The sequence below is a fragment of the Peromyscus californicus genome, unplaced genomic scaffold, assembly GCF_007827085.1.
Source record: "Peromyscus californicus insignis strain IS unplaced genomic scaffold, ASM782708v3 Scaffold_10__1_contigs__length_136768540, whole genome shotgun sequence".
NCBI lineage: Eukaryota > Metazoa > Chordata > Mammalia > Rodentia > Cricetidae > Peromyscus > Peromyscus californicus.
Genome location: NW_026294391.1, coordinates 29,235,298 through 29,307,386, shown reverse-complemented (window position 1 = coordinate 29,307,386; position 72,089 = coordinate 29,235,298). Strand labels below are relative to the sequence as shown.

Below are 72,089 nucleotides of genomic sequence, written 5' to 3'. Positions count from 1 at the left end.
CAGGGAAAGAAATACAGCCTAGATTTGGGACCTGAGCCAGAGGAAGAAACACTTTATCCCTGAACCCAGAACCAAAGAAACATGCCCTGACTCTGAGACCATTACCAAAGAAACACTCTTTGTCCCTAGAATCAGAGCTAGTGAAAGAAATATGTCCTCGCCTTAGAATTTGAGCGAAAAAGCTAAGAAAGGTCAGTGAAAGAAACACAGTTTGGCTCTGAGATCAGAGCCATCTCTGCCCCTGACCAAGCAAAGTAACCAATCCCTGAGCAGGGAAAACTAATCAATCCCTGAACAGAAAATCTTCTCCCTGGAGAAACTCTGCCCCTAAGAAATCCTATATAACCACCCTGTTTGTTCAGCTGTGGGCTGTTCTTTCCCACCCTGGCAGAGGCAGCCACTCTCCTGGACTCCTCCTTCCCAAATAAATCTCAGTCTCAAAAGAGTCTTGGGTGTGAACGTCTTCATTTGCTGGTGCAGAGAAGAACCTTGCTAAGATGTCCCTTAGTGGACTGAGCAGAAAAAAACTTGCAGACATTCCCTTAGCCGAGGCTGAGAAAGGCGGACCTGAACAGGAGAACCTTGCTGAGACATCCCTTAGAGGACTGAGCAAGGTGAAGCAAAAAAGTAACTTTTCAGAGCAGGAGGAGATAGCTACATTTCTGCAGGGGTTTCCCCTTTAACAGAGTGAAGCAAAAGAGGCAACGTCTTGGGCCGGAGAAGGAGCAGAGCTCTGCTAGGAAGCCCCCTTAAGTGGGGGCTGAGCAAAGCTTAGCTGTAGTGGCTCTCCAGGAGAGGAACAGGATTGCTATATCCTGTGAGGAGACCATCCCCCACCGCACCCCAACTCCAGGTATAGCCTGACTCCCGAACAGTCAGGATACCTTTCCCTCCAGAGCTGAGCTATCCTAGCAGCTCAAGCTGTTGCCTTTGCCTCCAGAGCCGAGCTGTCCTGTTACAGCTCCAGCTGTCAGAGCTGTCCTAGAAGCTTGAGGTGTCACCTGACTCCTGGAACAGTCAGGATACCTTTCCTCCAGAGTTGCAACACTCACCTACACACACATGTATAATGAGTCTTTTTCTGTCCCGCCAGCCAGCTCCCAAATAATACATCAAGACTTCTTATTAATTATGAAAGCTTGGCCTATAGCTTGTCCCTAACTAGTTCTTATAACAGATTAACCCATTTATATTAATCTATGTTCTATCACATGGTGTTACCTCTCTTCCATCTTAGACCTCCTGTTTCTTCTCTGTGTTATCTGGGGTCTCCTGCATGCATAGATTCATCTCCTACTTCCTCTCTCTCTGCCTGGCAGTCCCACCTATACCTCCTGCCTAGCTAGCTATTGGCTGTTCAGTTCTTTATTAAACCAAATCACAGCAATATAGCTTCACACAGTGTACAAATATCCCACAACACATAAGTCAAGGCCTCTAACCTGGAGCAGGTAAATAGAGTCTCTAATTTGAGGTCTTTCAAGGAGGATGTTTTCTAAGGCTGAGTTGTTTGTTTTCCAGTATGGGAGGGTTGAAGCTAGGACTTATACGTTCTAGATTAGTACTCTACCACCACCACGACCTCCACCCCCTCGAACCCCCACCAGTGCTTGCTTACACTCTCCCCTCCTTGTAGATCTCGGAGACAAGATCTCAGTTGTTTTCAGAGTGTTGAACACTGAATGGTCTCTGAGTTCACTCAGGCCATTCTCAGACTCACTAAGTAGCACAGGCTTGCCTTGAACTCACAGTGATTCTCCTGTCCCAATCTCCCTAGCTGGGACTGCATTTCAGTAGTACACAAGCATGTCCATCTTTTCCATGACTTTTGAAGTCAAAGTATCTTACACAATTGTCTTGAGAAATGTTACATTGTATAGTTAGTTATATCACTAAAATAGGGTATTAGTAATGTTGTGAAACTTCATTAATTTGTCCCAGTGAGATGGGCTGTCATTCTTATTCAGTGAAAGGCCCAATTGACAAAATAGTTGTAAGGAAATGGAATATAAAGTAATCTGATGTTATTAACTGCTAGAAAGCTCCTTATATTTAATGACCTGTTCCCCTTAACAGGTCCAGAAGGGCTACTGGTAACTAGAACTTTCATTTTCTGAATGAAGCTCTGATTTTATGAAGCTAACAGAAATGGCCCTTTAAATTGTTTTGTTTACTAAGGGTCTTGCTGTGTAGGCCTCACTAGCCTGGAATACACAGTGTAGCCTGGGGCTGGCTGAGACTCATTGCAACCTTCCTGCTTCAGCCTATCTAGGATTAGAGTGTGACCCACAATGCCTGGCTCCCTCTAAACATTGTTACACTTATTTAGTGTGTGTGTAGGGGGGGCATGCGTCACAGCATGAGTGTGGCAGTGAGAAGACAACTTGCCAGAGTCTGTTCTCTCCTTCTACGATGTAGTTCCCTGGGATCAAACTCAGGTCTTCAGGCTTATAGTGAGGCGCCTTAACTCACTGAGCCATCTCTTGGGTACCTCACCTCCCTTACTACTGAACACAATTCCTGCTAATGTGCCATGTTCTTACTAGTGTGGCAACATGAAAAGAACACTATGCAACCAAGTTGGTGAGAGATTCAAGATTTTTTTCTTAATTGTTTTTCTTTCTGAGAAGATCATGAAGTTAATAAAGAGCCTAGACAGATCTCTGTGAGTTCGAGGCCAGCCTGGTCTACAAGAGCGAGTTCCAGGACAGGCACCAAAACTACACAGAGAAACCCTGTCTCGAAAAACCAAAAATAAATAAACAAACAAATAAATAAATAAATAAATAAATAAATAAATAAATGGCCTAGAACAAAATACTGTCCTTTTTTTAAAAAAATTAAGATGACGTTCTTAGTACATGAACAAGTAGGAAGAGTAAGAAAGAGAACTAGAGCCAGGTGGTGGCTCACACCTTTAATCCCAGCACTCAGGAGGCAGAGCCAGGTGGATCTCTGTGAGTTCAAGGCCAGCCTGGGCTACAGAGCAAGATCCAGGACAGGCTCCAAAACTACACAGAGAAACTCTGTCTCGAAAAAACAAACAAACAAAAATTGCCACTTACAACCTTCAACAACTTATATAATCCCCTCTGGGCCTCAGCTTCCTCATTTTAAGAATGAGCACTGGCTGTCTGTGCAGAGGATCTGGGTTCTATTCCCAGCATCCACATGGCACAACCATCTGTAACTCCAGTTCTAGGGAGTGCAACACCATTGTCTGGCCTCTGAAGGCACTGCATGGTGCACAGACAGACATGCATGAAATAAAAATAGTTTTAAATGAAGATAATATTTAAAGAGAACATTTTCAGTAGAAATTTATTATAAGTGATAAAGTGCTACATATGCCTCAGATAGTCTTGACTTCGTATCACATAGGATTAAAAACGACAACAACCCTTTGGTGTTCAGCTTCTACTATTTTGTTATTTGAAGCCATATACTGCCTCTAACCAATACACTTGTAAATGGTGTAAATAGTACCTTGTTTATTAGTCCATAAACACAGTTATTGTTATGAGACCAGCACGTATTTCCTTGACCTCCTTGCAGTAGAACCTCACTTTTCCGTTTTGAAGTCAACCTTGTCCAGAGTCTCAGATGTATGTGTTCACATGAGGTTAATACCACTCCCCACTAACTGTGGGTCCTGATGACTTACGTCAATTAATATACTCCACTTCCCAAGCAATGTCAATTGTTCGAGGCTGGGCATATATCCCAGACCTAAGGCAGTTAGTACATCCTCTTCTACTAGAAGGTTTGGACAAAACACATAACTAGAGAGGGAACGTAAGTGAATCTCGGGGCTCCTGCAAAGAGAATTGGGACCAAGATTCAATGTACTCAGCCAAGTATGGCACTCTGAGCAATGTTGCCACAATAAGGACAGTCCACTGAGAGGGTAAACTTGATACTTGGGGAAGGGGAGACCAAGAGAAGGTCAGAGAAATGGGACTGGTTCATAAATCTCTGTACCAAATCTTACCTTGGGAATTTCAAATCAGATTTTTTGAAACGTGTTTTGCAAAGTCAGTTGGGATGGGATGTCCTTTCGTTTGGAATTACAGAAATTGCTACACTTGTATGTGTAAGATCGTGCATGTGCACATGTGTAAACGAGGGTCAAAGTCAAACATTGGGTGTCTTAATAATTTCTCCATCTTATTATTTTCTAAAATGTCTTCTTTAGAGTGTGTGTGTGTGTGTGTGATGAGTGTGAGTGTTGTGAGTGCATGTGGTGACTGTAAGTGTGTGTGGTGAGTGTGTGGGGGCTTCCACGTGCCATGGTGCATGTGTAGAGATCAGAGGACAACTGCGTGGAGTTATTCTCCTTCCACCTTTATATGGGTTCCAGGGGTCAAACTCAAGTTGTCAGGCTTACACGGCAAGTGTCTTTACCTGTTAAGCCACCTCCCCAACCCTCCGTCTTATCTTTGGAGAGTGTCTCTCTCTGTCTCATCAGCACTGAGACTACAGGTGCACACCACTACACTATTACAAGAAATCCAGAGTCTTTTTAAAGGGTAAAGGGATGTATTAGGAAGGAAGACTCACTACAGAACAGACGTAGGGTCCTGGAAGGCCAGGGTACAGTCCCATGCTGTTCTTCTGCCCTAGTCCGTCCCAGCACCCAAGCCCACAAGAGTGGAAGAGAGCAGCATCCACACATCTCAGGTCTTAAGGGTAGCCCTGAGGCCACACCCCGGGGGCAGGTACTTCAAGGTGTAGGTAGGTAGGACAGTTACCTGCTACATCTCTAGGGGCGGTGCTTCAAGTGCTTCAAGGTCATAGCTAGAACAGATATGAGCTACACTGTATCAGGCTGTTTACATATGTGCTAGGAATCCAAACTCAGGTCCTCATGCTTGCATAGCAGCAAATACTTTACCAACTGAGCCATTTCTTTATCCTCAAAATCTATTTTTTAAACACATGGATTGCTTGTCTAAAAGGAAACTTCCTTAACTCTGATCGAGTGCACCTATTTAATGAAAGCTACAGTTGAGCTCAATATAAATTTATGTCCAAATCACCTTTTCCAGGAGAAAAGTAAAAATCAGCAATGAAAATCCATAATCAATTTGCAATTGTATATATTCATTCAAATCTCTCTTTGAAAGGAGAGTGCCAGCCAGTTGAAAGTGTGGTTTTGTTGTTTGTAAACATGTCCAGGAGAACTCCATTAAGAATGGATGTGCATCTGGGTTTTAGAATGAACATTGGACCCAGAGGCAGCTACTGGAAACTAATGACGAATAGTAAAATAATATTTGCAGACAGTTGTCATGGCAGCTGGCTCATTTTGCACAAAATAGAATCCATTGCATTTTAGCAGGCTTTAGCAGAGGAAAACTGCTAGCCTGAAGACAGCCTTTAACTGAGTTTTTTTGTGTTTTGTTTTTAATCCATTCATTGATCTTGGTTTTATTATTGCACATAGCTTTCAGACTATACTCTAATTGTATTTTTAAATCCCAAATATTTTAAATCACTAATAAAAATACACATATGATTTGGGTTGAAGAACACTTGCACCACTCTTGAAATCTTTCCATCAGGCTATGGAGATCAGTTTAGCAGCAGGTTTGACTGTGTGCACAGTTGAATTCATGTGGACACTGGAACAAGGCAGTATGTGCTGAGGAAGTAGAGGGACCAGCATATTTCACTGGTTGCTTTCAGATGTTGCCCTTTAAGTCGTGCTCTATGGAACTGGGGAGTAGCCAATTTTTCTTGTGTCTACTTACATGGTCCTGGGGAGTGACCTTAGGAATTGGAGGTAGCTCAAGACAAGTGAGAAAGGGGGTGACAAAGTATTCGGGGATGATCTATTTCTAGAATGTCTGTTTATATATAATCTCATCTCATTGAATGTGATTGTAGATAATTTTAAAGATTATAAATAGCTAGTCTGGAGAGGAATATGATACAGAGTACTTCACTATTAAGACAGGCTCTTGCCTATCAATCACACTGTCTCCTATCCCATCTGCCTTTTTCTCTTTGCATTTCTTCTTTCAGATAAAGGACACATGACCCTAATTACTATAAAAATCAATTTATCATTCTAAATTAGGAAACCCATACAAGCCATTATCTTCCATTAACATCTTAGAACAAATTAGTCCTTTGAATTAACTAATGTTCTTTAAACTTCTTGAAATGGGCCATGTTCAAGACTTAAAAAAAGCCCTCCCACACCATCCAACACTGTGATCCAAGACATATTCCCCACATAAGCAGGGACACAAAACAGTCCATCAGCAGCTGGTGAGCAGATTAAAGACAGGGTCAAAGTGATATAGGAAACAGCTACCAGTAGGAAATGTGGGAATCATCAATCACTAGGGTTGGATTTTCCCTCATATAACTGAAACTCCTACTAAACAGTGAAATTACAAATTAGGGGGTTTTATTTTTCACCATACAACAAGGAGTCTGCTAGTAGGAAATGCAGCTGCTTTCCTTCTTTCAACCAAACCATATAGTTTTTTTCTTAATACTTGTCCACACATGATCACAACGGCCCATCCGCTACCAGCATGACATGCATATTCTGGACAGAATGAGAATGGCCACTTTTAGCAGGATTATGTTTTAGTTCACAGCGGTTCTCATACACCAAGGTTAATGTGCAGAACTAATGCAAAAATGGCACATGCCAATAGTTTACTTCCTTTTAAAGAAAATGTTTTGGACGCCCACAGTCCTCTGATTGGCCAGAATTATGTCACATCATCTCTCCCAGCTGTGAGGGACATAGGAAATCAAACTGTTTTAGTGAAACATTGCAAAATCAAAATTAAGCTGTGTAATGCCAAAATGAAACACAGCTTAGGGAATTTAAACATGGCCTGGTTTTCAAACCCTGCTCCTTTATTTACCAGCTGTGTGACTGAGTTGAGTTGCCCAGTTATTCTGTGCTTTAGTTTTCCCTCCTGGAAACCAGACATAATCGTTTTTTCCTAGGGCTGTTGTGAGAATTAAAGGAGTTAATTCACTCTCTGACCTCTGCCCCCCCTCTCTCTCTCTCTCTCTCTCTCTCTCTCTCTCTCTCTCTCTCTCTCTCTCTCAATAAATAATGTTTTTTTCCAAAAAGAATGAATACAATTTATCTAGAGCAGGGTTTTTCAACTGTGACACTTCTGTCATTGAGGCCAAGTAAATCCTTCTAGTGAGGAAATCTTCTGTGCTTTGGAGGATGTTGAACAGCATCCTTGCCCTTTATCCACTAGATGTTAACAGCATTCGTCTCCCAGTCATGACAAACAGAAGGATCCCGGGCATTAGCAAAAAGGCCTTATAAGACATCCCCTCCCCCACGGCATTTGAATTGTCACAATGAGGTGCTGAGGGTGGGTGCTGTAGTCATTCAGTGAATAGAGGCCAGGGATGCTACAAAACACATTAATGCTTATTACACAGTCCAGTCCGTGGGGCTGTGATGAGAAAACACTAAAGAAAGAAGTATATGAGACAGGGGCAGGTAGTCCTTGTAGTTCTCTTCACATTGTTTTCATTTTTTCTCTCTCCAGATTTGGGGAGGAGATACAAGTGGCATAGGGAGAGGAGACTGAAACTGTCTTGTGGGGGAGTGCCTTAGTTACTGTTCTATTGCTGCGAAGAGACACCATGATCAAGGCAACTCTTATAAAAGAAAGCATTTGACTGGGGACTTGTTTACAATTTTAGAGGGTTAGTTCATGATCATCATGGTGGGGAACAGACAGGCATGGCACTGGAGCAGTAGCTGAGAGCTTTACATCCTGATCCACAGGCAGCAGGCAGAGAGAGAGAGAGACAGAGAGAGACAGAGACAGAGAGAGACAGACAGGACAGACAGACAGACTAGTCCTGGTATGGGCTTTTGAAACCTCAAACCCCACACTCAGTGACACACCTCCTCCAACAAGGCCACACCTCCTAATCCTCCTCAAACAGGTCCACTAACTGTAGCCCAAGAATTCAAACATATGAGCCTATGGGGGCTGTTCTCATTCAAATCACCATAGGGAGGTAAAGAACAAATGCCAAAAATAGCCACCATGCTGGACTACAGGGCTCACTTGAGGTATGTAATAATGAGTTTAATATAAAACTACTCAGCCTGGGGTTATGTTTTTCTTGGACCAGAGGCAGTGTATCAAGTTGAATTGAAGAGATTCTACTTTTGTCAACAGTTTAAGGAAGCAGCCCAGTGTACACACCTGTAATCTCAACATGCTGGAGGCAGAGGCAGGTGTATCAATGCAAGTTCAAGGCCATCTGGTCTTCATGTCAAGTTCCAGGCCAACCATAGCTTTACAGCAAGACCCTGTCTCAAAAAATAAAAAAACAGCCAGGCATTGTGGCACATGACTTTAATCCAACCACTCAGTAGGCAGAGTCAGGTGGTCTCTGAGTTTGAGCCCAGCCTGGTCTACACAGCAAGTTTCAGGCTAGCCATATTTACATAGAGAGACCCAGTTTCAAAACACTAATAAAATGAAAACGTGTGTGTGTGTGTGTGTGTGTGTGTGTGTGTGTGTGTGTGTGTATACATGCATATATATTTGGAAGCAATGAAGCAGACAAGAAGTGATAAAAATGGCCAGAGAACCTGAGCTGAGTAAGAAGACAGATATAAGGGACTGTGGATAAACGAGACTCAAAAGCAACAAAAGTGTGTTACAGAAGGTAGTTTCAAGGCGTTTTGAACATGGTGAGCTAGAAGAAATAAGGTAAGCTCTGTCATGCTGTAGCAGTGATTTGCTTTCCCGACTAAATTCTCAGTTCTCATTAAGGACGGAGTGAGACAGTCTGCAAAGGCAATTGGATAAACTAGGCTTCCTAACTGGGGCTAGGGTTTCTTAAATGAAATTGCTTTCCATCAATAAAGCCAAACACTACGGAAGTAACACAAACCATTGCGGAATCAGGGAACTTCAAACAAACCTCTGAGGTAACTTCTAGTCTTCATTATTAATTTATTTACATATTTTTTCCTATATTTGTTCAGATACTTGTAAGTACACATGGGGGTGTCAGGTCTCACACATTTAACTTACAAAACTGAAACTCCAGGCAAAACTATCACCATTGGTGACCTCACCAAGTTAAAAGTCACAAGCAATTGTTTTAGAATGCTCATAGTTCCTACTTCTGAGAATCTCGTTTAAAAATTGCAAAAGAATAAAATATGCATCTCCACTTCCCTACTTCCACACAGAGAAAATACACAAGAGATCAAACCACTCTTAGGAGAACACGTAGCCTTTATGGACTTGATCCTTACACAGCCTCTTAAGCATCAATCAGCAGTGTGAGTACCAACCCAGCCCTACCACTCATCAGCTGCAAGGTCGTGGACAAGGCACTTCAATTCCTCTGCTTCAATTCCTCCAACTTAAAAATGGAGATAGTAATGCATGGCTACCTCACAGGGCTATCACCCAAGAAAAATGTGAGAGTCCTTTGTAAGCTATCTTGTACTTGGCTGACAATAGTCATTGTGACCACACTTTGAGAGGGACAGGGAGGGTCTTCCCTTCCAGTTAGAATGGAGAAAAGGAAGAGAAAACAATTCCTGCAAAGGCACAAATCTCTGTTGCATGCATTAGTGGAGCTCCGGCTTCATTTGTCCACAAAGTATAAGTATAGGGACGTGGCTAAAACTTGCACCTGGCAAAAGACCCTTATAGACAAGGGCAGAGTTGGAAATCTGGGGCCAAAGCAAAGCATTCCCTAGAGATTCAACTAAAACACAACTGGTAGGTATAATTTTAGGGCCAATCCTTGGCCATCTTATTTTGAATTAATAGAGGGTTTGGAAATAGGTGGGTCATAGTCACCGAGGAGTAGGAAGAACGGCTTTTCTAAACTCATTCTTCAGCTGATGGCTGGCCACTCAAGACTATTTCATAGCTAACAACTAGGCATCAAGTACTCAAAAGGCCTCACAAAAATGTGTCAAAGAAAAGGCCGGCTGGAGTGGAGGACATAGCTCAGTTGGTACAGTGCTTGCCTAGTATACCTAAGGACCTCATAAAACTGGCCATGGTGGCATGGGCCTGTAACCATAGACCCCGGGAGGTAGAGGCAGGAGGATTGGAAATCATCCTTGGCTACACAGCCAGTTTGAGGGCAATCTGCACTACATGAGATCCAGCCTTAAAAAAACAACAAACTCAGATAATATCACTAACCGTAAGCTTGCCTTTAACTCGGTCTGTGAAGAAAAAAATGACTGTCTTCATTTTTCTGTCTGGAAAATAAAGCTGATATTTAGATTCACTGTGAAAGTAGAGATGTCTAGTCCAACCCTTGTATTTCATAAAGGAGATGAGAATTAGCATGTTGAACTGACCATTTTCTGTGTACAGCTGGTGAATAGCAACAAGGGGACTAAAACTCCACTCATCTCCACATTTATGTTCGGTCCACCCTCATTCCCACCCTGCCCCCTTTCCCCCCCTCATTGTTATCAGAAAAACAAGGGTGTTGTTTATAATCAGTATCCTATCTCCATTATCCTGCCAGCCTCAGAGGAAGATGTCGAGAGAAAGAACAACTGCCACTCCACAGGTCATGTCCACCAGGATGGCTAAAAACATCTTCAAATGGTTTTTAGTAGGTTTTCAAGTTTGAGGGTGGTGAGCAATCCTAGGATGGTGATGAAGATCCACTCAGAAGCCCTAAAGAAGGCAAAATGCACAAATAAGCAAACAACCCACCTGAGATGGGGATGGGGAGTCCCAAGATCTTAGATTCCTTGAAGCAGGGTGTAAGGCTGTGTGGTCCCCATTCGAATTCTTCATAACCTAACAATCACGAAACAATCATTTTCATTTTGCACCAGGCCTCTCAAGTTATGTGATGTGGCTGGTGCTCTTTTCCTCTGTGACAACCACAAAGAGTTGGCCTGCATACAACCACTGCTTCTAGCCCTAGACAAGCGGGACCGGAGGAAAGCCCTGAGAATTTGATCCCCTTGGTGACTTCAGGAAGGGAATAATGTTGGGAAAGGTAAGGGGGCTGCAGCCTTGGACCGTTTCCAATCCTGGCAAGTCAGATGCCATCATAAACATGAGCCCAACCACACTCTGCAGTGCCTGATTCTTCAGCTTGGGCAGCTGCGTTCTGGCCTCATGCCCAGAGCTAAGAGCCTAGACGCTGCCTCCTGCGGCGGACTTTTTGATGACTTCAATCCGGTCGCTCTAAGTGGGAAAGGAAGACACAGCTGAGGATAGGTAAAACCCCACCCTTCGGAGGGCCTCGCCACTGCGGAGGGAAAGTTTGGAGTCAGGAAGTTAGAGGGACCCAGGTTTCAGGTGGCCGCGACGCTGGGGCCACAAGGTGGGCTATCTGCTAGAATGCCTGAGCCTAAGGGTCAAAATCTGGCTTTGAACTTCGCGCCTCTGAGGAGGGGCGGGGCTACGGCAAGAGGGCAGGGTTTCCTGTGGCGCCTCTGCGTGTGGCTGCACCCTCTGAAAAGGCTTGTAATCAAAGAAGCGGGCATGTGGGTTCCATAGTGTAGCGGTTATCACGTCTGCTTTACACGCAGAAGGTCCTGGGTTCGAGCCCCAGTGGAACCACAGTAGCGACTTAAATGTTTTTCATAAGTAGCCTGCATAAAATCGAAAACCGGAGACCATTTTTCTCTTTCATCTACCTATATTATTCCTAACAGCTTTATGTCGCAGCCTCTGTCGCCAGATCCGAGGAGTAACCCAGAGTGGAGGCAGGGCGGGTTGGAGTCAGCTGCTGTTTATCTCACCTCGGAGGTGCTCCGGGATACTTCACCAGGAGCGCCCCGCAGCAGCCTTTCTTCCTGAGCGAGAATAAGTTGACCGCCAAAACTTCCCACGAAAATATGTCAACAGAGCCACGCTTTGATTGCAGCTGACGTTTTTAAAGGTTGATTATGATTAAGTATTTAATATCTTATTAAACTCTTTAATATCTTATTCAGCTCTAAAATACAGAGCAAGAACAGTGTAGCTGGAGGGTTAGTGGAATGAATATTCCTCTTTTTAAATAAGAATTCATATACAGTTGAGAATAAGTGTCATGCTTTTAAGTTTATTAATTAAATGTAGTTTCTGACAATTTCATGCATGTATATAATGCATCCTGATTACTCTCACTCCCACCCATGTGTTGATTGATGATGAAATATTTCTCCAGTTCGTCTTTGCTCCCATTATTACAGTTCTGTTGCAGGGAGAACTTCTTTCGAGGGGGTGAAGTATGAGTGAAAGGTTTCTGGGGTCCTGGGGGTCCTGGGGGTCAAGGGTGAGATGATGGTAGCAGAGAACTAAACGGGAAAAGAGAAACTTTTAGTTGTTTGTTTGTTTTTGTTTTTTCTTGGCTTCTCCTACCCCCAGTTTTGATCATACAGTATATGAATTTACATCTTTTTCTAACTCAAAAAAAAGGTAATGTTATTTTCTGGTTAACAGTCAATTTACTCTTTTTAAAACCTCAACCATTAAAATGCACAGTTAGTTACTGTTAAGTATTCAAGTTGCTGTGAACTGATTTCCAGAAATTTTTCTTGCGAAACTGAATCTCTACATCCATTCACCTTGTTCCTCCCATCAACTTTATTTTTAATGGCCTATAATAATGGTAGCTGAGTAAGCCAGACATTGACCTAAGTACTTTGTCTTGTTTTGTCATGCTGAGAATCAAATGCATGCCCGTCCCCCATGTTCCTTCCAAACAAGGCTCTCCATCCTAAACTAAGATACACCTACAGCCTTACTACGTGTTTTGTGGCATCATCCCATTTCAACCTCAACAGAAATCTGTTAAGTAGCTATTATCATCGTCATTTTACAGACAGAAAATTTGCCTCGAGGTCACACCATTACAAGTGGCTGCTATGGGATTTCCTCACAGCTCAACTTGGGAATCTGTGCACTTAGCCAGCTTCCTAACCTTGGACGTTCTGATTATTTCCAGGTTGTCATTCTCATAAGTATCTCAACACTGCACATCCTTATGTAGAACTGAGCCGCCACCACCAAAATCAGTGTTTTCCTGAGTGAGCGGGTGTCAACATAGCACCGTGTTCTCCTGGGAGAAAATACTATGACACTTCCCTGCAAATAGAGTCTGTGAAACTGTTCAAGGTCACTCCCTAGAAAATGATGTCGGAGAAAGAATTAGGGACCCACGTCTGACTATAGTTTCCATTTCCTTCCATTACTCGTTTTACATTTAAAGGGACTAACACCAGTCTCTTCTTGCTAAACCAACCTTCAGGCCAACAGTATCTTCTGAGACTTCCTGTTGAGGCAGGGAACTATGCGGGTTAACTAGAGGGGGGCTGAGTGGAATAAGATGCTTAGTGGGGCCAGTGGCTCAAGTTAATCGCCTGCTCCTAGGCCAGCTCCCCACTTCAGTTAGGCAGAGCTGTGGCCAAGGACAAGGAGAAAATGCAACGCAAGATTGAAGGCTTCTTCTTATTACTTCTCTTTGGCTATGAAGGTATGTGCTATTCTGTCATTGACATTTATTAAATATTTAATAATGTGATTTAATAGAAAGTAGGTGACAAATAGAAATACAAACTGAATAATAAAAATTATTGGATAACAACATGTAATTAGTTAACAGGTTATTAATTTTAAAAGTCATTTTTGTGTGGCTATGTTTGTCACTGTCTTGCTACTGGCTTCCTGGTTCCATGAGGAGCCTTCTAAAGTTCAAATGATGTTTATAATCCAACAGAAAGAAAGAAAGGCCTCAAAATCTGTATATATAAAACAAGTATAAATTGGGACAATTAATGAGAAATCGTGTATTCTTGGAAAGTTTAGGAGGCAAAGTTAGAGCAATTGTAGAATTTAATATTCTAAACCTGACTATTACTGAGGGTTAAGGATGAAGCTATTAATAGCTCTGCTGGGGCAAGGGTAAACGAGGACTGTCCCTGGCAAATCAGGACAAAGGGTCACCCTAGTTTAAATATGGATTAGCATAAGGCCAAGTACCACTGGAGTCTAATAGAAGTCTAATAAAATAATCCAAAGAGAGTCAATAAAGCCTAAATACTCAATATACTCTGTCACTTTTAAATTTCTAAATGTGGCCCCGGCAGCCATGATATACTTAAATAAGAACAGATTAAAGCCATGTCAATCAAATAAACTTTAAATTCTCTCTCAATCTTAGAAAGAATACTCTTTCATGCCTCTCTCAACTCTCAAGCACCCATCAATCCAGAATTCTTTTTAAAGTTCATACTTTCAAATACTAAAAATTGGTTGAAGGGCTGGGGATGGAACTCAGTGGTACAGTCCTGCCCAGTCTTCATGAGTCCCTGGGTTCAATCCCCAGAAGTACTATAAAGCAATCAAACAAAAGCCCTATTTCATCCTTTTCCTGGGGTAGCTACACATACTTGCAATCCTAGTACTGGGCGAACTAAAGCAGGAAGCTACTTAAGTTTGAGGCCAGCCTGGGCAACCGAGACCCTGTCTCAAAACAGGGAGGGAGTCTAGACTATATAGGAAGGTCCTGTCTGGGAGCGAGGGAGGGAGGGAGGGAGGGAGGGAGGGAGGGAGGGAGGAAGCAAGGAAGGAAGTTGGTTGAATTACTTTTTGTGGACATTGTGTGTTTATGAGTGTTAGAGGGAAGAGAAGGCCTCACTCCCCTGCAAATGACTTGTCAGTCAGACAAGATGAATACACATAAGGGTCAGAATTCCTGGCTTATACCATTCTCCTCTGTTTTCTCCAAATATAAATACACAAATATAATATATATATTATATTAAAGTACCCATTTTCATGAACTATCAATCTTGTGACTTTCATTATCTAGTTGTATTTCTAGTGTTTGGAAAGACTTATGAAAATAAAATCCCAAGGTCATACTACAAACCCTAAAATATAGGGCTTTTTTTCTTTAATTTTTGTTGTTGTTATTTGGGGGCAGGGTCCCATACAGAAGCCCAAGCTAGCCTTCAACTCACTATGTAGTCGAGGCTGGGTGTGACTTCATAGCAATCAGCCTGCTTCTACCTCCGGAGTGCTAAGATTACAGGCGTGAGCCACCACACCCAATTTCTAAGATGTTTTTTAAGGAGGGTTCATGCAACCAGTTGTCAGAATTCCATCCTTGCCCTTTGCAATTAAGAGTCAGAAATTTGTGCCTTTTATTTATTTATTTATTTATTTATTTATTTATTTATTTATTCATTCATTCATTCATTCATTCACTTATTTATTCATTCATTTATTTATTTGGTTGGGCATGGAGATGGAGCCCGGAGCCCCAGGCATGCTAAACAATGGCTCTATCCCTGAGATATATAGCCCATTTTTCCCATGAACTTTCCCAGGATTTTTGATATTTTCTGTTTTTGTTGCTTCTCTTTTGTTCCTTGTACTTTTCTCACACAAAAAAGCTCTAAGCAAAGTCTTTGATCCAGACACCCCTGTTTCTCAGACAGGAATTCCCAGTGCTCACACTTAATTTCTCTTACAGACAAGCTGGCGTTGAGATTCATTTGTTCACTACTTTGTTCTTTCAAGAGCCTTTTGTCTGGGGTTGGAGAGCAGCTTAGTCTGTGAAGTGCTTACAGCTCATGCACCAAGGGTTCGATCCCCAGAACCCTTGTTAAAAAAAATCCAGGCATGGGAACTAAAAAGATGGCTTAGCAGTTAAGAGCACTTGTTGGAGAGGACCTAAGCTTAGTTCCCAGTGCCTTATAACTCCAGTTCCAGGGGCCCAGACAGCCTCTTCTAACCTCATCCGTCACCAGGCATGATGCATTTGTATGCAGGTAAAACACTAATACACATAAAATGAAAAATAAATAAGTAAAAAAAAAGCCAAACATAGTAATACATGCTTCTAATCTCAATGCTTGAGCCTTGCTGGCCTGCCAGCCTAGCCTACTGGGGGAGCTCCAGGCAACCCTGGAGAGTCCCTGTTTCAAAAAATGGGGTGGAAAGTAAAAGATGGCCCCTGAGGAATGACATCCACAATTGTCCTCTGGCCTCCACAGGTATAACACAAACCCATGTCTGAATATCTGTAACAGGGTAAACAGAACTTGGCACTCAGAATCAGAATAGGTCCCCTTCTCTGACAACGCTGCTCATTGGCCCTCCCTGCCTGTCTAAGTTACTTTTCTATTGCTGTGTTAATGCACCATGACCAACGCAACTTATAGAAGAGCCTCCTAAACCTTCCCAAACAGTTCCATCAACTGGGAACCAAGTATTCAAATATATAAGCCTGTGGGGGCCATTCTCATTCAAATCAGTACACTGCCCCATGGGTAGAAGTCTTCTAAATGTCTACGTGTGTGTGTGTGTGTGTGTGTGTGTGTGTGTGTGTGTGTGTGTGTGTGTGTGAGAGAGAGAGAGAGAGAGAGAGAGAGAGAGAGAGAGAGAGAGTCCCAGTGAGCTGATCCTCCTGTGTGTTTATGTGTGAGTCCCAGTGAGTTGATCCTCCTGTGTGTTTGTGTTTGTGTGTGTGTGTGTGTGTGTGTGTGTGTGTGTGTGTGTGTGTGTCCCAGTGATTTATCCCCACAGCACTAGTGTTGCAGGCCCAGCTTTTTACATAGGTACAAGGATCCAAACTGCAGTCCTCATAGCTGCACAGCAAATGCTCTTAACCAGGAGCCATTTCTTTAGTCCCTAATGCATCTTTAAAGTAGACTCACCCTCTCATGATCAGTAACAAAAGGCAAACTGTTGAAAGCAGAAAAGGACAGGACTTTGTCCTGTTCTACAATTTACTAATCCTGGTGCATGGCTGAGGAGCTCCAGATATGTCCACAAAGACCATAGATAGCATCTGTCCAAGTAGAAGGGTTGAGTGGGGAATGTTGGGAAGTATACATTTTCTTGCCCACCTAACCCAGGCCTTCCACCCCTTACCCCACTTAGAAGAAAATAAGACAACCCCAAATGGACAGTGTGACCTGGTGGCCTTCTGTGCACTCTACCCAGAGCCAACATGGATATTGTGGGAAACAGGGAAAATACAGGACACAATGACTGCACTTACTCAGTTTATAGTCCAGATGGAGACATAAGCCAACACACATGGGAAAGACATGTTCCATTGGACAGTGGGAACCCAAGCACAAAGGTTATTTGGCTCATTTATTCTTTGCTGTTTCTATTCTTTGGTGACAGCAGCTTCTTATTATTGTGAAATAAGATCAGTGGACGGGCTTCGTTTCTGCACTGGAAGAAGATTCTTTTGGGAACACACATGTGATCACATTAAGACAACCACTGATGTCATAGAACTAAGTTGGGGTCCGATTTATCTTCTACTGTGCATTGTGGACCCTATGCTCTTCATGATTATTAAAATATCCATCCTATTAAAATGTGTTAGTCCATTCTTTGGTTATATTTATTGTACAAAGGTAGAGGGAGCTATCTAGCTCCATTTTACAGGTAACTGTCCCTTTTGCAGGTGTAACAGCCATCAGGCATTGCAGATCTTTGTAAAAAGCAAGTTTTTTAAAGATTTATTTTTAATTATGTGTATGGGGAGCGGTACTTGCATCTGTAGATGCCTGTGGAGGCCAGAGGCATCGGATCACCTGGAGCTGGAGTTCCAGGCAGCTATGAGCCACCAGACATAGGTGCTAAGAATAGAGTGTGGGTTCCTGCAAAAGCAACCTCTTAACCTCTGAGTCATCTCTCCAGCCAAAAGCAACTTTTTTTGAGATGTGGTTTATGTGCCATTTAATTCACCCACTTAAAGGGTACAACTCAATAGTTTTTAATAGACTTACAGGTTTATGGCACGTAAGATCTAATTTTAGAACCTTTTCATCACTACAGATGTTAAATAAATACTCACTCCCTCTTCTCCCCACCCCCGAGTCCCAGCCCCAGCCCCTGGAATCCACAAATTCCCTTTCTGTCTATAGATTTGCCTCTTCTAGACTTTACACTGAAATGGTATTGCACGACATGTGGTCTTTTGTCTTTTTGCTTGCTGTGTGCCTGTGAGGTTCATCTGTGTTGAAGCATGAAAGGATAACAGATTTACCCATGAATATGCCTGTCGCCTAAAATAGCAACACTTTCACACCAGAAGCAATTTCCTTCTTTCTTCTTCCCAAGAGGGACATTATTGCAGCCTGCTGCTTTTCTCCTGTGTCTTTATTGGTGTTTCTAAAGTAAATTAAGGGGCTGGTTGCTTTTTTTTAATCATTCATAGTTTTATGCCTTTCTCCACTGCTTTGTCTGTTTCTATGGGAGTGAATACGGTGATTGGGTATCACCAAATACGAATTTGGTGATACCCAATCAAAAAGAGCAAAATGATTTCTCTGTGTCTCTAATGTACACCTTTTCTCTTGGGCTTGCAAGGTCCAGAGGTGTGCAGAGAAATAAGCATGCCTTGATTTACTTTTTTTTGTTGTGGTGGTAACAAGGGTTTCACTAAAAAGGGCACACTAGCCCATATTGCACACATCTAGGATGAACACGTGGCAGACATCACCTTTAATCATGTGCTGGGGGCATGAGAACAACCAGAGTGGGCTGAAAAAGATGCAGCTAGCTACATGATAGAAATCGTTGATGCATTTTCTTCTAAAGGCTGCCTCCCTCCCTTTCTCTCTTTCCAAACAATGTTATATTCTGCTCGACAATGTAGACAAAAAGAAAAAAGCCTTGTGCTTTGATTCCCCAGTTGTTTTGGTGATTAAATCATTTGGGGGGAACTGCACAGCTACTTTCGTTCCTTGCTCCCTTGGTGACAGCATTTTCTGTAAAATGCCTGCTGTTCCTTCTTTCTCTGCTCATTTTCATAGGAATCTGGCACCTTAGAATCCCAGACTGCCTGCAGACAAATGCTTGCTAAGAAGGGGAGCCAGTGGGTGGGGGAACCTGCAAGAAATCAGCCCCCAATTCAATGAACCATGGGAATACACCATGCCTGCCTAGTGGCTAGGTCCCACCCCTACCCCTCCAGGCATAAGGAAGGATGCAGAAGTCCCTGAAGGCCATTTGCTGAACCTCTTGTGAACTGTGGGTTGGCTCACCTGAAATTTAGTAGCTGTTCTTCAGTGACAGATTTGGGCTTTGATTCTCTCTTTTATCTCTCCACAAAAGTCTTGGCAAACTGACATTTGTGCAACCAGCAGGACTTCTGGGAAGCTGTCTCTTAGCTATCCCAGCTTCATTTGAGGGTGGGAGGTAGGGCACAGTGCCTCCTGATTGACAACCCCTAAGTCAGACAGGTGCTAACAGCTCATTCTCTGGTGCTAGGGACACAGCTCAGTGGTCTCATATAGCTCAAGCTGGCTGCAGGCTGGTTTTGAATTCACTATGAAGCAGGGATGGCCCTGAGCGTCTTGGCCTTCCTACTTCCATCTCTCAAGTGCTGGGATTATGGGAGTGAGTGCCACCATGTCCTGTTTATGTGGTGCTGGGGATCAAATCCAAGAGGTCTCTAGCTTTCTGGGACCTCATATTCAAGCACTTATTCCATTGATGAAGGCAGACAGCCTAATCACAGCTCCGGAGTGATTTAATCACCTCCCAAATCCTCCATCTCCTGATGCTATCTTATTGGTGAACAGATTTCAACATAGGAATTGAGCAGGGGGGAGGCAAATCCAAACAATTAGAACACAATGAGCACTACGGTAAACGCCTGCAAAAATGGCCTTCTTCACAAACCCAGCTGCATGTCTGTAATCTCAGCACTCAGGAGGTAGATGCTGGGTAATTAAGACTTCAAGGCCAGCCTTGGTTACACAGTTAAGTTTGATACTAGCCTGGGCTATATGAGATCCCACATCAAAAAACCCAACACAGAAACAACAAAAAATGGCGTTCCTCCACTTCCACTGCTACCCTAGAGGGTCAATTCTGCCTGTACCAGGTGACTAACAGTGGAGGACTTGAAGACCTGGAAGGAGATACACCATAGGGCACTGCCCATGGTGTGTGCTTTGATGCTGAGGTTGTAATGGAAATCTTGAATCCAGTAAGATTCAGGGCCAGCAGCTTCACTGCAGCCACCACATTGCTAGCTCTTCTAGGACCTTGTTCCACTGTAGCAAACTTATGATGCTTCAGTGCCAGACTCACAGTGAGTGCACCAATGTGGCCACAGAACAAGAAACTACGTATTCGTTAACTGGTAGCTTTTATAAACATGATGAAAAAAATGAGTGTCTACTCTCAAGCTCTAAGTTTTCCATAGACATCAGATTCTGTTGTTAAATAGCAAAGAGGATAATGGAGGAGTGTCTAGTTCCCACTGTCTACACTCAGGGTTGTTTTTTAATTTTACAGTAGGTATGTATTGTTTTCTAGTCAGAACAGAAATAAAGGGATTTGTTTTGTTGAAAAGAAGTGGGGCTTTGGCACCAACGAGGAGAAAATGAACATATTTTACTTATTCCTTCTAAGGTTCATGGCTGAGACTTCTTATGACAAATGACAGATTAATAAAAGCATGCAAATTTAGGCTGATGAGAGAGCTCAGCTGACAAAGTTCCTGACATGCAAGTATGAAGATCTCTGTTCAATCCCCAGAAGTCAAATAAGAAATCTGGGCACAGTGTGGAAGAGGAGACAGAAGGCTCCCTGGGGCTTACTGAACAGCTAACCCAGCCTATATGTCCATTTCCAGACCACCAAGGGAACGTATCTCAAAAAATATAAAAAGTAGATGGCTCCTGAGGAACATCTGAAGCTATCCTTTACGTTCACAGGCACATGCACAGTACATACAGGAACACACACAAGCATGCAAATTTACTTATTAAGTTGAGTGGGGGAAGAACACTTATTCACTGTTGGTGGCTGTGTAAACTGGTGTAGCTACTATAGAAATCAGTGTAGAGGTCCCCCCCCCCCAAATAAACCCTTAAACTAGAACTACAATATGATCCAGGTCTACCACTCCTTTTACCCAAGGGATTCTAAGTCAACCTGTGACAGAGAAACCATATACAAGTAGGTGGTGCATGACTTTAATCCCAGCACTTGGGAGGCAGAGGCAGTTGGATCTCTGTGAGTTTGAGGCCAGTCTGGTCTACAAAACTAGTTCCAGGACAGCCATGGCTATAGTGAGATCCTGTCTCAAAGTGAAACCATGACATTTACAAGAAAATGAATGGAACTGGAAATCATTATGTTAAGCAAAGTAAGTCAGACTCAGAAAGACAAATACTGCATGTCTTCTTTCATAGGAAAGGCTGAGAAGAAAAAGAGAGATATTGGATGGGGATAATGTAGAGGCCCACAAAGGTTTCCTAGTGAGAGCTGAGCTTGCCTTACCCACCAGAGCTGCATTAGAGGATTGCTTGACTATGTGCATGGTTTCTAGGTGATTGGAAGGGTCTACACTTGGCTGTGCTAGGGGGAGGTCTTTTGCTCCACCCCTTGGCATTTCTATAAATAGCTCTTTAGAAGAGACAGGAAGGATAAGGACCCAGGCCCTCCCGAGGCTATCCTGTGTTTCTGTTTCTCTATCCTCTATCCTTCTATCTAAATCTCCTATCCCTCTCTCCTCAAGAGTACCCTGAGGTAAAATGTGGGAGCCAGTCTCCCAGCTGGGGTCCCACCAGATAACAGTATATATGTGACAGGAAAGCAGAAGAGGAGTTAGTTATTGGAGGGTAGTAAGGGGACCAGGGGTATGAGGGGAGCAGAAAGTATGAGAAGGGAGTGAAGGAGGAGGGCCAAAAAAAATGTATGGGGCTAGCTAGGTGTGTTGGTGCATGCCATTAATCCCAGCACTTCAGAGATAGAGACAGAGAGAGCTCTGTGAGTTCAAGGGCAGCTTGGTCTACACAATGAGTTCCAAGTTTGCCATGGCTACATAGTGAGACCCTGTCTCAGAGAGGATGGCTGGGGAGGGATGCTAATGCTTACAGTTTACTTTAGCCCCCATAGCTGAAGGACTCAAACCTGTTCTTGCTAAATTCGCACTTTCCATGTCCCCAGATTACTTGTATGGAATTCATATTTTATTTGGTTTAGTATCTCTTGTATACTATAGACAAACCTCAAGAAGACCTTCTAATAGCCCAACCCAAAATAACCATTTGGTTGTTGTTTTACTTATTTTTTTTATGTGTGTAGGTGTTTTGTCTGAATGTATGTCTGTGTGCCACTTGTGTGCCTGGTACACTCAGAGGCCAGAAGAGGGCATAGGGTCTCCTGGGACAAGTTATAGATGGTTGTGAGCCACCATGTGGGTGCTGGGAATTGAACCTGGGTCCTCTGGAAGAGTGCCCAGTGTTCTTTTTTTTTTTTTTCTTTTCTTTTGGTTTTTCGAGACAGGGTTTCTCTGTGTAGCTTTGCGCCTTTTCCTGGAACTCACTTGGTAGCCCAGGCTGGCCTCGAACTCACAGAGATCCGCCTGGCTCTGCCTCCCGAGTGCTGGGATTAAAGGCGTGCGCCACCACCGCCCGGCCCAGTGTTCTTAATTCTGCTCCCAGTTGTTTGTTTATGAGACAGGATTTTGGTAGGTAGAGCAGGCTGGTTTTCAACTTCCTTTTTCAATGAGACAGGGTCTCCTGTGTCCCAGGCTTGCCTCAGACTTACCTACCATGCAGCTGAAGATGACTTTAGACCCCAGAGCCTCCTGCCTCTTCCTCTTGGAGTGCTGAGATTACAGTCATGTGCCACCACGCCAGACTTTTCTTAACATGAATGTGGCACAGTGAGGGAACTGGGAATCAATCCCTGGGTAGTCTGTTTAGGCAGACACTGGAGGGAGGAGGAGGTGGAGGGGAGGAAAGGCAGCAGCAAGAGGAGGAGGAGAAGGAGGAGGAGGAGGAAGAAGAGGAGGAGGAGGAGACAAAGGTGGAGGAGGAAGACTTAATCAGTAAAAGAAAAAGGTAAAAAGAAAAGGGAAATAGAGAAGAGGTTCTCAACCTGTGGATCGTGATCCCTTTGGGAGTTGAACAAACCTTTCACAGCGGTCACCTAAGACCATCAGAAAACACAGATATTTACATCATGACAGTAGCTAAATTAGTTATGAAGTAGCAACAAAAATAATTTTATGGTTGGGGTCACCACAACATGGGGAAGTGTATCAAAGGGTCGCAGCATTAGGAAGGTTGAGAACCACTGGTTTAGAGAGTAAACTCCCCAATGTATTTTTTAATGATGTAACTTCATTATTTATTGTGCATACATGCCACATTTTCTTTCTCCATTTCTTTGTTGATAGCCATTTAGACTGGTTCCATATCGTGAATACTGTAACTAGTGCTCAATAAAAGTGGGTGTGCAAGTGTCTGTGGTATATGGGGTGACCAGCTGCCTCAGGATCCTGCTACCACAGCTCTGCTGCTCTTACCACCACTACACCTTGTGTGCCATGATAAACTGCACCCTCGAACTATTAGCCCAAAGAAAGCTTTCCTTAAGGCGCTTTCTACAGGAGTTTTGTCACAACAGTGAGAAAGGAGCAAATGCAGATCATTTTGTTCAATGACAGGTCTATACCACTAAAGAAGAAGAATCAAAATTTCCTCCTGTCCCATATGTCTCCTGAGACCGTGTTGATTCTGATTCACCGTTTAATTCCCGACACCAAATGTATGTTTTAAAATGCACACAGAAAACTGTCTGAAGGGCTGGGGATGTAGTTCAGTTGGTAGAATGCTTGCCTAGCTTGAATGAATTAAATCTCCAGGACCACATAAACCAGGTCTGGTGGTGCATGCCTTTAATCCAAGCAAAGGGAGGGTGGAAGCAAGAAGATCAAGATTGCAATGTCATTCTTGGCAAAAGAGCGAATTGGAGGTAAGCCATGCCACGTGATACATGCGACTCCGTCTTTCAAAAAAATGAATGAAGGAAGAGAGGGAGAAGGAGGAAGAGGAGGAGGAGGGTGGCTGAAGGGGATGGGGATGTAATTCAGTGGTAGATTGGAGGCTTAGCATGTTCCAGGCTCTGGGTTCCACAAAACAAACCAAGCAAACAAAACTGACTGGAGGCAGCTGAGGAGTGAGCAAGGTGGCCTGCCCCAGGGAAGAGCAGTCCAGTGTCAAACAGTCGGTCCTGAAAGCATATATACGAATAACATCATGCAGAGCAAACAGGTTGGTTATATTTAGGAATGTATATGTATATATACACATCTATGCACACAATAACAATTAGTGAAAAAGAGACCATGAATTTGAAGGAGAGTGGGGAGGGGGTATATGAGAGGGTTTGGAGAGAGGAAAGGGAAGGGAGAAATGATGTAATTGTATTATCATTTTAAAAATAAAAACAAATTTAAAAAGGCTTTTCTGACAGAAAGGAGGGGACTGGAGAGCTGTATATTGGGATGCTAATGGTGTTGACAATGGCCATGAGAAATAAGGTGTGCTGGGGCTCTTAGACGGCTCTGCAGGTAAGGCCAAGGCCGATGGGCAGAGTGTAGTCCTTGGAATCCACACGGCGGTAGGAGAGAAGCAGCCTTCTGCAAGTTTTCCCATCTTTACACCGGAGCAAAGGTCCCCTTACTCCCTTACACATAAATACATTAATAAACAAACAAATAAACAAGTGTGGTTTACAGAAGAAAGGTCTATTGTGTCCTGCTTTATTGATGTATTTTCCATAATTCTACAAGGAACAACAATAATAATTGCCCTCCTTTTCTTACCTCATCTCCCAGCATCTGTGGAAGTTTCTCCTGGTGGACGTGCCCTCAGCCAGAATGAGCTTCTAACCTTTCATGGCGTTATTTTCATTTTGTTTTTCCATGCAATTAATGATTCTGTGGAATTTCTATCTTTCTTTCCTTAATTTCATTTTTCTTCTCCTGTTCTTTTGCTCAGCCACATTGGGATTATCATCGACAGAGGTATGTTACAGTAAAGAGGCTGGATTTTCCATCATCATTATTGCCTTTGAAGTAAAACTAATGGATGAGTCCAGCACTATTTGGGAGAGAGTGCGGGGGTGAAACCTAGGGCCTTGTGCATGCTAAGAAAGTGATTTGCATTGAGCTACATACACCTGAAGCCTGGGAGGTTTTTTTCAAATGTATATTATTTTGTGTGTGGGGTGTGAGGGGTGTGTACGTGACTGTAAAGGTGCGCACACCTGTGCACATGCATTTGAAGGTGAGGGGAAGACTTTGGATGTCGTCCTCTATTGTTCTAGCCCTCATTACCTTGAGACAGGTGCTCTCACTAAACTGGAAGCTTTCTTTTTTGGCTGGGTGGGCTGGCCATGAGCTACCTAAATCACCTGCCTCTATCCCCTAAATGGAGCTACAGGCATATGCAGCCACACCCAGCTTTCTACCTGGGGGCTGCATATTTGAACTCAGGTCGTCCTCATATTTGCACAGCCGAATCCTCTTACCCTCAGAGGCATCTTTCCAGCCCCTTTTCAAAGGTATTTTTTAAAAAGTTTTAGACTGAGATTAGGCCTATCATTCAGCACTCAGTGATCAGAGACACTCAAGGCTAGCCTGGTTACACATTGGGTTCCTGGCCAGCCTGGGCTACAAAGTGAGACCCTGACTCAAAAAGAAAATAGAAAAGAGAAGAATAAAGAAAGAAGAGAAAAGAAAAAAGGAAAAGAAAGGAAGGAAGGAAGGGTGAGGGTGGGGGAGCAGTGAGGAGCATAACTCAGGTGTCAGAGTGCTTATCTAGCATCCATGGTCCAGCACTACATTAAACTGGATGTGGTGGTACATGTCTGTAATCCCAGAACTCTAGAGGTAGAAGTGGGGTGTCAAGGTCTTCTTTGACTACAGAGAGAGTTCAAGGCCAGCCTGGAATATGTGAGAACCTATTTCAAGGAAATAAAAACAAAAACAAACCCAAAAATCTAAAAAAAACACCCACCCAGACCTATTTTAGGTACCTTTGCTCATGCTAGGCAATGATTTAACACTTAGTTACACCCCTAGTAAGATTGGGGGGCTTCTTTGTTCTTGGGATAGGATTTTTCTATGTAGCACAGATACCATACCCAGTTGGGTTGGCCTCTGTTTTGCTGTTGTTATTGTTCCTTTTTTTTTGTTTTTTTGTTTTTCGAGACAGGGTTTCTCTGTGTAGCTTTGCGCCTTTCCTGAAACTCACTTGGTAGCCCAGGCTGGCCTCGAACTCACAGAGATCCGCCTGGCTCTGCCTCCCGAGTGCTGGGATTAAAGGCGTGCACCACCACCGCCCGGCAAGGACAGCAGATGGAATTCCTGAGAAAGACACCCAAAGTTGTTCTCTAGCCACCACACGTATGAATATCCAAGCACACGTGCACCTGAACATGTACACATGCACAAACACATTTAAAAAAAGTAATATAGAGCTGGGGTGTACCTTAGTTGGTAGAATGTTTGCTTAGCATGCATGAAGAAGGTCTTGACTTGATCCTAAGCACCATATAAACTGGACAAGGCATCCATCTATAAACCCAGCACTCACAGGTAGAGATAGGAGGATCGGGAGTTCAAGGTCATCTTCTGCTATGTAGTGAGTTTAAAGTCAGCCTGTGATACATGAGAGAGACCCTGTCTAAAAACAGCAGCAGCAGCCACAACCCAAGTAACACAGAATCAAAGATGAGTGGCCACTGTGTGTGTTCAGAGGCACACACTGTCAGGAGTGAGTCTGACCTTTGCAAACAAACTTCTTGTGGTGCACTGGCCATTTGTCTTTGACTATGACGTTTGTGACTTGTGCCACTCTGGCTATCTGCAGGATGAGGTCGAGGACCCCTGGTACCACAAAGCATGCAAGTGTGATTGTCAGGGAGGGGCCAATGCTCTGTGGTCGGCGGGAGCTGCCTCTTTAGACTGCATTCCAGGTGAGTGGCTCAGCACCTGAGCGTTCCTCCTCCCCGAACCCAGTCCCTCTGCTCTGCTTGTGTTTTCTCTCATGCTCACTTGTCAGCTTCGAATCTCACACTGGCCCCTGCTTCAACATGCTCCTTCCCTTCCTGGCTTGCCTGAGATGGTCAGGTGAGACCCAACTGTCAATGCAATCTGAAAATAACTCAGAGTTGGGGGAGTCCTCGTCTTATGGGTATCAGAGGAAGGGGCGGGTTCTATGTCCTGTGATTGATGAGTAGTCCATTGTATGTACTTGGAATCAGGCTGTCTCCAAATTAGCTATGACAGTAGGGAGAGTAAGAATCTGGAAAAACAGGTTGCTTCAGTTCTAGAAACCAAATTACTATTGTTTCATGGATTGTCAGAGTTCAGCTAAAATAGAGGGGCTCTACAAATGGTATGGTCCTGGCTGACACTTAATTCTGCCATTGTGGGTTTGGAAGTAGCCACAGGCATTATGTAAACACATAAGCATGGCTGTGTCCCAATAACATTTTATAATAAAGCAGACAGTGGTGAACCCAGGCATGGTGGTACAAGCCTGTGATCCCAGCACTTGGGAGGCAGAGGCAGGAGGGTCATGAGTTTGAGACCAGCCTGGGCTTCAATAGTGAGACACTGTCACTAACAAATGGGTGATGAGTCAAACTTGGTTTAGAGGTTACAGTTTGGTGACTCTGCTCTGTGGGGCTGTTAGGAGGAATAAATAGGACAAGGCATCATTGTGTTGAACTTGGCCAACTGCAGCCTTTAATAGACATTGGTTCTTTTGTTTTGTTGCCTCCTAGGAGTTCACACTGAGAAATTAGGGCAGACTTGCAGAGGCTTGCACTGTCCCTGCAAATATTTGCAAGGCTTAATCCTTTCCATGGCCCAGGGCCAATTGTGCATGAAGCTGGCCTGGCCATCCCTCTTCTGGTTATGACAGTGCCCTTCCATCTGGTTTTCTCAACAGAAACTTAGTCTCTACAGAGAACTGTGAGGTCAGGAAGGGGAACTGGGGGACAGGAAGGCTGTTCAGTGAAACTGGGATTTTCCTCAGGGATGTTGTCCCATTATGTTTGGTGGCAGGGACTCCTGCAGCTGTTAAATGTTGTTGTGATCTGCCCAGGCTTAAAGGACCTTCTCTATCTGGCCAATGACTTTAACCACACACCTACTGTGTGCTGGGCACTGATAGGAAGCCAGGAACCAAGGCTTTGGCTCCACCATGGTGAGATTTACCATTTGGTGGAAATGGATATTCTTTTCTGCTGTGAATGGGGAGATATGCCTCCTCCTGATGGATGATCCTCTAATCCAGTGGTTCTCAACCCTCCTACTGCTGCAACCCTTTAATACGGTTCCTCATGTTATGGTGACCACCCCCCCAACCATAACATTATTTTCGTTGCTACTTCCAAACTGTAATTTTGCTACTGCTCTGAATCAGAATGTAAACATCTGACATGCGACCCCGTGAAAGGGTTGTTTGATTCCCCAGATGGGTTGAGACCCACAGGTTGAGTAGCACTTGACTAACCCCACCTGCCGCAGCACTCTCCATTCTTGCGCCCGAAGGGGGGGGAGAATCACACTGGGGCACAGATAAAGGTGCCAGTGGTCACTAGCAAGCCAAAGGATGTTAGAGGGTGAGGAAGCAAAGCAGAAAGGGAGTCCACCCTCCAGAACCTCCTGCGGTGACAAAGGGCTGTTTCTATTGTCTAGTCTTCTAAGTCTGGGTCTACCATTTTCTTGCCCTTGCCAACCCTTGGGGGCAGCGTGAGGTAGTCCTTTTCCTGCAATAAAGAGTTCAGTCTGCTACACTTAGGTGCAGTAATATGTATAAAAGTATAACCACCCATAAAGTGAGAAGCTGACTCAGGAAAGAGCTTTTGCTGGAAGCTGGCTGGAGCCTGTTGTTTCCCTCAGAACCCTGTCCCTTCCTTCTCTTATCTGGTCAGCCTGACTGTCTCTCTCTCTCTCTCTCTCTCTCACACACACACACACACACACACACACACACACACACACACACACATACACGCTGCTGTCGGCACTCTTACTTTCTCATTGGGACTGACCTCTCCATTTTGAGCCTACCATCTGTTTTAACCAAAACATTTCCAGTAGAGACATGAGATCTAATGGAATTTCACTCTTAAGAAGCTTCTTGGAAAGTAGGCAGAGGGCTGGGGATGTAGCTCTGTTGTCAGAGTGCCTGCCTAGCACATGCAGAGCCCCGGGTTCCATCTTTGGGCTCATGATCCCAGCACTCTGGAGGTGGAGGCAGGAGGACTGTTACTTCAAGACCACACTCAGTGCTACAGAGGGAGTTTGAAGGCAGCCTGGATTATGTAAGACACTGTCAGAAATAAATAAAGAGGACCAGTGGCTAAGGTGCCTGCTGACCGGACTTACACGATGGAAGGAGAGGGAGACTGCTTCAAGTTGTCCTCTGACCTCCACATATGCACTGATTTCCACATGTGTGCTGTGGTGCACTCTCCCTCCTGCCCCCCCAAATAAATAAATATATTAAAAATACAGAAGAAAAAAACCAGAAAAGAAATTGGACAGGGTCTGTTTATGGAGATCGGCTTTATTAAGTCAATCAACTGAGGAGCTGAGAAGGTCCTGCTTTGGCTATTTGGTCCCTTATGGAGTTGCCATGAACTTGAGGTTCTAACATGATACTATATCTTAGCATAAGTGCTCTCTTTATAGTGTTTATTTTTTCACAACAAAGATACTTCAGGGAGGAAGAAAAAACCACATCAGTGTGAAAGAGTTGTTCACTGTGTTAACTGGCTGTTCTGTGACTGAAAAGATTCAAGGCAGCAGGACTAGTCTCAAGCTTCCAGAAGTCATTTGTTGGTCACTGTTTCAGTTTCTCGTGGAATGCCAAGAACACTTTGTCTGGATCTTGATATTGAGTGCTTCCATCAGGGCCTGCCTTAGGAGGGAAGATCCTAGAAAGCACAGAAGCATGGGTGCTGTCACTCAGAGATGCCCAGAGATCCCACAGGGGTACTTAGGTTAAAGTCTAGGGGCTCCACCCACAGACCATAAGGCCAAGAACCTGCAGTTTCAGGTGAAACTATTACAAATACCAATTCTTCCTTTTCCACAGGTTGGCTTGGCCTCCTGAGGATGGGGTATAGCAGGGTGGGGGCATGCAAAAACCTAAGAAATCCAGGGGTTCAGGCTGGGGATCTGCCCTTTGAAGGTTGCAACAACTGCCTGGTGGTGAGGTACACAGGAAGTGCACAGCTGGTTATGGTGGAACCTCTCTCTAGGCCACACTTCCTTAGAATCTCTACATGGTTTCCTGGGGGTGTCCAGAGGGCTGGCTCACCCTTGGTCCCATTCCTCAGTGGAACCATGTCTCCAGTGAACTCAGGCCTCCCTAAGGTCCCTTTGGCCTTAGCTGAGGCTGTGACCTCATCATTCAACTCCCTAATCCTGAAAGATGCTGCCAGTTGGGTAGGTGGGGGGGAGGACAGACAAGCACAGGGGTGTTGGATTTCTGCCATGGTAAGTCCAAAGAAAAACATGCAAAGCCAAGAAAGAATCCATCTAGCTTCATGAATTTACCCCACACCACCAACCAGTATTACAGCTTGCTTCTTTTTACCTAGACACTGTACTCTTCAAAGTCTACAGTTGCCAAACATGATTTCACTTTATCTTTTGCCAAGTGTCTCCAATATTACTATGATGCTCATTCACAGGTGAGGAAACAGGCTCAGAGGGCGTTAAGAACTAAGTGCGCTGGCACTGGGCAGGCCTCTTTATTCTTGACTGCTCACTATAATCACCTGTGACTCTGGGGCCCTACTCCGCTCCAATCCCAGCCAACAATCTATGGGAATGTGTTGGAGCACTGGAATGCCTGAAGCTCCGTGGGTGACTAGAAGGTGCAGCCCAGCCTGAGCCCTCTTGGTCTGTAGTCTTTGCTTTGTGGATTAAAAATGTCAAGGCCTGAGACCAGACAGGAAGTAGGATGACACAGAGCCACTTTGGATTATAAAGGACACCAAGCTTCTTTGGGCTATCCAAGTGGCATTATTCAAGGGATAGCAAGACAAGGCTTGGAGCCTAGCAGTTGGGCATAGGATCCTGGAGACCACATGAAGCCCAGTTACTTGCCCTGGATAGTGAATGCAGCCTAGATAACTGTGTCTGTATTTGCTTGTTTTCTTTTCTCTTTCTCTCTCTTTCTTTTTAAATTTATTTTGAGACAGGGTCTCAGATATTCCAGGCTGGCCTTGAACTCACTATGTAGCTAAGGATGTCTTTAAACTCCTCTGTCCCCCTGCTTCTAACTCCCATACAGGCATGCCCAACTATGCCCAGGCTCTGAGGATGGAACCTAGGACTAGGTAAGCTAACAACTGAGCTGTATCCCAGGCCTCCAAAACATGTCTTTGGAGCACAAGTGAACCACTCAATCTTGGCAGCTGCAGCAGCCCTTCCAGGTCCTGGAGGACATTGCCTCTGTAGGTCTTTAGCTTATTCCTGTCACATGGGCGATGTGGGAAACAGAGCAAGAGAGTCAATGAAAATGGAAAGAGCAAATGGAAGGAGCAAACTGCCACAAACAGGGACTACAAAGTGCTACCAAGTCTCCTCCTTTTCTGTCCCCCCTCCCCCACCTCCCAGCCCTTGGCCCTGAAGAGAAAGGGTGAAAAAGCAAAGGAATTTGGCCACTGGATGTTCCAAGCAGAATTGACTTAGAGATAACTGGTTAGAATTTGACAGAGTAAGGCTGCAAATGTAGCTCATTTGGTAAAGTGCTTGGCAAATTTGCCTTCATGGCAAACAGACAAACAAAAAAATCCTGACAAATGAAAGAACCTGAGGAGGCGGGTGGGTGTATACCTATAATCTCAGCATTTGGAGGTGACGGCAGGAAGACCAAGGCCAGACTTTACTACATAGCAAGTGTTCCTAGTGAGGTTGAGGCCAGCCTGGGCTACACGAGACCTTGTCCCTTCAAACCAAACCAAACAAGTTAAGTGACAGGTGAAGAAGGCCCATTAAAACCCTGTTTTCTGCCATTGGGATCTTTTCCCACCTTCTGGTAGCTTGACCCTGTCTTGCAGGCTGGAGGGATGTTAGGGGCTGGGTGTTTAGCTCTCTCAATCCACCAGCCCACAAAATGCCTTCCCTGGCAGGTGAAAGCTTTTAAAATGCACTTGGAAAGTATGCTTGTTAAAAATACTCCACTCCAGGAGTGGAGTCCTAGACACTGCATTCCTAATAAGCTCCCCTAATGATTTGGCCACACCAGGTGTGATTGAGTGGCTCATAAAAGCACCGAGCCTCTCTCCCGAAAACTGGCATGATTTTAATAGACTCCAAGGCCTTGAGTACTTGATAAACTACAAATGCTGTCCCATTAGCCCTGGCCCCGCTGAGATGTACATACAGGTAGAAAGGAAGCTGAGCTATCCTGGCCTGAAATCTGCAGCTATTCTGCTATGGCATCCTAGGACAGGGTATGGCGATTTCTGAAGGTGTGTGTGTGTGTGTGTGTGTGTGTGTGTGTGTGTGTGTGTGTGTGTGTGTGTGTGTGTTGGAGATGGAACCTTGTGCATGCTACGAAAACACAACTACCACCGATCTACTAGTCCAGCCTGTTTTACTGAATTTGGGAAGCTCATCCCCAAAGAAGACTCAAACATTTCCTGTTAGTTAAGGTTCCAGGTGATGATGATGCCACAGCAAATACACATCTTTTGCTTAAACTTAGATTTACACATGGAGAACATAATTTCATTTGCCTTATTTGGAATTTATCATTCTCAAGTAGAAGACTAGGTGAATGGATGTATATAAAGTTATCTTTGGTTTTCTATAGGATTTCAGTTAGGACCTGGATTAGGATTCCAGTAAGAGGTTGCCTACGTAAGAAGCTTATGCTGTAAAAGGACTAGGGGTTAGAGAGTTACCTAAGGATAGCAGGCCTAAGGATCCTGCAGGCTCCCCCAGAGTGCAAGTGACCTGCAGTGGCACCTGCTATCGTGACTTCCTTCTGTCTAGGCAACAGAAACAAAAAGGGGACAAAGAGAAAACTTGATCAGACAACTTTTACAGACAATCTCTTATATCAGACATTACGTCATGCAGTCAGTCACTCCTAATTTCGAAAAACTTTGGAAAAGGCTTCAAAATGTGTGTATGTGTTTCATCGATTTATTTATTTATTTTGTTTATTTATTAAACAAGTGATATTGCTGCCTTTGATAACACTGTTTTGTTTTTGTCAAAACAAAAGGGAGAATAGATGCTTGGTTGTCAATTGGCAAGGTAACCCAATGCCGTTTTTTTTGGTTTTTTAGTTTTTTTTTTTTTTTTTTTTTTTTTTTTTTTTTTTTTTTTTTTTTTTTTTTTTTTTGATTTTTCGAGACAGGGTTTCTCTGTGTAGCTTTGCGCCTTTCCTGGAACTCACTTGGTAGCCCAGGCTGGCCTCGAACTCACAGAGATCCGCCTGGCTCTGCCTCCCGAGTGCTGGGATTAAAGGCGTGCGCCACCACCGCCCGGTTCCCATGCCGGTTTTAATGTGAGGACTTACTTACAAAGAGAAGGGACTAGTAGCAGGCAACTAGCCTATAAGGACCACTTTGGCTGTCCCCGTTTGGAACAAAGTAGTCCCCTTCAGCTGTTCCTTGTTCATAGTCATCCGTTATTTTCCTTCAGATATCGAGAAAATGACAATTTACAAGTAAGAAGTCAGTCTCAGTATATAATTGCCATTTTTGTCGCTCACCATTGTTTTCTTCCTGTAATTGGCTTCATCTGCTGCTCAAGAACAATTAGAGACCCTAATGTTCTTATGCAGCACAGTTCAACCTGTGATAATGAGGGAACTAAAGCTGGATGCCTGGCATTTCAATATGCTATTTCACTGAGCACCTCTTGGCATTTAGGTCTCTAAGTTGATGAGGGAGGCGATGCTTTTCTCACACACCCCCATGAGGTTGCCATAGAACCACCTCCCCTCCCCCCCACCTGCTTTTATGGATGTTGAGTGAATGTCTCTATGGCAAATCATCTACTTCAGTTCACTGTCATTCCATGTCAGCACTTAATAGAAGCAGGTCCAGCTCTCTGCATCCAGTACCATGCTGAGAAATGAAATGTCCTCCACTTGCGAAGTGCCAACATTTCTGCTTTGTTCTTTAAGCCATTTCCTGTTGGAGTTCTGGGATAAGGGGTTCATACCTTCTTTTGGATTTTGAGATGGGATCTCCATACTTTCTCAGGGCAGACCAGAGGACCCGGGACTCCACACATACACATGCCACTCCACTATTTGGGTGTTTGAGTGTGTGTTGTCTTTCCTCCTCAGAATGCCCATATCACAAGCCCCTGGGTTTCGAGTCAGGGGAGGTCACACCAGATCAGATCACCTGCTCCAACCCAGAGCAGTACGTGGGCTGGTATTCCTCATGGACAGCAAACAAGGCCCGGCTCAACAGTCAAGGCTTCGGGTAAGTAGGGCAGGCAGCCCAGGTGGAGTCATTCTTTCCTTTTTTTTTTTCTTAAAGATGAGAAATTAGGTCTGTCTCATAAACGGATGGCAGAGAAAGCACTTATTCAACAAACCTTGACTGAGTGCCTTGTTGTGCCAAGGACTGTGAGCACAGTGGTGGCAGGATGGCTGAGTTCCTTGACACTGGAGGCACACAGTGAAGACGGGAGACAGAACTCTAAGCCCATCTCTGCACACCCACTGAGCTTAAGGGATGACCACTGTTGGGAAAGACCTCATCAATTAAACATGCCAGGGAAGTCTTTCCTAAGGATAAGATCTGAGGATTCCCAGAGTTGGCATGACTTCTTGGTGCTAGTAACCCCTCAAAATCCGGCACCTGTGGGCTTTTTTGCAGACATTTATAGAGGATGGCTCCTGGTAATTTGGTGTGTTCCCGGCAGGTGCGCTTGGCTTTCCAAGTATCAGGACAGTAGCCAGTGGCTACAGATAGACTTGAAGGAGATAAAGGTGATTTCGGGGATCCTTACCCAAGGACGCTGTGACATAGATGAGTGGATGACCAAGTACAGCGTGCAGTACAGGACTGATGAACGCCTGAACTGGATTTACTATAAGGATCAGACTGGAAATAATCGGGTAAGTGGGACTCACTCCAAGTCTTCTCCAGCTCACATCCATTGAGACTTGCCCCAGACCTAGGCTCCTATTATCCATGTTTGTGTCAGAGCACTGATCTCTCTGCATGTTGGGTCATCCATGTTCCACCTCCACTGTATGATCTGTTCTCTTTCCCAGATATAGCCTGGGCCACTAGTAGTTTGTAAATGAATGCTGCTCTTTTGTGCAAAAGAGGTATTTTTCTAGTTCTCAGTGTTAGCCTAGAGTCATTTGAAAACACTACCCTGGCTATTTGGACTGTTCCAAACTCACTGGATCATTGACTGTGGGGCTTCATGGGCCTCACTTACCTGTTATCACTCATTTGTATAGTTATGGCCTCTTCTTACTATTGACTGAGACTGACAGCTGCAAAGGAAGCCCAGCAAGTTAGCCACTTTGATGCTAGAGAGATGGCTCAGTGGTTAAGAACACATGCTACTCTTGCAGAGAGAGAGTCCAGTTCCCAGCACCCAGATCATAACGTTCTGTAACCCTAGTTCTAGAAGATCAGATGCTTCTGGCTTCCAAGGACATCCGTACTCCCTTGCACATAGCTACACAGAGACACACACAAATACACATAATAATAAAAGCAATACTAAAAACAAGTTTGAAAATGTTAGTAATGGCTAATATTAAGATGAACTAATATTAATAGCCTAAATGGCTATTTAAAAGATGGTGTCAGTCCAGACACAATCTATTAATCCTTGCAGACTGAGTTCTAGATCTTCACTAGGAACTAAACATATTAAGTGCCTGGCTGTCTTTGCAGTCAATAAAACTGAATCAAAAACTCACTAGCTCTTTGGAAATGCTAACCCATTTTTTTTGCCCAACAGCAAGGGATTCTTCAAGCTATTTCCTTATCTTTCTCCTTCCCTCTCAAGTGCAGTCCAGGCTGGTCCTGATTCCCTTGCCTCACTCTCCTGAATGCTGGGATTACAGGCACATGCCACCACTTCCAGTTCTCCTCAGACTATTTTGGACATTTAATCAGATTAGGTAGATATGTATGACTGATAATCAGAAGGCCAACAATTTGCTCAGTGAGACAGTCATAGGTTGAATTTTGAGGAGTTTGACACAATGGGAAAAACCATTTGATGCCTATTTTTTTGAGACAGGCTCTCATGTATCCACGCTGGTCTCTAATTTGCTATGTGGCCGAGGATAACTTCCGCTCCTAGTGCCTGCATCCATCTCCCGAGTGCTGGGATTATAGGTTTATGTACCATGGACAGTTTATGTGGTGCTGGGAGCAGAACCCAGCACTTTGTGTTTGTTAGTCAAGCATACTACCAATTGGGCCATACCTCCAGCACCTCCTAATTTCAGTTTCTGGTCTTCCCAGTCAGTTACATTCTCCAAAAGACATTAGAATTCTGTGTTAAGCCTTGTGCTTGTGAAGAGCTCGATGGTGCTCTGAAGGAGACACTCCACTTCATTCATGAAGTCTCAGGTTGTATTCCATCAACTCCCTCTTCGCCTCCTTCTAACTTGAATATGCTCAAGGACAAAAAGCTTAAAGAGAAGGCAGCTCAGGCCTTGTTGCTAAGAAGAAAGGCAAGATCACTGCAGACAAGGCCCTCCTATTTTGTGGCTGGATAAAGCTAAGTGCAGCAGTTAAATACTTTTAGGACAAAGTTACAGGAGGAAATGAAACGCTCTTATGTCATGGAGCAGAACACCATGACCCTGGAAAGAATATGAAGAATTCAGAAAATGTCAAGTACCTGCAACATTTTACGTTGCTTCCTGCAAAACATTAAGTGAACCTTTTATCTCTTTATGTCAATACCATCTTCTCCATGCCAGAATTTCCCCTCTAGTTTTTGTCTGTTTGTAAAAAATATTTTTCCAAGCCTAAAAGGCACTTGTCACTTGGAACAAAGTAGAAACACACATTTAAGCTTTGCCTTCCAACTTCAGAGCACAGGTTTGACTTGAGTGCATCCTGGATATCTTCAGAACATGTGAACACCTCTCTTGTGTGGGATGGACCCTTTCAAACTTTTCTGTCGAAGTGTAAAGGATTAAAATGGAAAAGTGGTGAAGAGTCAAGAGGCATATTCTAGCAACTATCCAATAGGACTATCTTTGATGACAGAAATATTCATATCTGAACTGGCCACCATGGTGACTACTGGTCATGTGGAGTTGCTGACCACTTTAAATGTAGCTAATGTGGGCTGGGCATGTGGTACTGTGGTAGAATGCTTGCTTGGCACATTCAAGGCCATGGCAGCACACACACACACACACACACACACACACACACACACACACACACACACACATTTGCGTGTGGATATTATATGACCAGACTTCCTCCCTCTGTCTAGGTCTTCTACGGAAACTCGGACCGGAGTTCTACAGTCCAGAATTTACTGCGGCCCCCCATCATTTCCCGCTTCATCCGACTGATCCCTCTCGGCTGGCATGTCCGAATCGCCATCCGGATGGAGCTGCTTGAGTGTACCAGCAAGTGTGCCTGATGTCTGTTTCAGCTCAGTCAGTCCTGCCACAATGGGGAGAGCTTGGTGGGGGTGGGGGCCCCTGACATGCCATTGTGATGAACAGGGCTGGAGCTTATAAGCACTTCCAAATTCAGATCTGGGTAGGGAATATTTCATTTTTCAAAAGATATAGTTTCCAATTTCAGTGGAAGAAAGAAAAAAAAAGAGCATTTCCTCAACTCAGCCAAAGAAAATAAGAACAAAGAAAATATCCCTCAAACCAATTTTCTTCCATAAACCTAAATAGCAAGGGTAATTTGCTGATCTCGCTCCCTCTCTTTTTCTTTTTGTCTCAGTGACACTGTCAAAGGTGCAGACCCGGGGGAACACAAAGCAGCTCTGATAATTTGAAAATTCTTTTTGGCTCTTACCACATTCAGAACAGGAGCATACGATTTTGCAAAGCCTCACATGAATGCTGAAGGCTTGCCCTTAAAACTTTCATTAAATCCCGACTAGAGAGGACTGGAGACAAGCAGGCAGGCATGAATAAAGCCGAGGGGAGCCTGTAGCAAGCCCAAGAGTCCGTCAACAGCAACCAACCAACCGACCGACCGACCAGTCAAGGCTTCCCCCTCTTGTTTTTGCCTGGAAGGGGTTTGGGCTTTTAGCCATAGACCTGAGGGAATTAGGGCCGGCTGGAGTTCCTTTTACATATAGTTCCAGTCTACGACCCATTCAGCAAGCTGTCCATCTGTGCTTACCAGGAAATGAATGCAAGTAGCAGGCTGCATGTGTGTGGGTAGTGAGGCTTCCCTTACATAGAGGAAGCCCAAATGACTAGACTATATCACACCTTCTTTATCTATGGCTACAGTTTTCCAGAAATTGAACACATTTTGAAAACAGCTGAGGCAAGACTCTGACTACTGGGAGACCATGCATTGTGGGAAGGGGTCAGAGCTCATGTCATAGAGGGCTGTGTGGGGATGGCTTGTCAGTAAAGTGCTGACTGTACAAGCATACGGAGGTGAGTTTATATTCCTAGAATCCATGTAAAAAGCTAGGCATGGACAGGTATGGTGGCGCACGCCTTTAATCTCAGCATTTGGGAGGCAGAGGCAAGCGGATCTCTGAGTTTGAGGCCAGTCTGGTCTACATAGCAGTTCCAAGCCAGTCAAGGTTACACAGTGAGACTCTGTCTCAAGAAAAAAAGCCAGGCATGGAGGGCCATCCCTGTAAATCCTACGACTAGGAGGCAGGTAGACGGGAGGATTCCTAGGGCTTGCTGATCAGTCTAGTTTAATCAGTAAGCTCCAGGTTCCCTGACAGACCCTATCTCAGAAATAAAGTGAGGAGCAATTGAAGAAGACACCCGATGTGGGCTACACACACACACACACACACACACACACACACACACACACACACACACACACACACACAGGAAAAGAAGAGCCTATAGCTTCTCTCTGAGATGCTTCTCCCCTCCTACCTCTGCCTTGCCCACTCAAACATGCTTGCCTGACATGGCATTTGAAACTTCTTTGGGTAGAAATGGACTTGGCTCATCACTCTCTGGCTGGAGTAGCTCATTTAGCGGAGAGCTTTGGAGCCTGAGGGAATGACTACTGGTCTTGGTCTCATTTGCCACACAGCTCATGCTGTGTTTGAGGCCCATCTCTGGGAGAGGCACGTAGGGAGAAACTGACAATCCACAGGATGAGGACCCTCCAGAGACAAGGGCCTGGCCTCACACACACAGTGTAGCCTTGGCTAGCAGCTCTTTTCTCTGAGATAACTTTCCATTTCCAGATATTAAAGGGATTGCATGGACCCACACTAAAATGGCCTTGGATGGCTGGACTTGGTGGCTTACATCTTTAATCCCAGCACTTGGGAGACATGGACAGGTGGATCTCTGTGAGTTCAAGGCCAGGTCTACAGAGCAAGCTCCAGGCCAGCCAAGGCTACACAGTGAGACTGCCTCTCAAAAATCAATCAATCAATAAAATGACCTTGGATGTCACATTCTTCTCAGTGAATGGAACAACTTCTCAAAAGCCTCCAATTTCCTACCTAGTGTTTTGGAGTTTCACAGGTGTGTGTGTGTGTGGGGGGGGGTGGCATTGCACAATGGCATTCCTAGTATTGCAACATTTGTACAAATCCATTTTGGATGAAATTCCTGAAAGCAGACTCTTATTTGGAAAACTGAATTACTTTGTTCACCACACTGAGTAATTGTCAGAGAAAATGGCAATAACTTAAGAGTACTGATCAGGGAAAAAATTAAACAAAAGGGTGTGAGGCATGGATAAAGACTTGTCAAATAACAGTTCACATCATAAATTTAATAATAGTTTTATTAAGTTCACATAAACAGCCCTTATCCATTTGAGGTGTATAATTCAATGACAGTATGTTCAGACTTGTGCAATCATTACCACAAGTAACTTTAGACTATTCTTATCACCCCAGAGAGAATCCTCAACCCTGAGCCATCAGCCACACCAGCCCTAGGTTACTTGTAAACCATTTGCTGTCTGTATGTAGATTTTTCCTGTTCTGGGCATTTTCCCACATAAATGGAATTCTATGATATACAGTAGTTTGTGGTTTCTTGTACTTATCATGTTTTTTCTTGTGTTTTTTTTGTTTTGTTTTTTCTGTGTAGTTTTGGTGCCTGTCCTGGACCTGGATGCCACTCTGTAGACCAGGCTGGCCTCGAACTCACAGAGATCTGCCTGGCTCTGCCTCCTGAGTGCTGGGATTAAAGGTGTGCACCACTACTGCCTGGCACTTATCGTGTTTTTAAAGTCCATGTGTTGGAGAAGTACTTCTTCCCTTTTTGTAAATATCATTCCATGTAGGGATATTCAATTATTATCTAGCCATTCATCTGGGTGGTTTCCACTTTGGGGGCTGTTAAAAAAAATAATGCTGCTATATGAATATTTGTGTGTAAATTTTTCGTTGACATGTTTTATCTTGAGCATACACACAGAATTATTGGGTCACTTGGTGACTCCATGCTTATCCTTATGAAGAACTACTTTACCAGGTGGCTGCACACACCATTTTCTGTTCTCACTAACAATGTATGAAGGTTCCAATCTCTCCACATCTTCAGCAATGCTTCTTGTCTTCCATTAGATCCATCCTAGCATGTATGAAGTGGCATTCCATGTTGATTTTGATTTGCATTTCCATAATAACCAATGGTGTTGAGTATCTTTTCAAGTAACCATTTGCATACCTTTGGAGACACATTTATTCAGACCCTTTGCCCATTTTAAAATTTCAATTCATTGATCCATTAAGAGTTCTTTGTATAATCTACATACAATTCTCTTATGAATACACCTCTTCCATCCTGTTTTTGTTGTTATTTTGAGACAGGATCTTACTATGTAGCCCTGGCTAGCCTGGAACTCACTATGTAGACCAGGCTGACCCGGAACTCGCCGAGATCCTTTTGCCTCTGCCTCCCAGGTTCTGGGATTATGGGTCACCACATCTGGCCTTTCTTTTTTAAAACTCTCTTGGTGAAGTCCTTTGAAGCACAACACATTCCAAAGTTTAACGAAGTCCAACTTCCCTGTTACTTCTTTTGGTGTATTATCTGCTGCCAAGTCTAGAGTCAAGAAGGTTTACTCCTGTGTTTTCTTCAAAAAGTTTTGAATTCTTTAAAAAAAAGAGACAGCTTTAAAGCATGAGCTGAATTCCATTCTTTGCATGTTAATATGCATTTGTCCTGGTACCTTCTGTGGCAATCCTTCCCCTAATGAATAGTCTTTGTACCCTTGCCAAAACCAACTGGCCCAGAATATGAGGGTTTTCTTCAGGCCTCCTAATTCTATTACTTTATAGTCTCCATTACTGTATAGCACTGTAGGAAGTTATTCTGGTCTTTTTCAAGATTGTCCTGGCTATTCTGAGTTCCTTAAATTTCTAAATAAATATATCTGAGGCCAGCCAGGGGTTTCACAATGGAAAATGCTTACAATTATAGAATTTAATAGAGAGTGAGACACTACGATCCGCAAAACATGTACCTGTAGTTAATTTACTTTCAACAGCACACAGATTATTTACTTCCTTAAATTTGTGACAGGATATATTAAAAACTAAACTATTATTGAAGGAAACCTGAAGCCGAACAATCTTGCTATTAGACAAAAAATATGCTTGCAGTAGCGTTTCTTTTAGGGTGTAATTCAATAAAATTATATAATGGAGCAAAATCATTCCCATCTTAGCATATATTGTTTATTTTTAATACCTGACTTTGGGCTATATGTGGGGGATTGTTTTTTTTTATGATTTTGAGGACCTAACCCAGGGTCTTCATACATGCTAGGCAAATGCCTTACCACTAAGTTCCACCAGCAGCCTGCGGATTAAAACAAAAGAGTAAACCACCCAACATTTTGCATACTTTTAATTAATTATGAAGCATTAAATAATTCTATTAAGAAAAACAATTGGAAGTGATCCTCGTACTTGACGTGGGAGGTTATATGGACAAAGCAAAGGTATTTCAAAGTAGAGGAGCTGCTATGAATCCGGTTTCAGAGCCAAGAAGACTACATCCCATAAGGAAGCTTTTGAATGACTGCTGACAGCGTCCACCTCTCTGACCACATGAAGTGCAGCGGCGAGAGGACAGCTGAAGAACACCTTATAAGGGCTTCTGCTTCCCCTGCAAGTCCAAGACCAGCCCTAAGTTGGATCTGTTTTTTTTATATGAAGAGCAAATAGAATACATGTACCTAATATACTAACCACAGAGATGTCTATAGCCAGCTTTCCATAGTCAGTGAAATTTCTTCCCAGTTTCTTTAAGATTGACAATTGATTGAGAGAGAGAGAGAGAGAGAGAGAGAGAGAGAGAGAGAGAGAGAGAGAGAGAGAGAGAAAGCGAATGTGTGCGTGTGTGTGCATGTATGCATCCATGGAAGCCAGAAGAGGATATCCAGATCTGGATCTGGAGTTATAGGTAGTTGTGAGCCACACAATGTGGGTACTAGGAACTGAACTCAGGCCTTCTGGAGGAGCAGCAGCAAGTGCTCTTAATTAGTAACCATCTCTCCAGCCTCCCTTCCCAACTTGGGAACTAGCAACTGAGGCACAAATACAAAGCATGATGTTATACTAGCCAACATTTACCAAAAATTCTGCTAAATGTTTGGCAGCATCTCATTAAATGCTCACAACAGCCCTATGTTATAGATACCAGCAGTGTTTCCATTTAAAGGCAAAGAAACTGAGGCACAGAGAAGCTAAGTAAGTATGCTACCTCAGGTCATGTCAGAATTAAGTGATAAATCCACTAAGGCCATCTGTCTATTTAACCACTTCATTAGCATCCCTAGATGTCCAATAAGTTGTTTCATTGAAGAACTGTTTCATTCTTTTTTTTTTTTTTTTTTTTTTTTTTGGTTTTTCGAGACAGGGTTTCTCTGTGTAGCTTTGCGCCTTTCCTGGAACTCGCTTTGTAGACCTGGCTGGCCTCGAACTCACAGAGATCCGCCTGGCTCTGCCTCCCGAGTGCTGGGATTAAAGGCTGTGCGCCACCACCGCCCGGCACTGTTTCATTCTTAAATCAAATAAGTCACTACCAGCTGGGAGATAGAGTGGAAGATGGCACATGAATTGGTGTGAGCTTTTAGAAAAAAATTGTTATGCTGGGCATGATAGCTCATGCCTATAAACATGGGAAGTGGAGGCAGGATGATCAGGAGTTCAAGAGTATTCTCAGATAATTGTGAATTGAAAGCTAGCCTGAGCTACACAAGATCTTTCCAAGATGAAACAAAACAAACAAAGAGCCCCATACACTTGTTTTAGTCTTCCATTTCTTATGAAACAGGGCCCTCTGACTTCCACACACTTGCTGTGGCACATACATGTCTACAGTCAGTGACAGACAGACACATAGAAGATGAGTTCTGAGTTTCAGCTCGTAACCCCTTTTAAAGAATGATATTTAAAACTGGAGAATAACTGACATATAAAGTACCATGGATTTGAAGTTTCTGTCTCCCTACTGAGAAGTACACAGTTATAAACTGAAGAGGTGCAGCCACTGTGACTGTATTTATCCTGTCTCCAGTAGCATCCCTTTGGCTCAGAGTAGTCCAGTAGCATCCCCTTTGGCTCAGGATAGTATGCACGGTTGGCCTAAACCTGGCATCAGTCAACTCTGCTCGTGCATATTATCTAGCTGTCTCTGTGCTGTATGCACAGAGTTCTGTGGAGTCAACCAAGTTCTTACGGCCCACAGAGCCCATTTACTATTTGACCTTTCTGAAAGAGTGCCAACCCTTGCTCTAGAACAAGAAGCAATCTTTCAGAGCTGACCATCTTTTCTTCATAGCTCTAAGCACACCAGGTTAGCATCTCTCTTCATCTTCAAATTACCAAGTAAGCACCAAACAATACAGATGACAACACTCAAGTGTGAAAGAAACCAAGGTTTTCACAATGCCATAAGGGGAAAAGAACTTTATAAATAGGAAAAAAAAACATTTAAGTAACAGGATTTGCTTTGCTTTACATTAATTTCTCTCCTTGAAACTGATTACAACTTCAAAGGCCCATTGCCCCTCATTTGAATTCAAACACATTCATGTTTACAAAGAAAGAATTAAAATGGAGCTGCTTTCGTATTCAAAGGCAAGAAGGACCACAGTGTTCAAGATTGGGAAAGCCTGGCAGTCACATCAGTCAGTGCAAAATCTGCATTTTATTAAAGACATGTGGGAAGATCCATTCAAAAATACATTGTGCTCAGTAAAAATTAACTGTTTCATGCTGTTAATGAAGGTTACCACGGAGTAGATATTTGTAGAATATGTACAGCAACAATAGAAATTTTACAGAAGTTTAGAATGGAATACATGCCAGAAAAAACTTGATAAGATGTACCAACACATGATACAAAGAGTTATAGAAACACTTTACAAATGGTTCATAATTAGCTTGTGAGGAATTTTAAGTATTCAACACTTTAAATTCAGTTTGGATTCAAAAATTAAAAAGATTAACAACCACATCACACCCTTGCCACAGTAAAAAGTATGGAATACATTTTATATAATGAATTATAAAGTCTGTGCAATTAAGAATGTCCACTGATTCTTTATCTACCACACATCAGATGGCATATCCCTCTGGCTTATCCCTATTTTTGTATTTAAGAATGAACAGGGCTCTCAATGTTACCCTGTCCTGTGCCTTCCCAGATTACCCCCTTCAAACTTAGTAAAGATTGAAGAAGTTTCTGATAATTGTCTAAGTATATACAGAATAACTACCTGAATTCAGAATGGCACAAAGCAATTCTTGGAGCTTGAACTCTGGGGTAACTATTTTGTTTGGCTTAATTGTCTCTGTTCATCAATGCAAGTTTACAGTAAGAATTTACTTCTTTCTACCACCACATCGCCACTCCTCCCCCAACCCAACTCCATCACTGACAAGAGAGTAAACAAGGAGAGGGAGAGACTGGTGACTAGAACCCACTGGTCATCCCTAGGGAAAATGGATTTTCTGCGAGCTTTACTTTCCACTTTTGGAAAATCGTAGCCAGTGTGGAGAATATACATTCTCCAGAAGGAAAAGCATCGTCTTTCTCACGAAACTCTACTGAGTTTAACCAGAGCTTTTGATGATTCTGGCAAGAAACACTTTAATCCCCGAACAGGGACAAAAGTCAAGGCATCTACCTTTTCGATTCCTGGGTTTCTTCGGATTAGACCTGAAGCACAGCACTAGGACAAGCTTGTCTATGCCTGAAATGACTCACAGCAGCCTTCCGGGAAGGGAAATCCCCAACCAAAGGAAGTCCTGAGGGATTCTCAGCAGCTCTGCCAAACAGGAGGGGACACGGAGGGACAGATAAGGCCTCTTTCTCCCTGATACTCTGCCTGGGAAGAGCAGCAAACAAGGCAACTTCTAATCTGCATACAACACGGAGACTGATTTCAGATTCCCAAGGAGGACCAATTGGACCGAGGATCAAAGGGGGTGGAGAGAGCTTACCCTTGTGAGAAATGAAGGGCCTTAGAAGTGAAACCAGTTCCACTCCTGGCAGTTCTGCTGGCCCTATAAATCCAGCGTACAGACTATGACAATTTTATTTTTTTCTGGCAAAACAAGAGACAACCCTCCCTTAAATGTGGGAGTAAACAATTGAATGAAAATACAAGGCAGGTCAAGATCATATTTAACAGCCTACAGCAAATAGAAAGAAAGATGGGTCATGCCCAGAGAGGAGAACGATGGAGTAGGGACCAGGCCAAATGCTGATGAATTAACAAAGCACTGTGGGCAACGATGATTTATGTAAGTAACTGGTTTGCACAAAGTCTACCATCTTGTATAGCTACATTCAGTTAAAAAAAAAAAAAGAATCGCATGGGCAATAGGCCCAGAGTTTCCTAGTCACCTGGCTTTTCCCTTCGGGTGTATACAAACAGATAAGGGGCTTGATTTTCTTGCATGTCTCCTCATTCATTGTTTCCAAGATTGAATTTTTTAATCAGTTGAACCAGACCTCAAGATAGTCTAGATTTCAGCTGGTCAAGAAGCAAAAGAGGAAACCACAACCACTTACAAGTTTGGATTTTTTTGTTCACTTGCTTTTTATTTTCTGGTAATCTGTCCTTTTATAATTTGGTAGGGACCTTCTCCTAAGAGTCTGGTCCCGGGGAATAGTGACATCTGTACTGTCTTTTCTGCAGTCGCTTTTCAAGAAACCAGAACTGTTATTTCTTAATAAATGAGCTTCAATGAACTTTGATTAGTGACGAACTGAAGAAGGCAAGGATTAGTTAAACATACCACAGTCCCAGTTCACAGAAGTAGGCATCTATAGATCTTTACACCCACATAGTGGAGTTCAATGGCCCACTCTAATGCAGTAGGTAATGAACTTCCAGATGCAAAAGTAACGGCACCCAGAACATAGGTTCTGAGCATAAGAGAGATGTAGTTTTGCTGAGTCTCAGCTGAGCCCCAGCAGTGACTTCCAATGAGCTATTTATTGTCCTTGCCAAAAGTTCTGTCACCACCAAGAGCTAGGTGAACAGAATGGACAAAGCCTTCTATACACTGGAAAAGTAATCCTCTGGCCTTTGAAAAAAAATTATACACATGAGTTATTCTCAATACATGGCTAGAAGAAAATAAATGGCTTTTTTCCCTTATTTACTCTAAAGACTAGTTTAAGTGAGGATACTATGATATCAACTAAGAGGTACTGGGAAGGGAAAATGGGATAGCATTTCCTAGTGGAGTCCACTAATTTTCTGATTAGGAACATGCTAAACTGGCTAAATCTACAACCACAACATACTTTTATAAATACACAGCATGACTAGAGACTGACCAGCATAGGTCTGCTTAGAATTAAAGTATACAACTGCATATGGTGAGTCTTAAAGCATGTTTTAAAACAGATTTAACCAAAGCATACAGCACAATACTTCTAGAATAGCCACATCACAACCACCAATAAAGAGTTTTGCTTCTAATCAGTCTGCCATATGCTAATATTTGTAAAGAGCTATTAAATGACTTGAATAAGAAAACAAAGACATTTTCTTTCGGTAGACACAGCTGAAAGCCATGATGCCTTTGAGCAGTTGGTAAAAATCATGCCAATCTGCCAGGCTGTTGCTTGCTTCTAAATATAAGCCTCATGGCTAAGAAAGATTTCCTAAGGCTGCTAACCTAGAATTTAAGTTCTCAAACATATGTAAAGTAACTCTGGTTTCCTCCCAAAGTATGCACCTTTTAGCAGGTCCAAGACAATGGAAATGAACAATAGGGTTGTAAAGATTTGAGAACAGCGGTAGAGGATTCTTAAAGAGAATATGATGTTGAGGAATTCACTCCTGCAGTTAGGTAGCCTGGAAAGCCCAGGGCCAGAGGCAGGTTCTGCCGAGTGCTTTGCCTGGACTGGTCTTGGGCAAGACTTCTAAATGTTGGTACTGTTTATGGGCCGGAACACTCTGGAGGATGTCTAGCAACATCCTTGGCGAGACCCACTAGATGCTGGTAGCAGCCCAAGACAACCAAATGCCTCCAGACATTGTCAATTGTGCCCTGGGGGACAAAACTGCCCTTGGCTGAGAAGTGCTGCTGTAGAGACAACTCACTTGAGCCTCTTGGCAGGGGGCACTCTCTTCTGGTCTGGGGCTCTGGAGAAAGTCCTAAACTTCAGTCAAGACCGAACAAAGATTAGTTAAAGTTTACTTAGAACTTCAGAGAAGAAAAAAGAGGATGATAGAGAAGAGAAAATAGAAAAACAGCGGAGCCAAGGTTCTTTTCAAAAGATCAGCAGTGATTTCCTAATGCTAAGTACTCCATAAGCCTTCAGTTCAACCTGTGTGTCCTTTAGGATGTCAGGGCAGGTAACAGAACATGGATGTCATCAATTCCCCCTCCTAAAGAAAATGTGGGGGTTTTGTGACTTTCAGTCAACTCCTTCCTGCCACGGATGGCATCTTTTTGAGGCCAATGAATGACCTACCAGAGGGGAAAGTGACAGTTAAAAGCTAAGAGAGGGCCCACCCATTCAATCTGAGAGGAAATGTTACTGTCCCCATCTGTGAGCAGGAAGAGAATAAACGGGATTGTAGATTCACTTACAGCTTATTGAGGATCAAGGAAAAGTCAGAACAGACAAGAGCTAAGAAGAGGATAAAAGAGCTAGCTCAGAAACACTAGTTGAAAACATTGTAGCTATTTTCTGGCTCAAATCTGGGAATGTAGGAAAAGTAAGTATTGACTTCATCAGTTAGGATTAGTTTGTTCTAGGTAGAAGGCAATTATTCTAGCCCTTCTTTGAAGAACCACCATGAATATAAATGTTCTGCAAACATCTGAGATCCCAGTGTTAGCAAAGATGACAACATGGGAAACCAGCCCCTTGGTGATGACGAGCCACTAATGCCACAGCATGGCAATGGGACCTCACAGTTCCTAAGCACACAGCACAGTGAGAAGTCTTTCCAGAGGAAACAAAATGTAGTTTCTGGTTTGCAGGGGGAAGGAGGGGAAGGGGATACAAGGTACAGATCTAGTATGAAAAAGAAGAGTTAAATATACACATTTTTAGTGTCACTATATCCAGGCAAAAACTGCTGAGGGTCTACCTCACTTGGGTAATCAAAGAGTTGCCTGGGAAAAGCCAGAATTCAGAGCTACCCAGACAGTACTGAACTGGTAACAGAAACGAGATAGGAAAAGAACTCAAGAGCATGCAAAATGAATCAAATTGTTTCCATGATAGTACCCAGTTGAGTTTCATTTTAGTGCCTATTATACTTATTAAAATTAAATAAAAGCACCTTAAAATGACCTCTATATATAATCAATACACATCATTATAGTATTTATATAAATATGCAATATGCACACAATTTAAGCTTCAAAGAATCTAAGACCTTTATAATCTTCATAATCATCAGCGCTACGATTCTTAAAATCTCAGGGAAGGGTTAACAGTAACTCAGCATATTTCAGTGACAGCTGACTTTATTTGGGGACTGACACTCTCAGAATTCTGGAACAAGTAGCAAATACTGAAAAGTTACCTCTTTGAGGGATGGGAGTGATCTCTAAAAGTCTTATTGCTAAGAGACTACTTTCAAAACTATGACTATTGATAGATGATGGTGTTGAGGTGTTTATTTTTGTCAAAGATGGTCCAGAGACAGGTGGGTATAATGCTTGCTGGCCAGAGGCCTTGATGATACTTGATACTAACTCGGGAGTCGAAAGTGATCAAATGAGGGAAGGATAGGTCCTGTTCTGATGGATGAGGTGTATGTATATATAGGTGTGCACGATGACCTTTTATCAATGGACAGTCCCAGGAAGGAAAAAAGGATACAGCAATTTTCTCTACATCTGGAATTGCTTCAGGAGCCTTTTAAATATATTAGAAGAGCAACAACAACAACAAAGCATTTAGAAGAAGAAATGCCATACACGTAGCTCATATCCCACCTGGAAGCAAGAATCTCCAGGAGGGCAGACAGCATTCAGGAGCAAAGAGCTGGTTTGCAAGATCCGCAGACAGGTGCCTCTTACAACCTCACAACAAGGAATGTCCACTGGCAAATCTTTGGTCTACACTCTAACACTAATGCTAAGTGGAAGAGCACATTCTCTGTAAAGACCCAAGAGCACCACTTCTGTCTATCCTCTCGTGTGCAAGTTAATGTCCCTGGACACAAATGAGAGCCAAGTGTCTGAGGACAGAAGTGAGGCCTGCTGGGATCCTTACTGGCTTATCTAACGTTCTTCTCCTGTGGGCCTGGAAAGAGATGCTGCATTTGTCTGCTACCAAGGATCATGTCTAGAGGCTACTGCTGGGGCCAAAAAGTTGAGCAAAGTTCATACTGTTACAGTCACATGTAGCCACAATTCAACTCCCTTTATTATAAGTATAATACTCACTTCATATCACAAATGTATAAAAATATGGCAGATAGTGTCATAATGATACTTTCTTTAAATGAATATATTTATAAAACAGACAGTTATTTACCATATATATTTATATATATAGAATAAAATACTCCTGATGCAATATATAAATGTTACTGTTTAGTTTTTATAGAAACTACTGTAGCTGTCCCACTGCTTCACAATGTTCCAAACAGCTCAAAATAACTTTACATTATAACATAAAAGGTATGATTATAACAGTACAATATTAATTATAAATAAATGTTACAAATCCTATCAAATATGGAAGCTTAGAAAACAATTTAAGACATACAGTTCATCTGCTAACCCTTCAAAGGGATACTCCTAGATTACAATAAACCCCACATTTAGTCTAGTCAGAAAAAAATATGTGGGAAGGGCATCGGTCAACATGAATTTTCTATCCCTCACAGCCAGGACATACATACCCTGGCTACCCCAAGTTCAACAGAGATTGCACTAAAGCTGGAATGTAACGGGGAGAAACTGGCAAGAAGTTCTTCTTCCTCAATGGCACACTCTATCCATTCTCACACAAGACCTGTGGGGAGTGGTGATCCCTAAGGAACTCCCGAGGCTCTAAGATCCCTGACTAGCATTTGTGGCTGCGAGGAGCCAAATGGCACCCTCCACACACAATATTGCACACACCTTCATAAAGCTGAAAATACTGGCTTACTACCCTGGCCCAGCCCATTTCCCAGCCCACCCTGAACCCTCCCCTCCCGACTGTCTTGTCTCCCCCCCACCCCCACCCCCCCATGCCAGCATAAATTACAAGGCTGTCTCTTTTAAATCATTCAGATTTGGCATTCGTGAGCGATTTGTTCTGTTATAAGGGTGCCCGTTTGGCCCACTCTTGGCACCCAGCTGTTCAGAATAGGAAGGCCCCTCTGTGGCACTCCTGGTCACAGAGGACACGTGCCATCCAGGATCCATCTGACCTGGCAGCTGAAGGGCTGGCCTGCCCTTTGGTGTAGGCTCCTGCCGGATGTTGCTGCTCCCACCAGAAGCCTGGCTCAGGGGGTGAATCCGAATTTCTGAGAAGGAATTTTTGGTTTGTTGAGCTGTTAAGGGCTGGAAACGAGGATCTGAAGAAGCCGGGTGATTGGTGGATGAAGAGAGATGCAACAGCTTGCGAAGGGATTTTAGTGGTTGGCTCTGAAAAAAAGATTAAGGTGCAGACAAGATTTCATTTAGAGTAAGCGAGGGAGCTGTGAGGACATGGAGCTCAGGTTCAAGATAAGATAACTAAACAGAGCTGGGAAGGGAGAACATGTGGCTGGAGGGGCAAGTCCAGCTCTACCTGGTCTCTGGGTTTCCTCAAACAAGATTTTAGTCACTGCCTTTGAAATGAAGGTCTAGAAATCAAGAGAAAATAACTAGAGTCACTCAAAGGTAGCACATGAAAGTCAGGGCTCCTTTGATCTGGCTGCATCCTGTCTTTACCCAGAAAGGAGAAGCAATAAGAGATATGCCTCTCCTTTTTCAGAAGACTTCCCAAATAAGTCTTCCATTTATAGTTCACCGGTGTTAGGATTAATCTTAATTGTCAACTGACTGGATTTAGAATCCCTGTGGAAATACACCTCTGGGTGTGTCTGTGAAGGTGTTTCCAAAGAGATTTAACTAAGGTGGGAAGATCCACCCAGAATGTGGGTGGCACCATTCCATGGGCTGGTGGCCTTGATTGAATAAAAGGAGAAAGTAGGCAGAACACTGGTATTCATGACTCTTTTTTCCTGACTGTGGATACAATGTGACCTGCTGTCATGCCTTCCCTACTGTGATGGACTGTACCCTCAACCTATGAAGGTATTTTGTCACAGCAATGGGAAAAGTAATTAATACAAACTTGATAGAACTTGGGCATATAACCATATTTAGCTGCAAGAGAAGCTGGGAAAATGCAGTGTTTCAGGTAGCTTGAAACGAGTTAAAAATAGCACTTCTTTCTTATTTGTTTAATGTTCCTTTTCTCTTGATACTACATCTTTACATTCTATGCTGTACTTTTACTTTTTCATTTCCATCTTTTTGAGGTGGGAATGGGTATAGTTTGGACACTAAAAATACAAAGCATTTATTTCAACTGCTCACAGAAAAACTGGCTAATGGACTTCCTGCCTGCAGAATGGCTGCTGGTCAAAGGCTCTACAGGGTACAGCACTGTGGAGGGCTACTGGTGTGAAAGTAGAAGGCCAGGTCTTAGATGAGACCAGCCCCTCACTGGCCAACTATTTTCAGGTAAGTCCTAAGCCTTAAGTTTCTCAATTGTGAAAGGCAACTCTTTCTCCTTTTCTTCTACCTTTAGCACGAGGTGCAGGAGAGTCACTACCAGAAAAGGCATAGAAAGCCAGGTATGGTAGCATATGATTGCAATCCCAGATAGATACTTGGGAAGGTGAGAGAAGAGAATCACAAGTTTGAGGACAGTTTGAGTAACTTCTCAAGATTCTCTGAAAAACAAAACAAAACAAACAAACAAAAAACACCACAGACACACACACACACACACACACACACACACACACACACACACACACACACACATAAACAAACCAACCAACTTGCTGTTGAAGCACCTCTAGCTAGTAAACCTCAGAGTACTTTTATCCTGAGTGCCACGGTAGTATAAGCCACATGCATTTTAGCTATCAGTCAACTTTGAATAACACTGATGATCTCTAGGAAAACTGCAAGATTTAAAGAAACAGGGTGCTAACAACCAAGGTAAATGAATTGAGAATCAACTCAAGGAGAAACAGCTTCTAGAGATGCACCCTCCAAGAATCCTCCAATGTTTTTCCAAGAAAGCTGTGAGGTCCCCACAGGAGGTGGCAGAATATTCTACACGCCAGAGATACTCAAAAGGGCTCTTTCTCTACAATCATCTCTTTTATGTTGCCCAGGGTAGCCTCCAACTCTTGATCCTCTTTGCTCTATGCCTTTATGTAGCTCAGGCTGGCCTGGATCTCTGTACACAGCCCAGGATACTCCCAAACTGTTCATACTCCTGTCTCCAACTCCCAAGTGCTGAGACTACGGTGTGTGGCAGCATCCCTGACTACTTTTTCTTTTTTATTAAAAGGATGAAATGAGTCTCTCCTAGTGAATTTTATAAACTTATCAAACAATCATAATAATCCAGAATCAGCTGGAGATGTGAAGTTCTCAGTTTGAATAATTTTTTTGAACAAAAAATTAGGATATCTGACTCTCTATGCCCCCTTAACTGTCAGAATAGACCATGCTCTAAGTAAAAGACATAAATGGCCAGGCAAAGAGAATGGCAGTTCTGGGGAACTTCTGTTACAGCTCCAAGTAACAGACTACAGTGAAACATGTCAGATCTATAACCCTACAGGTGGAATGGGAAGCCAGTAGGACTGTTAGTTCCAGGACAGTCTGAGTTACACAGCAAACTGCAGGCCAACCTGGACTAACAGCTGAAATGTTTTCTTAAGAATGAAAGAATAGAACACAAAGCCTATAAAAAGTAGAGCCTCTGCTTCTAAATACCTCAAGTTTGGGTAAAATAAACATGGTAGATTATGTCATCATGTTTATTACAGAATATTGAAGGGATCCAATACTGAAACATTTCTAATTAGAATAACTGTTTAAAATTGATACATTAGTTATTTGAAAAAACATTAAAGTTCCCCATTATGGCAAGGAATTATAATCCTATGTTACTATGTAATATGTAATTCCTAATATAAGTGTTTGGGTGTCTTTATAGAAAAACAGTTTGGATTTCAGAAGTTAAACTATTCTTTCAAGAATGCTTCTAGTATCTGGTTTTCAAGGCCCAACTTATATGCTAGCATCTTTAAGGTTAATCCTCTCATGACCTCGGTTTATCATCCCCAATAATTCATAACATACCTTACTTTTTACTAAGATCTTCATGAATCTTTGTCTCCTGAGCTGCAGCCTATTTGTGGGCTAGGACTATTTCTTCTTCATCTCTCTACATTGCCCCACTGCCCTCCACAGCTAGATAAAGGATAGTGGGAACTAGCTGTGCCCAGTGGGAAAGGAACCACTGACAGGATTCATCCTGACTTCTAAAATGCATCAAGGCTACTCATTAGGGTCTATTTGGGGGAGGCTATAATTTTTCTTCTTTGCCCTCCCATCCCAGGACACACCGTAGCATGAAAATCGGTAAGCAGAACTCACCTGGGTCTGTAGATCTGAGAGCTTCTCAGGTCGCCACTCCTTTGGTCTGCTGCTTGCAGTGCTAGAAGAATGAATGGCTTTCTGTAAAGTCAGAAGGTCGGGACCATCAGTATTGGGTACCTAGAGGGAAAGATGGAGAAGGACTCAACAAGCATACCAATAACCCTAATTAAGATATACAACAACACCCAAGAGGAGACCCAAACCGAAAAGTAAATTGAACTAAACCAAAATTCAAAAGAGGGAGGAAAAAACCAAAAAGACCCAGTAAGTAAACCAAAATTCTCCAAATGTCCATGATGCAAGTGGTGCTAGTTAAGTTCTGCTGCCTTCTTAATAATTTTCCCTGCATTAGGAAAAATTGGCAGATGTCATGCAGCTTGGTTAAAACCTTATCCCTTAAAGCATTCCCATGCTGTTAGTTTCAGTAAGCTGTAAGAGAGAGCAGTTAAAGTGGACTGGACCAGGAACTGCTGTTGTATCCTCATTCCATACTGTAGTTAGGTTATGAACCAGTTCAATAAAAAAAATGTTCATGCTGGGAATATGATGCAAACTCTGCATTTGATGTTGTCAAACAAGTCTAGGGGGCTTTCAGGGAGAGAGAAGTGGGGAGGTATGGTTTGAATCATAGCCCCAAACTGCCCAGTAAATCTGGGTCTGGCATTGTACACTCAGAAAGTGCTAGAAATTTATGCCACAAATTCCGAATGAATGCAATTGGTCTATTCAATGACTTTGGTGGACAAAGGAGTGTTGTGGCAAATGCCAAGCAAAAGCCATGGCTTTACACCTAGTGACCAGCAAAAGCTAGAGGCAGGGAAGGAAAGAGCAAGTTATCAACTAGTACAAGCTGCTTTTTTCATGGAGCCTGCTAGCGCAAATAATTTGGTCAGTTTGAACTTGGTTTCAAAGAAACAACTGCCAACCCAATGGTAAGAAAGCTCGTGTGGTGAGCCAACAGCAAAGACACTTGCTGACTGTAAATGTTAATCAGATTCTTTATAGGAATTAAAGGACTTCATGGAGGCTGTCGGCCAACAACTGGCTAATCAGTTCATTCAAACCAGCCTTACTAGTTTGTTTAGTAGGCTTAAATGCTTTGGCATCTTTAACTGATGCAGAAAACCCAGACTAGATATAGATATATAATAGATATCAAATATATGTATTATATATATCCATATATCCCAGTGAATTTATGGAACTGGCTCAGGCACTTAACTAGCACAAAGAGAATATGACCCCATGAAAATAAGACATGCTGATGTCATCAGTAAAACAAGTTTACTGGAGCAGTTTTCAGGGCTACTATATGTAAAAACGGGTACCATGGGTGGAGTGACTACAGGAAGCTTTTTCAAAGAAGAACTATGCTTTAAATGATTCTTTGAATTAAAAAGAGGAAAGAGGGATTTCTTGATGCTTGGATTCTCCCCGTTGGTAGAGTCTGTCTGTAATATAAGATACAAATGAGCTAATTGAAAAAAGAAAAAAAGTAAGTAAAATAAATAGGTGCTTTAGTTGAAACTACTAGCCCTTGGTGGTCCGCAAATGATTAAATATTAACACCCATGGAAAGAATCTCTGTGCTATGCATCTAGAGAGATTACTTGTTATTTTTCAACTGGAAACAATAATGTAAGTTTAGGCAAGCACAAAATTTTCACAGCCTATACCATGGTTTTGAGCAATAGTCCAGGAATGCCTGGAGACCTTTGGGCATCTGCTTATATTATGCTTACTTAAAAATGTATTTATTATAAAAAATAAGACTATTATGAAGAATTGTGTTTAATGAGTTAGTGATGAACTTCAGTCATTTTCTAATTGTTAGGACTTCAGTAACTAAGAGATTCTACCATATGGCTAGGTTATTATACAAGAAAATATACTTGAAGTCATTCTGAACTGCTTGGTCACTTATTTTGAGGCAGTAAATATCACGTGGAAGGGGATTACCACTGTTGTGGGATACTAAGGTTAATTAAGTAGCCGTATTCTACACTGTTAGAAATATATACCTCACTTAAAACATCTGGCACAATTTCGAATTCTGGTTTTCCAGCAAAGAGACAAAAGTTTAATCTTCAGGACTGGTAAGATGGATCAGTGGGGCACTTAGCAACCTGAGTTTGATTCCCAGAACCCACATAAAGGTCAAAAGAGAGAACCAACTCTACAAAATTGTCCTCTGACCTTTATATAATGTGGCTCCTTTGCACCCTCCTCCCCAATATCATGCACACACATACAATAAATCCTTTTAAAAGTTCAAACTTTAAACTGAAGTATCATTTCAAGTTGCAATACTAAATAAGATACAATTACCAAGTTGGCAAAGTCACCATATGCTCTGAGGGCTTATGTAACTCCCTGGATACACAACTGAAGCCAGATTCCCCAAGGCAGTTTCCATCCAGACTTCCTTGAGTCAAAGCAGGCAGCTTTACAACACAGAATTCGTTTGGGCACCTCTTTTCTCTCTTTCGGCTGCCTCGATTGTCAGAGAACAAAAATGGATAGCAATGCAGTCGGATCATCTTCTCAGTGGTGTGGGTATGAAGGCGTCCGGGTCAATGTCTGCGTTTTCCTGCGTTAATGACACTAACCCTGTATAGGACTTTAACTTGGACTGCCAAGAAGGCCAGCAGGGAGCTCTCAGAGACCTTTCACAGGGGAAGCCAGTTTTACTCCTTACCTCTCATTGGGTGACTTTGGACAGGTCACCTCTTGCCTGGCTCAGCTCCTATACTAGTAAACTAGATTTAGGATACACCTGAATTTAGGATGAGTGGCATCAGATTTCAATTTCTTGGAATCTTATGTAAAAGTTCCAATGCCTTCAATGTTTTGGTTTGCTCAACTTAGTTTTCTTGTTACTAACCTTTGGAAAGTAAAAGCAAGTTCCCCTTAGTTACAATTGAATGCTCATTCAAAGGAAGCAGAGTTAATTTAATGCTAGGCCTCAGTGCTTGAGGTCTGGCATTCTGTATGTAGTGCTCTTTGAAAATCTGACTCTATAGACTCCAAAGCCCTTACGGTGTTTCTTAATTAAAAAATGGAGAGGTTTGGAAAATTTAAGGTATTATGATCTGTGGACAGCTATTCTGCAGTTAGTGTAAATATTTAAGAAAAAGGTTAAGTGGAGAGGATGCTAGAGAATAAGAATTTTTCTATTACCCTAATTTATTTAACTATTTAAATATCTAAAATTTGAACCAAATCCTAAATAATCAAGTTAGGCAAGATGTATATACTTTGCTTAGCCACAGTCAGGCAAGGGCTTTAGGTTTAACGTTGGTCTAAGGCAGACAACCATTAAAATCTAAATATATATACAAGACAGCCTCAATTCTTCTATCCTTACTATTTTCTACAACTTAATCGTATCACAGGACTGTAAGCATGTAGTTAACAAAAACTCACAAAATTTACAGCAGTGACCAGGAAAAAGTGTCTGAAGGGTAATGCTTAGGATAGATAATATGTTCTATAGACAATGGGCAGAGTTTAAATGTTTTTAGCACTTAAAACATTTTAAGCATCCTGAAGCAAATTCAAGCCTATTTCTTCATTTCTTTACCCAGTTTCAGCAACAAATGTAGTTGAGTGGCATTTTGATTTGACATTTCAATCTAGGCAAGTTTCAGTAAGAGATATAAGTACCCTTTTCTACCCCCATGAACATTTCAGAAATACCATGTAACCATTAAAACAAAGAGGTAAAACACACACACACACACACACACACACACACACACACACACACACACCCCTTTCCTTGCTTTAGTAAAATATTGTATTGTTTAGTCCTTACATCTCATTGTGTGACTTTGGACAGGTTACCACTTGCCTGGCTCAGCTCTTCTACTAGTAAGCTAGATTTAGGATATGTATATATACGTATACATACATATCCTAAATGTATACATACACTAAAAAGCTATGGGGAAATACTAAAATCCTAATATTATTTGTGGTAGATTTGGGCAAGATTTAGAATGATGTTTTCTTTTTTCACATTTTTTTTCTATAATGAAATCTGCTGCTGCTGCTGCTGCTGGTGGTTTGAGACATGGTTTTACTATGTAGCTCTGGCTACCCTGAAACTCACTATGCAGACCAGGCTGGTCATGAACTCTCAAGAGATCTGCCTCCTTATGCTTCCTGAATGCTGGGATTAAAGACTTGAAATATCATGCCCCAAGCCCACTCCTGGCTTGAAGTCATTTATTTTGAATGAAATACTTACATTTAACAAGCAAGTGAAAGAATGTTTTACCAAGGTCTAGATGTAAATGGGCCTTAAAAATACTTTTAGGGGATGGAGAGAGCTCAGCTTTTAAGAGGTCTTGGCTGCTCTTCCAGAAGACCTAGCTTTGAGTTCTAGAACCTATTTGGCAGTTCACAAAGGTCTCTAACTTTAATTACAGAGAACCCAATGCCCTCTTCTGGTTTCCATGGGCACCAGGCACACAAATAGTGAACAAACACATATGCAGGCAAAAGGGCCAAACACTTGTAATAAAAACAAACAGACAAACAAAACTTTTAACATCTTTTAAACATCTGAGACAAATCTCCTTACTATGAGTTACATACTTTCCTACTGTTAACTAAAGAAGACATCTTTAGTCACCACTAAGCTATAACTTCTAATTTTCACGATGGCATGAAGGGCCTCAGAAGCACCTACTAATCTTATAGACAAAGTCAATGAAGCTTATGTGAACAGGTCATTCTGGTTAGGCAATTTTCTTCTTAAATGAATGAGAGTAGATCTTGTGTGAAGTAAAGCTGAGACCCAAACCCAAACCACTGAAAATGGCTAACTCAATGTCACTTAGTTGTGAGGGTACCATAACATGAAGGGAAGCAGGTTTCTTTTGTGTGAACTGCCCCTACTGCTCTCCTGGAGGCCTGTTCCTCCTGCCCACTTTCTCTTGTTACTAGCTAGCTGAGCCTTTTTGCTTATGTGGTTCCACACACTGGGGAGTACAGTCAAGTGGAGCTGGCCCATTGTGCAGATGCAGAGCTCCTCGGGTCTCAGGTGCAGCCTGTCTCCAATGCCCTCATAAGTGAAATTCATTTTCTTACTAAAGCAAGCGCTGAAATGTAAGATGAAATTGTTTCTCTGTGACTAGACAGTCCAGAAGTCAGGGAAGGATAAGGGATGATGGTTACTTATGAATTTCACAATTTAGATGTAAACTAAAATCATTTCCTAAGTTTTTGCATATCTTTATGCTCCCAGAGAGAAACAAATCTCACGTCTCCATAGTTTTTACAGGAATCTAAAGTCACATGGATAAGTAGTTTATTGAGAGAGGCTTGAAGCATTTTCTCATCCAAATTAAATTTCTTCTACTCCTTGAGAGTCTGCTGAATCTAGAAAAGGCTTTTGGAAAGGACAGTAGTGTAAGACTTCAGAAAGAGGTAGCTACAACATATTCACATTAAGAAATTAAGTCCATTTGTTCCATGCAGAGTATACAATGTACCCACAGAATAATACAGAAACTGAGGTCATATATAGAAATGAGTCATGTACTTACTGTTTGAGATTTCTTCTTTTTCTTTTTCATTGACCTGAAAAAACCTTGCTTCTCCTTTTCTTTGAGTTGATCAGAATGACTAATATTTTCAGGGCTTTTCCTAAATGAGAAGACATTTTTATCATATGAATCTTTGAATCATTCTCTTGCCACTGTGTGACAAACATAATGAAGGCTGAAAATGTGTGATACCAGATTCAATCAGCCATGAAAAATCAAGCCCACAGGTAAAGGTCCTCTGAAAGGCACAGGAGGAACCAAGTCTAATCAGCATGGGGAATGGCTGTTCTTTAGCACAGGCTTGATCACACTAGCAATTTGAGCATTATTACAAATGGTCTGTAACTGCATTATGGGACCATTTTCCTGGTGTTGTTAGTCTCTGAATTAGAGATTCAGTAAAATGCATGGCTTAGAGAATGCCTCTCTGTAACCCTCCAAAGGAAAGAACAGAAACATTTTCAAAACCTTCAGTTTTTTATTTACCTTTTAAAAACAAGCTCAACAAGTTTATTATTAGTAGCTTGCCAAGTCACTAAAGACAAAAAAATCAATGCTGCTATAGAAACATTATAAACAGAAGCAAAATTTGCCCCAAACTGGAAAATTCCTATTTATTTATTAAACCTTTAATCTATTACACCTAAACAAAAAAAAGTACTCAAGGAAAAAAATGTAGACACAATGAATGCTCTAACACAGTATGTTGGGGGTGGGGGAGAACCCGTCTACCTGAAAATACTGATGTTAAGATTGGTACCACAGATAGCACTAGGTATTTTAATAAAAATAGAAGATATTCAAAATAGGAAGCAAGGCAGGTGTGGTGGCATATGCCTGCAATCCCAGCACTCAGGAGGCTGACATGGAGAGAGTGAGTTGAGGGCCAGTCAGGCTATCTACCAGGACTGACCCTGAAACAAAAACCCACTTTTCAAAAAAAAAAAATCCTAAAAGAGAAGGAAAAAGAAAAAGGAGAAAAAAAGGGGCAGTGGTAGAGTGGGATGTGTTTGTGTGGAGGCAGAGAACATCCTGGCTTTTGGCTTACACTCTTTAAAAAGCAAATCAACTGGTATTATTCTTGAAAAAAACACCTTTACATATTCCCTAAAAGTAAGAATGGTAGAATCGTTAAAAGTGACAGTTAATTTATATTCATGGTTTCAGAATACCTAACAGTGATGAAGTGATTATAATATCTAAGAAAATATGAGCAAAGCAGCACCCAGCTTATTTTATTAAAATATGTAAGCCAGAAAACTTCTAAATAAACCATTACTGGTTGCATGGCAGAAAACACAATGAAGCTATTAAAAATAAATCACATCTTCAAAGAATATCCACTGACATGAAAGAATATTTAAACTAAAATATTAAGCAAAAATAATGATTTCAAGCTTTCTACATCAGATAAGTCCAACTACATGACAATATAGGTTATACAAATTCACTTTCAATATTATTTGTTTATTTAATTTTTAAAGATGTATTGTTCGAGTGTTTATTCTGTCTGTATGTATGTGTACTACTGTGTGCCTGGAGCCCACAGAGGTCAGAAGAGGGTAGGAGATTCCTTGGAACTGGGGTTATGGATGGTTGTGAGTCACCATTTGCACTGGGAACCAAACCTGGATCCTTTGCAGGGACAATGAGTGCTCTTAACTCCTGAGCCATCCCTTCAGCCCTTAAACGCACTTTTTAAAATGTAGGAAGAAATTACAATAAACATCTTGGCTGGAGATGTGGCTCAGTGGAAGGGCATTTGCACAACATTCACAAGACCCTGGGTTCCATTGCAAGCACTGGGGGACAAAAATAGGCTCGGCCTTATGGCATATACTTGTATTCCTAACTATGACTCAGGTGGGAGCACTTTAGTGCATGTGCTTGAGAACAGTAGGTAACAAAGCGAGATTCCCCCTTCTCAAAAAAGACCCCCCTAAAACCCTTCAAAGCTCTATCTATGTAATAAAATTATTGATATTCTTTTTTAATTTCTGAGAACAAATACATCAACAAAGTGTTATATAGCACAGACTATTTCAGGGTTGGGAACATAGCTCAATTGGTGCTGATGTAGCTCAGTTAGTGGAATGTGCACCTAGCATGCACAAAGCCCTGTTTTTGACCCCAGAACCACAAAAACCAGACATGATGGCACACACCTGTAATCCTGGCACCCAGGAGCACCCCAGGTGTTCTGGAAATCCATTAGAACTTATAATTGTAAGCACCACTAAATAAGTTCCAAGTTCTGAAGCACAAGTTCTGTGATTCAATCCAGCCATACTGTAACAAATTTGGGAACTCAGAACAGTGCATTTATCACTTAGAAAGCTAGAAGCTTTAGATGTGGTTGCATGGGTGCGAATGGGATGATGGAAAGTTACAAGTTCTCTGGATGCAGTTGGTGTGTGGTTGGGGAAAACACTCTCTTCATGAACGCAATCTCAGGGGGCAAACTGGCATCAGGGCAGAATTTTAGTGCTAGCAGGAACGGAAAGAAGGCTGGAGATGCCACTCCTAGGAGGAAGTAGAATTCTCCCTGGGAAGATAAAAAGTCTAGCCAGGATGAAGTAGAGAATAATATGCAAGTGAGAGGCTGGAGAAGTCGAGGGGAGGAAGAGGAAGGGGGCAGGAAAACAGTTCAGAACTTGCACTTTGGCATTGCAGAGTTGGTTCTGGGAAAGAGAAGATGGATCAAAGACCATCCCCAGGGTCTTTAAGGCACTGAATAAACTACAGTCCAGGTGGGGCAGGAGAACTGAGTTAAACATTTTCAAACTGAAGCAGACCAAGTGGTAGGACTGAGAGGTAAGCAGGAAAAGATTCTAGGGGCCAAAAGAAAAAGGGAAATACATTACCCTTGAACAAGATGAAAGTTAGGACTGGAGCCTGAGTATGTCTGCATCACAAGGGACAGAAGAAATTAAGCCTGAGCAAAGAAGGGGAGACACAAAGAACAAAGCAGAACTGCACAGAAGCATACACAGAAAACCCAAAGCAAAAAGCCTGAGCGAGGAAGAGAAAGGGAGAGCAGCTATGGGGAACACAGGCACTTGGAAGGCTGTGTGGCACACAAAGGAAGAAAGAGCCTCGCACAAGCAGCACTGAGCCAACCAGGCAAGAGTGTGGCAACTACTGCCCTGTCTGGATTTGGGGCCTCTCTAATTTCACCCAGTACAGTGGGCAGCTTTGGGTGTCACACGAATTTCAGAGATGGGAGCTTTGAGAAGAGTTATGTATCCAGTCACCTAGCTCATCCCCTTGGGTAGTAGCTCTGATCAAAATAGTACGGCTATGGGGTGGAGGGAGGACACACGATGAAGGATGAAAAGGCAGGGTCTTACACAAAACTGTGACTCCTATGTCATCTAGTCCAAGAACTATTCCCATTAAAGGAGTCAAGACAAAGGAGGGAAGTTCAAAGACTCACTGCAATCAAGGAAGGGAGGAATTAAAGTTGATCACCATTTACTGAGCATTGTATTAGGTATTAGAGATAGAGAGAAAGCGATCAAGGAGCTGACCTCTCACTCAAACCGCTCCTAGACTCATGGTGCAGAGCAGAGGGGATGAGACAGCAGGGCCTCTGGACTTCTGTATAATCCCTCTGGGAGCAGCATAGACAGGGAGTGGAAGAGGTGGGGAGCATCGCTCTGTCACTTCCCCTGCCTCATCCCCTCCCCTGGCAGTAACTAAAGTGGTCAGTTCTTGTGGGACACAGGAAAATCAGACAGACTGCCAAGCTATAATGGACACAATATATTCATAACCCTGTAAAAAAAAAAACCTGTCATTATTCAAGTGAGCTTCACAGTTCTTTATTTCACCAGATGGATTTTTAATGAACTTAAAGTATCAATTTTAAACCCAATTTTGATGGCGGTTTTTCTAACCCATTTACATACTTTGTATTTATTTATTTATTTATTTGTTTGTTTGTTTGTTTATAGTAAATGTCATTCATTTTATGAGCATGCACTCTAAATGGATACCTATGATGCAGAGGATTTTCTCAGGTCTGTGAAATGATGAAACGCACCTGCTTTTACCCCATAGCTATTACTCGTGACCCTTCTCCCCTCTGCACACTGTGCTGTTAGCTGCAACCACAACTCATTCTAACGACTTCGGTTCAAACCGCTAAAACTGGGCAGAAGGAGGAATAAATAGCTTCCAAGTGAGGATTGAAGTGTCATCCTATTAGTAAAGATGATGCATCTGGCTGTATTAAGTCTATTTTTCTTGTTCTGAGATATTTTGGCTTATCTCCCATTTCTTAAGTGGGTTCAAGACAACCGAGATGGCCAGAATAACAGCTCTGGGTGTTAAACTACAATATCTATGTATTGTTTTTAAGTATGACATAGTACCTTGATCATTCCATTGCAGAAAATATGTACACTGTACAAATACTCTCTTCCCAGAAGAAATTTAAAGTGGTACTATCACAGAAAAAGACTGGCCTGAGGTTATGTGATAGTTTAAGAACAGGATTTTACCATGTTTCTCTAATAAGACTCTCTAATAATATGTTATCAAATGCATAGTTCTCTCAGATATAAAGAATATGGCAAACCAAAGAGATCTTAGTGAAGAAAAAAATCAAGATGAGTCAAGTTTAATTAAAGATTAGATCATGTTAGATGTGATGCATAAAGGAGATATGCCATAGAAACATTATCAGAAGGAGTAGGGAGCCAGTTCACAGCTGGGAATTCTGGAACCTTCTTGAACCACATAATAGCAATAATAGAGTAAGGATGACTTGACAACATCTTAGCTAAAGATTAACATCCCATCTGTACTTCTGATTCTTTTCAAAACAATCAATTATATATATATATATATGCACACACATACACATCTAAAGTCCTATTCAGACATGTTAGAACACATGGTTATCATACACTAGGCCCTACATTCAAGTCCCTACAACCAAACCAAATCAAACCCCTAAAACACACACACACACACACACACACACACACACACACACACACACACACCCGAGAAACACATTGCTAACAATGCCTACCCTACTTTTAGATTTCCTTTTTTGGAGGGGGATGGCATTGAGATAGAGTCTCACTACATAGCTTGGGCTAGCTTTAAACTGGCAATCCTCTTATCTCAGTTTCCCAAGTGTTGGAATTATAGGCCAATACTACCATGCCAGGCCAGTCCATACTTAAATTTTGATCTGACTAACCTAATTTTTAAAGGACTATGCTAGTCTATAACTGATACTGTTTTAGATTGTTACCACCTCATTATTCAACAAAGAAGCAAAAATAGTTCCCTCTGTGCATCTGTATTCTGACACTTCAGATATTATTCTTGAGGCTTGTCCAAGCCACAACTGAAAATGTCAACACTGAAAACTAACAAAAGCTCTACCTATTTGCTCATATTTTCTACACACTAGGGAGAAAAAAAAACAGTCACAAAGAGGCATGGAAGTTTACGAGCAAAGTTAGAAGCCAAACGGTCAATAAACCATGGAAAGATTAAATGACATTAAGCATAATAATCACAGCTACTAACATAATGAGCCTTTACATTGTTTTAGGTGTCTTTTATATACACTTAAAAAAAATTTTTTTTTTTCGTTTTTCGAGACAGGGTTTCTCTGTGTAGTTTTGGTGCCTGTCCTGGAACTCACTCTGTAGACCAGGCTAGCCTCGAACTCACAGAGGTCTGCCTGGCTCTGCCTCCTGAGTGCTGGGATTAAAGACGTGTGCCACCACCACCCGGCTACATTTAATTTTTACATCACTTAAATACCCTAAGAATTCTATGTGGGAAGTGCTAGTGTCCTTTGTCCCTGACCCATGTTACAGGGGTTTAGTACCAGTTGGGTTCTCTAACTTTGAAGCTTCAGTGTGTATGGAATGGGAATAGCCCCCACCTCAAAAGGGGCAACTATGAGAACTGAGACAATGCAAAGTGACAGTATCAAGTTCACTGTCAATAAAAGAATGAGTATGATAAAAGACGTATCTGATAATTAGAGTTTTTCTTTTACATGCTATTTAATAGAAATTTTGAACTTGAAAAAAATTATACCCTCCCCCCCACCCCCCGCAACATATCATGTTTTCCTTATTCTTAAGAAAGACCTAGTGGGGGAAAAAACACTAAAAAGTTTATCCTGCATGTCTTTGAATTCCCAGATCTACAATTAGTAAAAGGAAGAGTAAGAGCAAAGCAAAACACTCACCATGGATCGAATCCTGGTTGTCTTTTTGAATGATTGGTACCAGAACTGCTATCAGATGGCAGAGAAGAAACCCGGGTAGATACATTATTTTCATGGAAAGAATTGTCTGGTCGTGGAGATGGCACTGAATGAAGGAGAGAGAAAAGTTACTGAAGTACTTTTCTGCTTGAAGTAGCTCTAATGTTATTTCGCTGCATTTTCTTTCACATAAACAAAGTCAAAGTCCTCAACTGCCTTTCCAGAACTTTTTTTTTCCCTGAGGGTGGAAGTGGTTCAGATAAGTTTATCTCCTCAACTCTACATATTAACCTGCAGGGGTCAGTTATAAAGATTTCCAAACAGAACCCTGGGCTGTCAGCTGACACACAGCAGAGCATTTGAAGACAGTTTTAAATGGGACATCATTTAAAGTATGATTATTGTAGCCACCCCAACCCCACACCATGGTTTTTGACATTCTTTGAAGTTGAGTCTTTCTTATTACAGATCCAACTATGCAAAATCTATTCTTAGCCCAATATCATCCTTAACAATATGTGTACTGGGACACACAAATTACAGTTTAAGCCCTGACAATGCAATGGTGTGCTACTTAGATCTTTAAATTATAAGGAAATTTGGTCATTTGCACAAAAATACTATGCATTTTCTATATATTCTCATGCAAAAGTAAGCAGAAATAGAAACTATAATGTACTGAGTGATTTTTTGCTTTGGGGAAAAGGGTAACCATGTTTTTTTTTGTCAATTTCTAAAGTTAGCTGTATTGTAAATTTCATTACAAAAGTAATATGCACATTGTATATCAAGATCAGTGACACCAAGTAAGGAAGGGCTGTATGTAATTATAGTGCTCAAGAGGCTGAGGCAGGAGGACTGACATGAGTTCAAGGCCAGACTAGGTTATAGTAAGTTCCAGGTCATCCTGACTGGGTTCTAATATGGGATGTTGTCTCAAAACAACAACAATATATATGTGTATTTATACAGTGAATTACATACATGTATTGTAGTTTTTTAGGTAAATAGTTAATAGTATGATTCCTTGTCACTTTTTTAGATGTTATTACTGCTATTTTACCCACCTTCTTCTGTATTTACTTCAACTCTCCCTCCTCAAAGAGGCCCCCTTTTACATTTCCCTGCTCAGATCACTTATACCCTGCTATTCCCTTCTCTACTGCTCCCTAACGCCCCTATCTTGGCAATGATTCCATTTTAATTTCCTGGCTGCTGACCAGAGCACAGAGATCTGTGAGCTGGAACTGACCTAAATGCCCCTCTTTGAAGACAAGCTTTCACGGTACCAGAAGATGCCATCTAAGTTTCCAAAGGAGCACCAACAGTCCTGCTGTAGTGGTTTGAATAAGAATGGCTCATAGATTTGAATGCTTGGTTACCAGGGAGTGGCACTATTAGAAGGTGTGGCCTTGGAGTAGGTATGGCTTTGTTGGAGGAAGTGTGTCAATGGAGGATGAACTCTGAAGTTTTCATATGCTCAAGCCTATTCCATTTCTCTCTGCTCCTGCTGCCTACAGATTCAGATGTAGGACTCTCAGCTATCTCTCCAGCACCATGGCTGCCTGCATGCCACCATGCTTCCCGCCATGATGACAATGGACTAAACCTCTGAAACTGTAAGCGAGTCCCAATTAAATGTTTTCTTTATAAGAGTTGCCGTGGTCACAGTATCTCTTCACAGCAATAAAATCCTAATTACCCTAACTAACTATCCTAAAAATCCCAACTAACCTAACAGCTACCCAGCTATAATGCCTATGAACCACATCAAGGACCAGCATTGCACAATAATCCCAAGGATGCAATAGTGGTATGCATACCTTGCCAGTAACCAATAGCTCTCTAATTACACTGAAGACTGGCTCAACAAGAGGAAAACCATACCTGGTACTAGAAACCTAGCTAACTAATGAAGTGCTAGTGAAGTCATGGTTATTGGAGGAGAATCTACAACCACTAATTTACTAAATCATCATAACCCCTAACAACAATCTATAAACATTTGTTCTTATACCCACAGAGTAGTGTAGTCTTTACCCCTCATCAAAGAAACTTCTCTTTGCAATAGATGGAGACCACTACAGAAAACCACAACCAATCAAAATACAGAGTTGTGGAGCCTAGTCTTAATGGATACATCTATAATACACTCCTGAACCTGATGCTTCGGAAATATTGTGGAAGAGAGGGTGAAAAGATTTTAAGAGGCAGAGAATTAGGAAATTTGCTGTGAGATTATGTCTCCTAGGAACATAAGAAGCTATACCCATAAAGTCTCACCAACGTGCCTAAACATGAGTTGAACAATGACAACACCAAAGGATACACTAAAGTGGACAAGGAAAAGCCCAGGAGGCCTCGAGCCTACACCAAGAACTATAGGCAACTGAGGAAAGTTGGGAGCAGGAGAGGTGCCAAAAGGTCAGCCCTGAAAACATACATACAAGTAACATTATAGGACTGAGCAGGCTTTATTTAGGAGTACATATGTATATACGCATACATATATACATACAATAACAATTAGTGAAACAAGAGACCATGATTTTGAAAGACAGCAAGGTGAAGCATATGGGAGGGTTTGGATTGAGGGAAGAGAAGGGAGAAATGTTGTAATTATAATCTCAAAAATAAAATAAAAACAACAAAGTGACACCATTTCATTTGCCTCTGGATAAGAAAGAATGAACCTATTCTAGAAACATTGGTCTAGATATATCTGGAAATATTTGTCATTTTTTTAAACCACTATTTTTCTCTAGGACTTCCCAGTATTGTTGAAATAACAGATGTTTCCAGGTGTTTCATTTAGTTGAAACTTTCCTCTCTATTTCTGAACTTTTAAAAATTGAAATGTTCTACTTGCCAAATCTCCAAGTAGATTATAAGATAGATAAAGGAGGTATTTTTCCCATATTAACCAATACAATCCATTTGTAACCAAAATAGTATTTCCAAAAGTCAAAGACTAATTCATTGATTTAAAACTCTACTTCCACTTTATTTTAAAGTATTTCCTCTACGGGGCCTGATAGCACACACCTATAATTCCAGCACTTGAGACATAGAGACAGGAGGGTAGAAGTCAGCTGGAGCCCAACCTGGTCTACATTGTTAGACCCTCCCCCCAAAAGGATATTTTCTCCAATCATCTGTAGAAACAACGAAGTATAGGATATTTTTGAAGAAAAACTTACTTGAAGATGTTCTTACTCCTGTATAAGACAAAATTTTTTAATTAACTTTAATCTGAATTAAAAGTTCAGCCTTCTAAGATTCTAAAGTCATCATGGAACGGGGGCAGTCATTAAGAAGCATATTTGATGCCTAATGCTTTTCTAAAGGTAGAGCTGGGAGGGACCATAGTAGCCTAATCATTTAATACATATATATTCGTGAATAACACTTCTGTGTATTCATTCAGCTCAGATCCCAAATTTTAACAACCAAACAATTATCTGTGTCCCCTCTGACCCCAATTTCTGACCTTCTCCAGTTGTCTCTCTAAGACACCAGAAGGAGCAGGAAGTCAGGGAATGTGGACTTAAAAGTCAAGGCCGTGCTGAGTCTTACAGGCTTTGTACAGCTGAGCCTCCCGTCCATTTCTCCACCAAGGCACTGGGATTCTCAGATATCTGCTACTTTATCATTGCACGGTTACAAGCCAAAGGGGTTGCCTTTCTCTATTAATTCTTTCCTAAATTCACAGGACCTCAAAAACACCTCTCTTAGTCATCTGTTCAACAACAAAGTACATTTTTAAAGCTATGTAAATATTCTTGAATTTCTTCTTTAACTCAATTAATAAATGTTTTTGAAGCTGTGTGAGGTCGTCGGTGCCTCCCTCTTTCCTTTCCTCCTTCCCTCCCTCTGTCAAATGAACAGATTGGCATGGTGACTATCTACCTTCAGAAGGGTCGTTCTGAGGACTGTTTGGATGGGTACATGGAGACAGAGACCAGTCAGGGCTCAGACAGAAGAGACAAGGGACTGAACAAAGATGACGAGACCAGTGGCAAAGAGAACTGTTAGATGGTGGTAATGCAGGCAAGATTGCTGTTGGTCCAAAGTCCACTGGGGCAGTGAAAACATAGCGGTGGACGAGGAAAGGAGATGTACTCAGCAGAAAATAGAGGAGGACTCTAGGAAATATGGGGGGTGGCTTACCTCTATAAAAGCTACCAACTCTCCGTGGGACAGGATCATTGTACAGATGCCGATTTTCTTTGGGAGCCGTGCCATCGTCAGAGTGTGGGTCATGGTACACTCCAGCCTGAGGCAGGAAACAAGGTTATCAAAACTAAACCATGGATCGATGGTGGTGCTGCTTAGAACAAAGTCTAACCAGTGTCTACTACTTTTTTTATTATTTTAAAGGAAAACTTGGGTTTATGTCATGAAGAAAACTACTTACTTTCTAAGTCAGTTCAATTTATTTATGGGAAATTGGGCATGGATAAAGTTTAAGTTAGGCTGTAATGCCGCTGAGTGAACAGTCCTTACAGATCACTATAAGATGTAGCAACTCTAAAGCTCAGACCTCAGACTTCTGACGGGTGTGGAATGAAGAGGTGCCTTCTCTGGAGGACTCTTTAACAGAAGGTCTTGCCACAGTCATCTCTGGAGGGAGCTGTTCTCCAGGCTGCAAGTCAAATACAAAAAGATTTATAGAAACTTCCTACCCCTAGGGAAGACTCATCTTCATTTAATATAGTTAGGACCTAAACATCTAAAATAAAGATCATGGGGTGGCTTCAACCTAACCAATTTCATAAAAAAGTAAAGTATCTGATGGATGTAAAATAAGGCCAACAAATTTTAACAGATAGAAAGTGGGATTCTCATTAAAGTTAAGGCAAGTAAAGAATACATTAGTCTGAAAATAGTTCAATTAAATATTTAAAACAACAAAAGAAATCACCTTTCTATCTAGACAGTTACAGCTCCAAGCAGCAGTATGCTTAGAGAGTCTATCCGTCAATCTAAAAGTGCTCTTACAGACTTTAGGCTGAGTTCTCCGAAAGGAAAGATGCAGAGACAAAAGTATTTTCCTAGGAGACTAACAGTAGATGCAGATGAAAATAAATGTTTTTTTGTGAATGCAAAAAAAAGAAAAGGAATAATCCCTCTTAATGATTTTTGTCTTAAGAGTCCCCAACTTCTATAGTCTCTGGTGCTTCCTGCTCCTTCATATGCTCCAGGACAGCAGCTTATCTGTTCAATTCGTGGTTTAGGAATGATCATGATGGTGCCTGTCTCTAGAGATGCTCCTACTACTTAGCTCCTTGTCAATTAGGTGAGTCACAACCCCAGCACAGCATTGGGTCCTCAACAATACTGGAGGGAAAGACAATAAATCACATTTTCTACCCTGGGTGGGAATTAGAAGGAGTTAGATGGAGTTAGATGCATTTAGCATCTATATATTATGCACAAAAATTATCTCAAGCCTAGATGATATACATAAAATGTTTTACTTTAAAAACTGAAATAAGATTTGGTATTTCTCCCCCTTCCTTCCCACCACCATATTTAGAGAATTCTGGAAAGAATTTCATTTGGTATAGCCTTTCTTCTTTCTACTTTGCCACCTGTACTATTGACAAAGGCCCAGAGAAATACTTTTTTTTTTAAAGAAATGAGTTATTTACAATCAAACTAAACTCAGTAAGGGTCCCCATGCTTTTGAAAGTGGCTATAATACTTTACATGAGAATGAATGCCATGATTTACTCACCACTCTTGTTACCTTTCAAACATTCCAGCCACCTTCTAGTCTTTAATTGTGGCCTTTCTTAAGGCTTGGCACTGCACCTCCTGAACTGGACTTAAGTAACAGCTGGATCTGTGCTAAGCCCTAACAATTGTTTATAATTAGTTTATGACCACTATGTTCAGAAACTCTGTTTTCTGAATTCCCAGAGAGCCAGTCATTTCTCCATTTTCCAAGGGAGAATGCCTTTTGTTTTTCTTTTCTGTTTGACATTTGCCTAGATGCCAACACAATCTGCTTGATTCTGACCGCCAAGTCCCTTCTAGGGGCAGTGGTCAGGTCCTAGAGATCTTTCTAGATATTCCAGGTTCTCTTATCTCTGTAGTGAGTTCTCAAGGCCTCTTTGTCCATTCCCATAACTCCATTTAAAGGCCCTGCTAATACTCATCTCCTGCCCCACCCTTAACCAGGCACCAGGCCA

General features: G+C 42.2%; 2 protein-coding genes and 1 non-coding gene across 6 annotated transcripts in view; 2 read left to right on the top strand and 1 right to left on the bottom strand.

The window, feature by feature from the left end:
• The first annotated feature begins 11,506 nt into the window (after positions 1-11,506).
• Trnav-uac (transfer RNA valine (anticodon UAC)) lies at positions 11,507-11,579 on the top strand. Its single transcript has one exon. It is a non-coding gene; the product is annotated as a tRNA-Val (tRNA).
• A 1,379-nt stretch (positions 11,580-12,958) lies between these two features.
• Positions 12,959-39,996, top strand: Rs1 (retinoschisin 1). The gene is made up of 6 exons (XM_052723081.1): positions 12,959-13,479; positions 24,785-24,810; positions 26,660-26,765; positions 34,127-34,268; positions 34,714-34,909; positions 37,279-39,996. Exons 1-6 carry the CDS (start codon positions 13,428-13,430, stop codon positions 37,429-37,431), a joined length of 675 nt encoding a protein of 224 aa, XP_052579041.1. The 5' UTR covers positions 12,959-13,427; the 3' UTR covers positions 37,432-39,996.
• A 10,666-nt stretch (positions 39,997-50,662) lies between these two features.
• Positions 50,663-72,089, bottom strand: part of LOC128100409 (cyclin-dependent kinase-like 5) — a 182,611-nt gene continuing 161,184 nt past the window's right edge. For 3 of the 4 annotated variants that reach the window (XM_052722580.1, XM_052722651.1, XM_052722739.1), the window contains 7 exons: positions 70,436-70,537; positions 70,063-70,168; positions 65,875-65,998; positions 59,649-59,748; positions 55,422-55,544; positions 54,091-54,210; positions 50,663-51,063 (listed from right to left, as the gene is read on the bottom strand). In XM_052722580.1, the coding sequence (XP_052578540.1) occupies positions 50,677-51,063; positions 54,091-54,210; positions 55,422-55,544; positions 59,649-59,748; positions 65,875-65,998; positions 70,063-70,168; positions 70,436-70,537 (1,062 nt within the window). In that variant the 3' untranslated portion in view covers positions 50,663-50,676. The remainder of the gene's footprint in view (positions 51,064-54,090; positions 54,211-55,421; positions 55,545-59,648; positions 59,749-65,874; positions 65,999-70,062; positions 70,169-70,435; positions 70,538-72,089) is intronic. The other variant, XM_052722824.1, reaches the window with a different exon arrangement.

Excerpts from the sequence above, each read along its gene's own strand:
- Rs1 (XM_052723081.1), top strand. The coding sequence starts at position 13,428 with ATGCAACGCAAGATTGAAGGCTTCTTCTTATTACTTCTCTTTGGCTAT. Across the intron at positions 26,766-34,126 it reads CTCTTTAGACTGCATTCCAG|AATGCCCATATCACAAGCCC; the intron begins GTGAGTGGCTCA and ends TTTCCTCCTCAG. Across the intron at positions 34,269-34,713 it reads CTCAACAGTCAAGGCTTCGG|GTGCGCTTGGCTTTCCAAGT; the intron begins GTAAGTAGGGCA and ends TGTTCCCGGCAG.